The sequence below is a fragment of the Cupressus sempervirens genome, chromosome 10 (genome assembly GCF_028749045.1).
Source record: "Cupressus sempervirens isolate cs-2001-9-10 chromosome 10, ASM2874904v1, whole genome shotgun sequence".
Lineage (NCBI taxonomy): Eukaryota > Viridiplantae > Streptophyta > Pinopsida > Cupressales > Cupressaceae > Cupressus > Cupressus sempervirens.
The window spans coordinates 157,350,737-157,422,825 of NC_143127.1; positions in this window are offsets into that span (position 1 = coordinate 157,350,737).

Consider the following 72,089-nt stretch of genomic DNA (forward strand, 5'->3'; position numbering starts at 1 on the left):
ATTGAGAAAGGTCATCAATGAATGTGAGGACATATCGGGCCCTGCTGAAAGAAGGATATTGAAATGGACCAACCAAATCATTGTGAACTAACTCTAGTATTTGTGAAGCTCTCCATGCCTTACTTTTGTCAAACTTTTCCTTAGGATGCTTACCAAGAATGCAACCTTGGCAAACACCTCCTGAGAATTGAACCAAAGGCAACCCTGTGACCATGCTCTGTTGGTTGAGCTGATGCAAATAGCGAAAGTTAAGATGGCCAAACCACTAATGCCATAATTTACTCACATCATTAGAGTGAGTGAGCAAAATAGATGAAGGAGGATTAGGAACAAAGTGAGAAAATAGATAGAGTCGTGACTGATGATCTGCTCTCCCAATTGCAACTATAGAATCACTATGCAACTCACGTATCTCCATTGAATCAGGAGTGAACTCAACCCGCTTGCCTGAACCTGTGTGAGTGATCTAGTATATTGATAGGAGATTAGTTGATAATGAGGGTGCACGAAGAACATCATGGAATGTGCCATCCCCCACATCAATAGACCCTCTCCCACACACCTCAATAGGAGTGTCATCACCCATCAAAATAGAATGCATAGTACATGGCCCCAAGGATGCAAGTTCTTCCTTAGATGAAGCCATGTGGTGCAAAGCACCCGAATCAAGAACTCAAGTGGATGGTGAGGAAGCAATTGCAACAAGAGCCTTGCCCTTTCCTTTCCCCTGGTTGTTTTCTTTTGCCTTGTTAGACTCTTCATTAGAACTTTGTTTGATAGACTCAGGAAGACTAATATTATTCTTCTCAAGAATGTATGTCAAGTGATCAATTTGTTTCTTCAAACATTTATGTTCATCATGACCAGGTCTTTTACAATAGGCGCATTTAACCTTTTCTTTCTTAGGCTTATCGCCCTTAAAGGATGAGGTATCAATAGTTGCTTTTGAAGTAATTGGTATCTGATCCTTCTTTTCCTCACTATTATTTTGTTTCTCATCCTTACTATTGTTGTTACTACTTTGTCCTTTGTGTTCTTTTGTGCCTTGGTTGGTAGCGAAGGCACGTGACTTAGAGGACTTAAGAGTGCCCATCTGGATTAGCTTGTCCTATTATTGAGTGAGATTGACAACAAAATCATCTAGAGATGGCATAGTGAATTGAGTACCAAGTGCACCATTAGTAGCATAGAAGGTAGAGACAAACACAAAATATTCTGAACTTAACTTAGAGAGAATACTAAGAATCAGTTGTTCATCTTTCTTTTCAATTCCACATTGTTTTAGCTGCAGCCTTTGTGATTTCAATTTGGTGAAGAAATCTTGGGTTGTGTTGAAATTGCCTGGACTTAAACTAATTAATTCATTTTCCATCATATGACCCCTCATTGAATCTTGTGTGCCAAATAGTATTTCTAGCTTTGTCCATATTTCATTTGGTGTATCCAAAGACTCAATGTGAAATAGCAAGTAAGGAGAAACAGAAAAACACAATGTTCCATATGCCTTATCACATTTGTTAAACCACTTAGGCTTATCTTCATCTTTATCAGGTTTAGTTTCAAGTCCCATAGTTATCCTATTTAATCCAGCTTTCCTTAAGTGAATTGTCATGCGTGATTTCCACTTAAAGTAATTGTATGGAGTTAGGATGGGCATTTTTTTTTATTCATGATGAAGAAATGCAGAGAAGAAATGCTAAAAAGAAGAGAACCCAGCCACAAAAATGCCCCCCTGCCCCCCCCCCCCCCCCCTTTTTACTCAATCAAAGAACCCCCCCAAAAGAAATATGATTTGGCACTTTATTTTAGTGCGTTTACAACTACCACTAGAAAGAAATACTCAGTGGTCTTGATTTCAATGCATTACAAACCCTCATGAAGAGCATATGCTGAAAGTGAAACTTAGGCATAGTAATCAAGGAAACAAATAGCAACACTATGATCTATTCGAAAAATCATGCACTTTCAAAAAAAGAATCACCTCGATACGAGGTCATATGAGAAAGTTATGATTCTTCGAAGTTTCCAAAATGAGAAATGTGCACAGTTACAGCCTAGAATCTAAAATTTCTAAAAAATTTATGCATGAAAATCAAAAAACAACTCCACTAGTGGATAGAGCACAAAAAAATGGCCAAGGTCATAATAAGAATCGTCAAAATCGGAGTCCGTATGAGCAAGAACGAGACATTTGAAAACTGCGTTCAAATTTGCGACTGCCAACAGAGAGGGGTACGGCTGTAGCTTTTCGTGCTTGATCTTGTAAAATATATAGATTGCATGCAAAATCTAAAAGATAGCCAAATAGTTTTTTGGGGCTGCGAACAAAACCCAGAAAACATTTCTCTTGCTAATGTACAAAAGATGTAGCGGTAGTGTAAATCTGACGCCTTTAACAACAAAAAATGGCCCCAACAACCAAAAAATGACCCCAGCAACCAAAATATGTCATAAAAAGATTGAATCAGCTACCTAAGTGAATAAATGGCATGCTGGAACCTGCAATATTGATTGAAAACACCAAATATGCAAGTTGGTTGTTAGATTTGAGATTGAAACCAAAGTTTTGCAACTTGTATGATGATCTTTGATCTCGGTGAAATGAAAGCCAAATCTGACTTTCTCAAGCCTGTTGGATGCATTGGAACAACCAAAAATGCTGCAATCACTTAGAGATTAAAAATGTTTTTGTCAAACTTTTCTAATTCTCAAGATCATCCGAAGATGCAAGAGAAGAGCATACTGGGTTTTTCAAAAATTTACAATAAGATGTATTAGCCCCCCCTGAATCGCTCAAATAAAGAAACTAAAATCTACTCTTGCATGTAGAAAAGCTCTGATACCATGTTAGAATCTGAAAAGATTAATAACCCAGAAAACTAGTGCAAAGAATAAATATCTAAACTATGAATGCAAATGATACAAAATCAAAATAGCAACATAGAGTTAGTCTCCAAGAGAGAAATACAAATGCTAGAAGCAAAATAGCATTAAGAGGATGCAAAAACAAGAGATATTCAAATACAAGCTAGGTAGCATGCTTATATAGGCTAGGAAGAGGGAGGAGGTGGCAACACCAACCAATGAGGAGCAACCATCTATCGGACTAAAGATAGCAAAGTATCTTCCCAAGATAGCTAATGGATGCTCACATATAGGAAGATGACACCTCACAACCATTCACCTAATAAGACATGCTTCGTTACCCTAAGTGAGATTATTAAAAGTGTAGGAAAAACTTAGCAAAATAGGAAAAATAAAAAACTACACTAACAGAAGGTATGGGATATCACTGAATCTCAAAAAGTTTTCATTTGGGGTCATCGAAGGAAAGCTTCTTGGTCATATTATTTCTAAAGTAGGGACATCCATTGATCTTGAAAGGATAGAGGCCATTCTTAATCTATCACCTCCTCAAAGTCGTAAAGAGCTGAAATCTTTCTTTGGAAAAATCAATTTCGTACGTAAGTTCATTAGTGGATTTGTTGAGATAGTACATCCTCTTAATTACCTGCTCAAGAAAGGAGCAAAGACTGAATGGGTTCTTGAAATAAAGAAATCTTTTGAAGACATCAAAGTAGCAATCTCTATGGTTCTAGTTCTTGTAAGTCCAGATTATGAGTTACCATTCAAAATCTATTCATTTAATTTACAACATTCATGCACTGGGATTCTTACTCAAAAGAAAGACAAAGAGGATGAGAGACCTATCACATTCATGAGTTTCCCACTAAAGAATGCTGATTTGAATTATTCTAATCTTGACCAACAATCTTTCGCATTGATAAAAGCAATTAAGAAATTTCATAATTATATACTCAGGAGAAAGATATATGCAATTGTGCTTGATCTTGCAATTAAGACATTTTTGATGTAGAATGAACTAGGTGAGAGATGAGGAAAATGGATAGCTATATTGCAAGAGTTTGATTTGGAGATTCAACCAATGAAGTTGGTAAGAGGACAAGGATTAACAAAGATGATAGCTGATAATGAGATCGGTAATAATAACAAAATCAAATCTGATGACAAAATCAACACTGATAATCAACAAAAGATCATGGTGCTTCAAGTGGATATTGATCAAGGAATAATCAGTGATGTTTGGTATCAAGATATTGTTTACTATCATTTGAAAAATCAATACCCCAACTAGATGAATAGTTCCCAGCATGGAGGACTCAAGATGAAATGTGAATCCTATATGTTGCAAGATAGAAAACTTTACAAAAGGAACTATGAGGGAATTTATTTGAAATGCTTGGGACGTGAAAAAGTGAAAGAAGTGAAAGAAATGAAAGAAGTTTTGGAACAGTTTCATGATAGATATGGCATGGGACATAGATCAGCAGAAGCTAGTGCATATGATTTTGAGATCAGGTTATTTTTGGCCTACCATCTTTAAGGATACATTTGAACATGTATGTTCTTGTCACATTCGTCAAACAAGTTCCAATAGAGAGAGGCATCTAGCTATGCCACTACAACCAATGTTCAAGGTACACCCTTTTTCTAAGTGGGGGTTGGACTTTATTGGCCCAGTAAACCCACCATCTTCCATAGGACATAGGTTCATCCTCATAGCTACAGACTATTGCATGTGTTGGACATGAGCTAAAAAAATTTGAAATTGCACAACAAACAACAAAGGTAGTTACAAATTTCTTGGAAGAACACATTGTGACAAGGTTTGGTATGTCATTCTTCCTAGTACGTGATAATGTATCATCATTTGTGTCAATCTTCCTTACTCAATGGGCACTAGACAATTAGGTCATAATCAAGTTCTCTTCTAACTACTATCCCCAAGGGAATGGTGTGGTTGAGTTCACCAATAAGAACTTGATTACAGTGATAAAGAAGTTGCTACAGGAAAATCCAAAAGATTGGCATACTCAACTGAAGTATGCATTATGGATGAACAGAGTCAGGATAAAAAAATTCTTTGGGGACATCTCCCTATTTACTCGTCTACGGACAAGAACCAATGTTCCCACTTAATCTTAGGATTCCAATATCAAAATTTATGAAGGGGTATGCTGAGGACACGGATAGATTTTAGATCAGATTAATGAATCTCTTGGAATTGGATGAGAAAAGAACAACTTTGGAGCATATGGCGAAACATTAGGCCGTCATCAAATGGTGGTTTGATAAGAGGGCCACAATAAAATCTTTCAGAATATCTGACCTTGATCTCCTATGAGACAAGGCAAAAGAAAAGTCAAGTAGTCACACTAAGTTTCAATGATTGTGGATTGGCCCTTATCAAATTTCAAAAATTTTGGGAGAAAATACTTTTAGCTTGAGTTCCTTACAAGGGCAATTGGTCCCATTGCCTATCAATGGCCAGTTCCTGAAACATTACTTCGACACCTAAAAGTGGAAAATATTTCAAAAATAAAAAATAAATTTTTTGTTTAAAGTGTGTTTATTTTCTACAATTGTGTTAATTTTTTGCAAGTGTGTTTGCTTTTATTATGTGTTTAATTTCAATTGCTTGTTTTCTTTCAAACTTGTGTTAGTCTACGGGTTAAGTGCAATCAAGACTCTATCTTGACATATTTCATATATCACTCCTTATGGTTTTGACTTTTAGGAAGAGGTATTTCTTTGTCAAAGCATTCAAATGATTTTGTTTCTTGTACCAACTGAAGAACGAATGTTACTCATATTCATAAAGGACTTTCATCTTGAAATCAGAATTGCATATCAATAATTCTTGACACCTCTCAAATTTAAAAGATTGACTATGTTGGTGTTCTCAAATCAAAGTTAATGGCAACAAAGGATAGTCCAAAACTTGTCAGTTTAGACAAAAGGGCTTTTCAAATAATTGCTAAGGTCATTGTTTGACATGAGAGTTTCCAAAAGTTCTTAAAAGAGGAATGCAAAGGCTATGAAACTAAGGAAAAAATATGAGAAATGACACCAATACCTTAGCCACATAGTCTAAGCATGGTCAGGGAACAAAAAGAAAGCAGAAAAAGGAAAGGTGATGTTAAGAATGAAAGATTCCAAAATGTATGAGAAAGGTAATTTGATAATAAGGATATGCCCTCCAAAATGGCTATCTAGTATTTATACAAATCGCTTCATGGAAGAATCAAATGGAAACATGCGAGCTCCGTGAAGCAGGATCCAAAAGATTACTCAAGATCTTAAATACAAATATGATAACCTATCAGAAGCCCTCTAAATGGATTCTCTCATCTAATTAGACAGTGATTGATAGACATGATCTACGAGGATTCTCAATGAATGGACCGGTGGAGTGAAGGATTATTTCTAAGCTCCTATAGGCTCACAATAGATTGTGCCTTGGAATGTCAAAGGGAATGAATACATTGTGCACACATTGAGCTTGAAGATTCAAGATTCTAAAGTTTTGACTATCAAAGAAATTGAAAGCTATTTGAAGTGTTCAGGACTTAGTTGTTATTTGAAACATGTCAGAAGAATACTTGCTGGTAAAGAAATGCCTTTTTCATTTCTTCCCCTTTGTTGGGGCAATTTTTTGTGGTTTCACAACACATGCCCCATTTCTCCAAGAAATGGGGGACCCCCTAGTAGATTTGTGTCTCCCACACCCCTTGTATGGGCCTTGGGTCATTTTGGAGCTCTTCACGAGTCTGGGTCAAAGCCTCAGTCTCTAATTGGGTGAATTCAAGGTGTCAAAGCGAGAGAAAATTTCAAAATTCTAAGTGTTTGGTGCATGAATATGCACTAGCACACTTAGTGCACATGCATGCCTATCTAAGGTGCGCACGTGTGCTAAATGCACAAGTGCACACTCATCTCCCTTTGGAGATGCACACATGTGTATTTCTACATGTGCACACCTCCAGAGGATGTGCACCTTGGGCCTAAGTCTATATAAATATGGGACCCATCCTTTTCCCCTCACTTGTCTCTGTGTTCCCTAATCAACCTCACCTCTGCACCCCCAAGGCGTGCTCAGCCCTGCAAGACATTAAAAAAAAAAGTGTTAGACACCAAAGGACCTCCTCAAGGTGTGCATGTGCACACATTTGTTCATTCATGTAAACCTAAAAAAATAACCTAACACAACACTAAGTTAAGAAAAGGTGCACATGTACACACCTCTTCTTTTTTGTAAGGAAACTCAGGTGCGGAAACAACTTCCTACACTAATCTCTTAAGAGAAGTATGGTGCAAATCCTATTAAAATCTTTTACACTTATAGATTCAATATCATGTAAACAACAATATTTTAGCCAACCAAGCATAAAGAAAATAGATAAAGAAAGAAACACATAACACAAAGATTTACTGGTGGGGAAAAACCTTTCAGTAAAACAACCCCACCCCTCCAGAACTTGCACAATGTATTATCTTCAACACAAGGTTACAATACACTTGCAATGCAAGTTCAACAATGACAATAGAAGACTCCAGTAGCAACTCACAGTACCGACAATACACTTTCTCGCATCGCATCTCTTTGGAACCCTAAAAATACTTATAACATGTGCTTCAAATTTATCAATTTCCACATGTCTTCACCTGTCATTGAATCTTCTTGACATAGCTCTTATGTGTCATAGGAATCCGTCATAGCCGTTTTAGCCATGATCTCCTTATACACAATTCAAGATGCCAACACATCAACATTATTTGCAAGAAATACATTTTACAAAACAAATAATAAGAATAGGAATTATCCAAGGTTGAGAGACCTTATTCCTAACATTTTTGAAACTAAAAACTAAAGCAAAGAAAAACCTAAGGAAAGGTGTGCATATGCACACCTCCCCAAGGTGCACATATGCACACCTTTCCAAAGTAACTTAAACACATATGACTGTGCACATGTGCACCCCATCAAGGTGCACATGTGGGCACCTTTTTTTCACTTTAAACAAATGTAGAGACTAAGTTCCCCACTTCATGTGTGTAGGTGTACAATTGTGCCAAAATGGTCATAGAGGGACCATTTAATCACACCTAGCACACCCATCAAGGTAAGCTAGGTGCATTATTTTGCATATCAGGATCTATGAGGGTAGTTGTTTCTGACTATTTTGGGTCATTTTTGCTAGGTTTTTGATATATTAGGGTTCGTTTTGGGTTAGATTTTTAGATTTAAAAACTAATATCTTTCTTTTTTGTGCAAATAAAATGGTGTCTTCATCATCCTCACTTGTAGAAAAGATTGCTCCCAAACTCGTAGTGTTTAAATATCAAGGCACAATGAAGAAATCTTGCTTTCAAGATGGACACTCCAAAATTAGAGACATCGAGCTTGGACACATTGATTGGAATTCTTTTCTCACCATCTACAATAAGCCAAGAGAAAGATCTGCAATGGTGTCAACACTCATCTGATCAGGGTTAGTCAACGTAGCATCACATCCTACTTCTGTACAATCTTAAGAACTTATCATGGCTCTCACTAAAAACTATGTCACTGAAGAGAAGGTTGTCAAGAGTGTCATGGATGAGATAGTCCTGGACCTCCAACATCAAAACATTGAGAAAGTATTCTACTTTCCCAGAGTCAATCAGTATGTACACATATCTTATGAAGGAGCAGAAAGATGGTATCAGGAACATGAAAAGGAAGCCAAAGAGATAATCAATCATAATTTTTTTATTGATAGAACACTAATGGGCCACAAGGTCAGCAAAGTAGACATGACCCAGGGATACATGAAGGATGACATGGGATACACCATTGTGCTTTTGAGTACAGTCATGGGTCTACTAGTAGCTAGACATCTCAATATCTGGATGGTCCATTTAATAGAGACCACCTTAATGACCAAGATACCAATTGACTAGGCTACAATGTTGAGTGATAACCTAGATGACCAACTGTTAGCTATGAAGGTCATCCCCAAATTCTACATGACATCATATTTGGTGTATTTATTGGCAGCCAAAACAACTGACTACCCAGGACTTTACAAAAAAGGTAGCATGCAAGATGTTAATGCATAGCCCTATGTGGAATATCCTTAGTTGGTGAAGAATAAACTTTTATATTGGAGAAAAGATTATAGTATAGTGAATGACAACTTTATATTCATAATCATCTAATTTATAGAGGGTGATTATGCCAAATGGATGTCAGTAGAGGCAGCAGCCAAAATCATAGAGATTGATGCCTACTACAGCCAGTTCAAAATATTCACATACCTCAAGGTTGCAGGCACACAAGTGAACCCAAAGAAGCTCCCGAGATATCCATTGGATAGGCTAATTTTGTTGGAGATTTCTAGGGAACTCACATCTGCATATGATAGAGTGAGGAAACAGCACAAGAAGACATGGGTATGGAAAATCACCATAGGTGCTTCTGAGGTCAAGCAGAAGCAAGACATCATGATCTTTAATTCAGAATGGGATCATTATCCCTTAGAAGAGTACAACTCCCCTCACCCTTATTTTGACAACATAGGGATGGTCATGCTTCTAACAGGGATGCAGTTCGTACATAAAGATGGATTGGAGGATTATTAGATGAATGCAATAGATGAGTATGATATCTAGATAAGGGATTATTGTAGAATGACTCTATATCTCATAGAAAGGGCCTTGAAAATGCATATCCCACTCAAGGCTATTGAGAAAGACACTGAAGATGTCTTGGATCCATTGTACAATTGGGACAAAATCTACGACAAACCAATCATAAATGCAAAGATTGGTAGGGATGAGAATGTGAACATCAAAAACAAAGCTCGCCACATCATGAATTTAGATCCACTACTAGTTCTAAGTTCACCAACCAATCAATCTTCTCTCTCAATCAAAGGTAATCAACATCAAGCTTTTGGGTCGAAAGCTTCACTGCGATTTTGGAGAGGGAAAGTGTTACTTTGGGGTTGTAGTGCGCAATGAAGTTGAGGAACTTTATTAGCAGTATGAGTAGATTACTAGATTTGAGCAGGGCAAAGATCTATCTATTTATTACATCCATTGGAAAGATGAAATTCAAGAGATAGAAATGTTAATGTGGTTCCAAAGTGCATGAGACATTTAAAAAGTCTCTTGTTTCTTGCTCTCCCTGATATTTTTTTTGAGATACCAATCTGAATCTAAGCGAGCTTGTCTTCAAAATTTTGAATGCAGAAGCCAAAAAAAACATGCCAAATGGATTAGGAAATCTAGCTTCATTGAGGATGTTGCAATGCATGATTAGGAGCAATGAAACAAATTTCTCCATTCGTAGTTCTAACTTCAATAAATTCCTAGTCGTTGCGATATACAGGCTTAAAAGACCCAAGGATTACAATATAAATGTATAGTGGTTAGGTTTTGAAATGACAATTCCTAAGGATTTCTCCTCTACTCCAATGGTCACTTTGTCTAGCCTTTTTTGTTCCCCTTTTAGTATTTCAGTGGAAAATATGGATATTTTTATAACAATTTATGTTTTGCTTAGCAAGAGATGCATTTTAGTTTCCCATTCTCCATTCCCAGGTGAACCAAACGAGGCTAGAATTTTTATTTTCCATTCCCATTCCCATATTCTATTCTAATTTTGAATTATTATGCCTACAACCAAATGGCCCTTGATTCATCTTAGAAGTTGAAAACATGTCTAAAGGGAAAAAATGGTGGGTGAATGTCTCCTAAGCCTTTGGATCATTCCCTAGGCTATTACCAAGCCATAACCCAATGGGGTTTCTAGGATTCAAATAACCTGATTGGGTTATGAAAAGAAAAAAGTGCTTTCAAAACTCGATCAAGTTTGGAAGAATTAAAAGTGGGCTCTATTCCGAAGGACATAACTTTCACATGCATAGTTCAATGGACTCCATTCAAAATATGTTGGAATTCTATTGAAAAGATATAAAACATGATGTGGATAAAACAATCATAGTTCATCAAAAATTAATTTTCCATCCATTTAAATTAAGAATAGTCTAAAATAGGTCATCACTATTTCCCAAAAATGAAACCAATAGGTAAACATGAATGCTAACATATTTTGAATCCTTTATCTCTCTCTCTCTCTCCCCTTCCCTCCCTCCCTAATTTACTCATTAACTCATACTTGATGGATATAAGAAGAGAGATATAGGATAGGATGAGTGTAGGGGATAGGATGAAGAGAGAGAGGGGTGGGGTGTTTGATGGAGATATGAAGAGAGAGTGGATAGGATGGAGATTGAGCGAGAGTGTGAGTGTGTGTGTGTGTGTGTGTGTGTGTGTGTGTGTGTGTGTGTGTGTGTGTGTGTGTGTGTGTGTGTGTGTGTGTGTGTGTGTGTGTGTGTGTGTGTGTGCGTGCGCACGCGTGCGCACGAGAGAGAGAGAGAGAGAGAGAGAGAGAGAGAGAGAGGTGGTAGGGGTTAGTCAGAGAGGTTAAGGATTATGAGTTAGATTTAGAGACGTTAGGAGTTAGTGAGAGAATTAGAGAGATTAGGAGTTAGTGAGAGAGAGAGAGAGATTATGATTTGGTGAGTGAATGGATGTGTATGTGGGATAAAGAGAGAGAGAGAGAGAGAGAGAGAGAGAGAGAGAGAGAGAGAGAGAGAGAGAGAGAGAGAGAGAGAGAGAGAGAGAGAGAGAGAGAGAGAGAGAGAGAGAGAGAGAGCGGTGAGAGAAAGAGGGAAAATATGATAGCACTTTTATCTACCTATTCATTCCATGTCTAGGAGATAATGACTGCCTATTTTAGACTATGTATGATTCAAATGGATGGAAATAAAATCTTGATGTCCTAGGATTATTTCAGTTACATTATGTTATAGAACTTTTTAGTAGCTTTCCAACATATTTTTAACAAAGTGATTTAGAATCCAGATATGAAAGTTATGGCTTCCATAGTAGAGCCTATTTTTACAGATTAATCTTCTCCATAACCGAATCAATTTTTGAAGAAGTAAGATTATGATTAATCTTCTCCATAACCCAATTAGGTTTTGAAGACATTTTGGCCTTGAAAAATCTGATCAAGTTTCAAAACCCATTCAGGTTTTGTTTTTTATATATTTTGGTTAGGCTTGGTAACCAATTGTGGCTATTTTTTGAAATTTTAGATAACCTAATCAGGTTATTGACATTTTTGTGTCTTTTTTGGTGGTGTCCAATTTTTTGTACAACATCTTGGCGCACACACCCAGAGGTGGGGATCATCATTTGAGAGGCCAGGGGTACATTGTGACCCTAATGCAGTTAGGGCTCCTATTGGCAAGTTGTAAGTGGACAATTTTATTGTTACTTCTATAGTGAAGGGACCTGTAAAGACTGACACACTTTAGTCACTATTGGTGCTTTAGCTCAGAGCCTCATTCAGTGTGTCACTCCTCTACTTGTAGATAAGTCTTGTTAGTTTAAAGGATGTCATATGTGCACACCATGTGGAGCTCTGTGCACATCATGTGAAGCTCTTTGCACTTTTGGAACTTCTGGTAAAGACAAGGAGGATGATGAGATGATGAAAAATGACTTCCTCAATGCCACATTTGACTTTGATACACAGGTATAAATTTATAATTATATTAAACTAATTTGATCACATCTCATACGTACATGAATGACTAGTAACTTAGTATGTCTTGATGTTGTTCAAAATTTAGGGCCAAAGTGTTGCTAGCACTAAAATTGATTCCACAGCCCCATTTTATGCCACCTCAATGACTCTACATGTATATATTGATTTAATCATTTCAATTAATACATCTATTTATTATGTATTTATATGAATGGTTGACTCAAAACTTTATCATTGTGCATTAGTTCTCTGGTGGACCATCGACGTTCACATTAGACTCTGAGCATGGGCATGATACCACTTATGTAAAGGCATATTTCTTTCCATGCTAATTTAATTCAATTGATTGTGTTTATTTAATAAATGAATGAATAATTAACTAAGTTGGCATATTATCATCAATATGCAGAGTTAGAGTGGTCATGGTGATGTTGACTTGGAGTCACTTGGCTTTCAGATGACTTCATTTCCCCCACAAGTATATACATGTAGTAATTCATTATAATTGGTATGTCTATAGTACATTATTTTTCATGAGTGGTTGTCTAATAGTTTTTAATACATGTGCAATAGGTAAATGTTACAGCTTTGGCATTGACATTGCACAACGAAGGATGTGGTGCTACATTCAAAGAGGTGCCCAAATTTATTAATTAATGATGTTCTATAAAAATATATGTGTTCTTCATAACTACAAATAATTCTCATGTTGTATCATTTTCAGCTATTGACAACAGAAACTCCTTTGCATCTTTGTCAGTCTATTGATTGTGGAGTTGTTGCTATAGTGGCTAGTTTTGAGCCAATAATGAGGTATGAAAGAGTTTACATAATTTTATTTGTTATTTATAATAGTTAGTATTGAAATTTTAAATGACATTCATAAGTACATGTTAGTTATAATTTTGGAGTCGCCTTGTTTTGTTGTTGAAGACCCTCTCTTGCCTATGACTTTGTAATTTTACTCTAAGTCTGGATACCTTCAACACCTTTCAAGTTATTTGGTCCCCTCCTCTCATTTATTATTTGATTTATTTTAGAAGTCTCCCTTGTTTATGTCATGTCAGTTTGTGTCAAGTAATTGGTCATTGTTTCCTAAGTCAAAGAAATTTGATCTTTTAAACCATTGGGAACTAATTGAACCACTGTGTACCAAGTTCGAAGAGGTTCAAACAGGTTAAGTTAAAGTTAAGACATTTCATAAGATGTTTGGAGTTGGGTCCCATATCCAAATTATATCACTTATTTTTGTACCTGGGTATGTGCAGGATCATGGTCAACCAAATTATGGCCTTAAGTGGTAGTAAAAAATCAACAAATCAGTGTTATGTTAACTTGACATGTAATTTTTAAGTAGTTATGGAATTTATATCAAAAAGTTGTAAGAAAAGAATCTGTAGTAAATTGATTTTAGTTTCTAAAGTACTAGGCCTTATCTAAATAATAATAATTGATTGGTCAAAATTTTGGATTTTAATGCAATACTACAAAAATTTCAGGGCAAAATTTAAAACATAGGTGTATGTCTGACCACCTTAATCAAAATCAAATGATACTATTTTTTAATATAATTATAGATATAAAAAGTAGACTCATGCCTAGATGTGACACATATTTTTGGGTAGTTTTATTCTAAATAAATAATTAAATATGATTTTTCTACTATTAACTTTTTCAAAATAAAAAAAATCCCTTGTCTGACCACCTTAAGTAATTGAAAACTTTACAATATTTTATTTTATTTTTCTTATACTAGACAAAGTATAGAATGTGATGCAACTTTTGGATTTCAAAAATGTTATACTATTTGAAATTTATAGCTGTTTTTCAATCAGTATGTCAATCAATAATTTACAGACATCCCCATTAGAATTAAACTAATAAATACTTATCGAACTCATAATTTTACAGCAATTATATAGATGGAATCTTAAGAGTGTTCTCAAAAAACCCTTTTCATTTCATTGAGTTTGGATGAACAAAATATTGTCAGATGGCTAGTCAAAGTTTGTATATTAGGGAAACATGTCTCAAACACATTTTTTGAGTTGACCAAAGAGGTTTGGTAACTACCAAGCCTAATCGGGTACCCGAAATGTGGCCGCAAAACACAAAATTTTTAATTTGAGATAGTGGGAACCAATTGTACATTTTAAGCCAAAAGGCTTACAAACATATTTGAATATGTTTTTACATTTAAGATATAATGATATTTGAATATTATTATTTTTTACTTTATTATTATATATTATATAATAAATCTTATTGTTATAATATTATATATGATATTAAATATGATTAGATAGTATATTAGGATCATAGTACTATATATTATTATATAGTATTCTATATTATCTATAATATAATATATCTATATATTATTATTATATATAATATTAAATATATATTATTACATATACTACTATAATATATATTTTAACATAGTATTAGAAACTATTACATAGTGTTATATAGTTTATTAAATTACAATATGATTGATTTCCACATCTCCCTAGGAGTCCTAGGACCCCTAGGGACATATGTGATGAAATGGGTCGAAGGGGGTCGTAGGTTAGCCTATGACCCTATTTGATCCATATGATCAATTACAATATGTCCCTAGGGGTTCGAGGATCCCTAGGGACACATGTCATAATGAAATGAGTCAAAGGGGGTCATAGGTTAGCCTATGACTCCATTTGACCTGTATGATCAATTACCATATATCCTTAAGGGTCCTAGGACCCCTAGGGACACATATCATGATGAAATGGGTCGAAGATTACCTACAACCCCCTTTTACCCTTAAGATGGATTATGATATGTCTTTAGGAACACATGTCGAGATGAAATGGTTCAAAGGGGATCGTAGGTTAGCCTACAACCCCCTTCAACCCATATGATAGATTACCATATGCCTCTAGGGGTCCTAGGAACCTTAGGGACACATGTTGTGATGAAATGGGTTAAAGGGGGTCATAGGTTAGCCTCAAACCCCCTTCAACCCATATGATTGATTACCATATGTCCCTAGGGGTCCTAGGGCCCCTAGGGACACATGTTGTAATGAAATAGGTCAAAGGGGGTCGTAGGTTAGCCTACGACACCATTTGACCCTTAATATGGATTATGATATGTTCCTAGGGGTACTAGGATCCCTAAGGACACATGTCATGATGAAATAGGTCAAAAGGGTTGTAGGTTAGCCTATGATCCCCTTCGACCCTTAAGATGGATTACGATATGTCCCTAGGGGTCTTAGGATCCCTAAGGACACATGTCATGATGAAATGGATCGATGGGGTCATAGGTTAGCCTATGACCCCCTTTGACCCATATGTCCTTAGGGATCCACCCCCTTGGACCTATTTCACTGCAACATGTGTCTCTAAGGGTTCTAAGACCCCTAGGGACACATGTCACAATGAAATGGGTCGAAGGGGGTCGTAGGTTAGCCTATGACCCCATTCGACCCTCAAGATGGATTATGATATGTCCCTAGGGGTATACATATCACAATGAAATTGGTTGAAAGGGGTCACAGGTTAGCCTACGAACACATTCAACCCATATGATCAATTACCATATGTCCCTAGGGGCCCTACGACCCCTAGGGACACATGTCATGATGAAATGGGTTGAAGGGGGTCATAGGCTAACCTATGACCTCGTTCGACCCATATGATTGATTACCATATATCCCTAGGGGTCTTAGGACCCCTAGGGACACATGTCGTGATGAAATGGGTCAAAGAGGGTTGTAGGTTAGCTTACAATCCCCTTTAACCAATATGATCGATTACCACATGTCCTAAATGTCATAATGAAATGGGTTGAAGGAGATCATAGGTTAGCCTACAACCCCATTCGACCCATATGATTGATTGTGATATGTCCCTAGGGGTAGGGGTCCTAGGACCCCTAGGGACACATGTCATGATGAAATGGGTCAAAGTGGGTCATAGGTGACCCCATTTGACCCATATGATCAATTACCATATGTCCATAGGGGTCCTAAGACCCCTAGGGACACATGTCATGATGAAATGGGTCAAAGTGGGTTGTAGATTAGCCTACAACCCCCTTCGACCCTTAAGATAGATTACAATATGTCCCTAGGGGTCCTACAACCCTTAAGGATACATGTTACAATGAAATGGGTCGAAAGGGGTCATGGGTTAGCCTACGACCCCTTTGACCCATATGATCGATTACCAGATGTCCCTATGGGTCCTAGGATCCCTAGGGACACATGTCACAATGAAATGGGTTGAAGGGTGTAGGTTAGCCTACGACCCCATTCGACCCATATGATCGATTACAAAATAATATATAATAAATGTATATAATAATATATAATATATTATAACTATATTATATAATAAGTAAATTCTATATATTTATATAATTACTCTCAACTATATATATGATTATATAATAAATAATATATATGATTATAAATACTATATTATATAATAATAATAATACATTGCTATATAATATAATAATAATAAATTACTATATTATATAATAATAATATATAATTGTTTTCAAGTTAATAACATATATGACTAAAATACTATATATTATTGTCCCCACATGATTTCCCTCCAAATTTTGGGCATGAATTTCGAGTACCCAATATCATATAGGGTATCCGATATGGGATCAAATACCCAAATTTGTTTACTGGCAGAATTTTACCAAAATATTCTGTCATTGCAGACTTAACAATCATGATTTTTTTTTTGGCTTTTTCATGGGTTTGCAGAAAAAACTTTGTTTGGAGCCCATTGTTTGAAAATGTTACTACAAAATCTGATTAGGTGTTTGGTATTGTTGTATGAATGGGGAGTACTAGTTGTCGAAAGGCTAGACACAAAAGGAAGGTATCGAATGAAGACATTGCAACATATAGGGAAAGAGACAGGGTAAATCATCGAAGGAAGAGAAGGTATGTTAAATGTCAATCAAGTTGACGATGTATTGATCAAAGATGAAATCATACAGTCAGAAAATGAATATATTCAATTGGGGAATGAAAATGTATCGATTGATAATGACAATGCCGAGATTAAACATTTGGAGAATGAAAATTTACCAATTCATAATATGAATTCCATGATTAACCATGTCGAAAATGAAAATGCACAGAGTCGTTACATGTTTCCTAATTATAACCAAAATGGATAATTGAAATTGATGAAACGATTATTAGTAATTTGGAAGGAAAAAAATCACAAAGAACCATTCGATTATGGGCTTCAAGACTATATAAGATGTTTTTCAGAAATAAGACAGTGGTGAAGCAATGCCAACTTTTTATGCACTTATTAAAGATGCAAAAGATGAGACCTATGCTTTCCAAATTAAAGATTTGTGTCAGTAAGAAAATGGAAAGAAATGCTATTATTGTGAATAATATTTTCATTGCTCTCAATAGCATTGGGAAAAATAGCAGGGAGAAGGATAAGAGAGTCACTCAAAGGGTTAATATAACCTCTTTGGTAAGTCATCATTTGAGAAAGGGTTATTACTACTTTGAGAAGAGCACTTACTAGACAAGAAAGAACTAGTGGTCCTCTTCAAAATGATACATGGGATTTTGGTGGGAGACTTTCACATTTTGATAAGAAGTTAACCAATGATGTGAAGCACAAAATTACACAGTTTTGGCACTCTAGCTCAAGAGTCTCACCCAATGCTAAAGATGTGTTGAAGTTGAGAATTGACATTAGAGACTACACACCACATCCTAAACATTATTTGGAGGTAATTGAAACTATGTTGTTCAAATAATTTAGAGAGATTCATCCAATATTACATGTATCACAAAGGGCTTTTGAATCCTTGAAGCCATTTAATTATGTGCCACTTAAGATTTGAAATACATGTTGCAAATATCATGTGGAGTTTTCTATGCACAATGAAATATTACGCTCCATCCATTCTACTTTGCATAATAATGAAATGTTGGAGAATTGTGGTGCTAGTGGGCTTCCAAGATCATCAAGAGACTTGGTAGATCAATTTTCATGTCCTAGAGTTGATGGTTGTTTCTTTTATAGAAATGCTTGCTTAAATGAGAAGTGTTCATAATATGGTGGCTTATCCAAGTTTGACACATGTTTACATGAGGGGTGCGAACAAGATCTTGGGAGGATAATAGTAAAAAAAGGGTATATGAGATGGTGAAATACACATTCAAGAGTGGAGTTGAGGGCTCTAGATATGAATTGGTTGCAAAAGAAATTAGTGTGGCTAGTTTTATTTCAGATTTCAAGACAAATATTTTCTACAAGTATGCAATTGGTTGGATCAACAATTTAGAATGTGAAAGAAAACTTTTCCCATTGGCACTCTTATATCAATTATTGACTATGTAGAGATCTACACTTTGCAGCCTCAAAATGAGACATAATCTCAGTATTACAACTCCATTCATATTTTTATTTTTTTCCAAATAACATATAGACATGCCCCTAATAGTGTGGATAGTCAAAAGATTATTAGAGAGTACCATTTTTACATGAGTGTTGATAGATCTCACTCTCACGAGTTTGTGCAACATTGTTTTGAGAATTATTTTGATTTCTTACATAAGCATGACATTTCTATGGATATACATATCATTTGGTCAGATAATTGCATAAGTTAATTCAAGAATGCTCACATATTTTACTCACATATTTTATTAGTTGTGTAGGATGCATGTAGAGAGGGCGGTGCCTCATACTCGGAGTATTTTTGAGTCCAACCATGGGAAAGGGGAACATGATGGAGTAGAGGAATGTGTGAAGAGATCTCTAGTTAAGGAGCAATTGAAGATTTTAAGAGTAGAGCTTCTTGATTCTCATAGCATTGTTGATTGGTGCAGTTCAACATTATTGTAGGGGGACTCTTGATCTAGCATTACACAGGTTCTTTTGGTTGGTTGACGGAGGGTCCATATGAGATGGATTAGATTGTGCTACTATTAGATATTCATAAAAAATGCATTCATTCTGGAGCTCTAATTCTAGTAGATGGACCATTTGGACACAACAACTAGCTTGCTTTTGTCCTAGTTGTTTTCAGCGTGATTGGGATCACTCTGAGTTGAGTGAGTGGGTGGACACATGGGCTCCACAATATCTTACTCTATTTTCTATCATACCCTCTATCAAAAATGATGAGATGGAAATCTTAGTTGAGCATAACCATCTATTGGATCTTCTTCAACCAGGACATGTCTTTGCATTGGTTGCACCACAGGGAAATGATGAGAAATCATATTATTGGTTAGCACATTGTGTACTAAGTAATAAAAATCTTGCACAACTGATTATAGATGATTATGGATTCACATATCTTATTGGTTCAGTTGTTGTTGCTGGAACATGGCTCCGGAAATAGATGTTTAGAAGGAATGGAATTCCTGTATTCAAAGACTATTAGAAGTACAAAATAATTCTAATATATTCACATTTTATTATAGCAACAAATGTGAAGTTTTTAAACCATCAAGGATGACCAAAAGTAAAAGAACTTTTTACTATTACTAATTTTGATCATGAAGCCCTATTGGAGACCCTAAAGCAAAGAGAGGATCCTACAGGAACACTTGACTACACAGCGATTTCGCTCCATGCCAAAACTTGTAGTGTGCCTCATTTAATTGGTGTATCACTACGTTATTTTGAAACCACTAATCTTGATATCAAATCATCAGCTCTATTAGCTCTAGATGTGTGGGTGAACCCTAGAGACACCATTTTTCTAACTGCAAAGAGCCTACAACGTTCGTGACCACCTTGTACTAAAGAGTCTCTAAGATGCTCTAAGTGTGTTTGGAGATCGATCTTCTGAAGGTCATAACTTGGATCTCATGGGGGCTATTGGTGAAATTTAAAATGCTATAGGATAGTGATGTCAAGGTCTACAATAACCTATCTCATTTCAGAGAGATCGCATTCCATTTGGATTTGGCACAAAGATCTTGCTCGATGCAAAAACTTGCAGTGTGCCTCGATTGATTGGTGCATCACTACGTAAATTTGAAATTGTTGATCTTAGCATTGAATTGTCAATTCCATTAGCTTTTGATGGGCTATTGAACCCTAATGACACCCTTGTTCTAGCCGTAGAGAGCCTGCAACATTTGTGGCCACCCTATACCAAAGAGTCTCCAAGATGCTCTAAGTGCGTTTGGAGATCGATCATCTAAGGGTCATAACTCAGAGGTCATGGTGGCTATTAGTGAAATTTCAAATGCTGCAGGATGGTGATCTTGATTTCTATAATAACCCATCTCATTTTAGAGAGATCACATTATATTTGGATTTGGCACAGTGATCTCGCTCGATGCCAAACACTTACAGTGTGTCTCAATTCATTTGTCCATCACTACATAACTTTAAAACCATTGATCTTGGCATTGAATCATCAGTTTCACTAGCTCTGGATGGGTGGGTGAACCTTAGTGACACCCTTTTTTCGGTCATAGAGAGCTTGCAACATTTGCAGCCACCCTATACCAAAGAGTCTCTAAGATGCTTTAAGTGTGTTTGGAGATCAATCTTCCAAGGGTTGTAACTCAGAGCTTGTGGGGGCTATCAATGAAATTTAAAATGATAAAAGATAGTGACGTCAAGGTTTACAATAACCTATCTCATTTTGGAGAGATTGCATTTCGTTTGGATTTGGCACAATGATCTCGCTCGATGCCAAAACTTGCAGTGTGCCTCAATTCATTAGTGCATCACTACATAACTTTGAAACTGTTGATCTTGGCATCAAATTTTTAGTGTCATTATCTCTAGATGGGTGGGTGAACCCTCGTGACACCCTTGTTCCATCCATGGAGAGCCTACAATATTCGTGACCAACCCATACCAAAGAGTCTCTAAGATGCTCTAAGTGCATTTGGAGATCAATCTTCTGAGGGTTGTAACTCAGATCTCATGGGGATATTAGTGAAATATCAAATTCTATAGGATGGTGATGTCAATGTCGACAATAACCTATCTCATTTCAAAGAGATCACATTTTGTTTGGATTTGGCACAACGATCTCGCTTGATGTCAAAACTTGTAGTGTGCCTTAGTTCATCGGTGCATCACTGTGAAACTTTGAAATCACTTATCTTGGCACCAAATCATCAGCACCATTATCTCCAAATAGATGGGTAAACACTAGTGACACCCTTGTTCCATCCGTGAAGAGCCTGCAACGTTTATGGCCACCCCATACAGAAGATTCTCCATTATGCTTTAAGTGCGTTTGGAGATCAATCTTCTGAGGGTTGTAACTTGGAGCTCATGGGGGATATCATGAAATATCAAATGATATAGGATAGTGATCAATTTCTATAATAACCTATTTCATTTCAAAGAGATCAAATTTTGTTTGGATTTGGTACAATGATCTCGCTCGTTGCCAATACTTGCATTGTGCCTCAATTCATTGGTGCATCATTGTGTAACTTTTAAACCGCTAGTTGTGGCATCAAATCATCAGTGCCATTAGCTCTGGATGGCTAGGTAAACCCTAGTGGCACCTTTGTTCCATCCATAGAGAGCCTACAACGTTCATGACCACTACATACCGAAGAGTCTCCAAGATGTTATAAGTGCATTTGGATATTAGTGAAATGTTGAATGCTACATGATGGGGATGTTGAGGTCAAGAATAACCTATCTCATTTTTTAGAGATCATATTTTTTTTGGATTTGGCATAGTGATCTCGCTCGATGCCAAAACTTGTAGTGTGCCTTTGTTCATTGGTGCATCACTGCATAACTTTGAAACTGCTGACCTCGGTGTTGAATCATTATAGCCATTAGCTTTGGATGGCCAGGTGAACCTAGTGACACCTTTGTTCCATTTGTGGAGAGCCTGCACTGTTCGCAACCACCCTATACCGAAGAGTCTCCAAGATGCTCTAAATGCATTTAGAGATCGATCTTCTAAGGTTCATAACGTGAAGCTCGTGGGGGCTATCAGTAAAACATCAAATGTTGAAGGATAATTATGTTGAGGTCTAAAATAACCTATCTCATTTGAAGAGATAAAATTCCTTTTGGATTTGGCACAACAATCTCACTCGATGCCAAAGTTTGTAGTGTGCCTCAATTTATTGGTGCATCATTGTGTAACTTTGAAACCATTGGTTTTTGCATCAAATCATCAGCACCATTAGCTCTAGATGGTAAAGTGAACCCTAGTGACACCCTTGTTCCAGTTGTGGAGAGCCTAAAACATTCACGACCACCCCATACCAAAGAGCCTATAAGATGCTCTAAGTACGTTTGGAGATCGATCTTCCAAGGGTCGTAACTCAGAGCTCGTGTAAGTTATCGGTGAAATTTGGAATACTATAGGAAAGTTATGTTGAGTTCTAACCTAGTGACACTCTTATTTTGACCACATAGCCCCTATAACGTTTGCAAATAGTACATACGAAAACATCTTCTAAGACCAAAGATGGGCTCCTAAGACCAAATTGGCCATGGATTTGACTAATTGTAGACATCTTAAGGGATTGCAGAGATCATTTCAAATTAAACATATATGATATAATTTCAAATTAAATATTTCATCAAAACTTAATAATAAAGGTTGTTAAAATGTTCTTCACAAATTATTGCATTTAAATCAAATCTAAAAAAATGATCAAAATGAATGATATTCCATAAACATGAACAATACACATGATCCACGATAAATTTAATAATACTATAATAAATTAATATGTATATCCTTGTGCACATAAATGACAAAAATATATATCAAAATACATGTATCCATAGGCAAATTATGCATATATATATATATATATATATATATATATATATATATATATATATATATATATCAAAGTTCATGTATCCATAGATAAATTACACAAATATATATCAAAATACATAGATCCATTTACTAAATGTGGTTGATCATGCCATCGAAATGTGTATAATATCAATGTTTTTGTATGCAATGTGGAATATTCCATCTCAAAATGTCTCATGATGCATCCTATGAAAACCATACTATCCTATGCTACCGGTGGATCATCAAAATGCAACCTCTTTGTTGAACTAGGTGGATCGGATGCCTCCTACATAAACAAAAATGGAAAACCCAAAGTTAGACTACTAAATTTATATGATTATATGTATCTAATATTTAATTAATCAAATGCATAATGATCATTTTTTAATGACAATAAATACCTCTCTCGTTGACCTCCTATGACGGTCAGGAGTTCTCTCATATGTCCTTAGCAATGCTTGAACCTCATTCATTGTGGCCCATATATGTTCAAGTATGGCTATCATATGGATATACAACTTAAACTATTACATTATTATTCATAGCATACTAAATTTATAACATATAATCAAGAATTCAAACTAAAACTTACCTCTATCGACTCCTCGTCTAGATATAATGGCTACATGAGCAAAGATACAAAACTCTAATGTCCATCCTCTTGCACATTAGTTGTTTCCTATGAGATTAAAAAGCCTAGTTGTTAATATCATGGAAATTAGTTTTGAATTTTTTTATGAAAATAACAAATAAATGATACTTATACATATGATAGGGCTCTCGTTACAAATGGAAATGTTAGAGGGTCTGCGATGCCAAATCTGCCTGGACTCATCACCAATAGCCACACCTTATACAATAAAGAATGTAATTTAATTTCATTAGCGCAAAATTTTTACAGAAATACATCAATATTTAATCACTTTAAAATCGCCTAATTACCTTTCCCTTGTTAATGGGTTGTGCCTCACCCCCGCACTCTGCCCCCCATTGACAGGTGATACCTGCAAGAGAAAAGAAATATTAGAAACCATATATGTTCCAATATCAAATAGAAAAACAATGAGAACACAACATAATGTACCGTAGATGTCTCAAGGCTAAATGAAATAGTCGAGAGTGTGACATCATCAAACTATTTGAGCTCCTCCTCAGTCATCAACTAAACATGAATGAAGATTGCATACATGTATAAGTTAGTATGGGTTAAAATTATTCTATTATAAAGATTAACTTTAAATTACATATGTCATAACAAAATAATGTATACACATACCAACACAGCTGGATCTCATGGCTTTGCATGCCCCTCATCTCTCACGTCAAGGTGTGTAGTCTCTATAGGCGCATTTGTTCTATCATCCTCCTCAAATAGAAATTGATACTTAGAAAGATCACCTATGGGACCCAAACAAATATTCTTGCACATTATGCAAGTATGGGGCACGCAAACATGTGATAAGCTCGTCGATGATGAACTCATGCCAACATCATCAACACAAGGAGGCAACCCTGACCTAGCCTAGGATATCAATAGGCTACTCAATTTATAGATGGCTCTAATAGTTTGATAGCTAGCATCTGCAATGATATCAGGATGTTGCACTGGAGGAAGGGGGAGACATCAATAGGGGGGACAAAAGTGCCAACTTTTTTCCATTGGGAAAAGGGTCTATCTTGAGGAGCTCCTCCTCCTACACCTATGTTGGGCCTCATGCTCCAGTAGTTCACATTGAGGCCCAGCACAAATTTAGTATATAGTTTTCTAATGAAATAGAATAACACCTCTAAATAGTTGTGTGGAGGTTTGTCAAAAACCATCCACCAACAATCCCAAAAGTTCACATGCATAGCCTCATTTGTGCACCATTTAATTGATAATTTAGACTTTTTGTGGTCTACTTTTAACCGGTTTTTGGGTTTGCAAAAAGGTTAACTATATCATCTTTACTTATGTTTAGGGTTGTAACCTCATCATAGTCCAACCCATCATCAAACATGGCATACATTTGCTCACGCCAGTAAAGAGCAACATTTTGTTCATTGGTAAGTGTATGAATATTATCAACTATGGTGTTTAACGTGGATAATATGAGAGCCAATGTAGGTATAGTGTTGTATGTGGTTTGCAAACCCCTCAGTTTGGTAAGATTTTCTTGTATCAAATCTTCAATTCAAGGAGGGCTTTGAGGGGCTAGGGGATCTTTTGGTGGATGGTTTTGAGGGGTACTAGATTGTTTGGTGGAGGGTTTTGAGGAACATTATTTCATAAATCTATGTCATCAATATCATTTAGGTCAGCCATACCTATTAAATTGCAAAAGAAAAATTTTAAGTTTTTAATTAAAATAAAACAAATCAACAATTTCTATTAAAAGATCTAATTTTAAATATAATTCATTGAAAACCATCAATTTTGTCGCTTTTTAGTCGCTTTTGGGTATCCAATCTCATATCAGATACCCGCTGTGATATTGGGTACCTGATAATGGATTAGATACCTCATAAGGGTTGGTCTAACCTTTTTTATTTGGTATCAAAATGGCTGGAAAAAAGTTAGAGTGGATTTTGAAACACTTTCAAACATTTTAAAACTCCATTTTTTTACATCGCCACTTTTTGGCACACCATGATCTTGCACATACCCACCTCATGGAATCATCTTGTACTAAGCTCAAAGAAGTTCAAGAGGATCCATTGAGTTGTCAAGTACTACAACATGATTTTATGGCACAAGTGAAGAAGGAATAGATCAAATTATTTATGGTACAACATCATTGAAGATTGAGGTCTCGAAAAAAAATGCGTTAGATTGTTTTGTGTTAGAAAAGTATGCAGACAACTCTCTATTGTGGTTAGAAGGTTTCTACCCAAGGAAAAATAGAAGATGATTTTTCTTATTCACTTAGGTCGTCTTGCATGTATATCCATGGATGATATAGTAAGTGTAGGGCATGATCTGTGTAATTTCAAGCTCAAATATTATTATGAAAGAAAGGGATTTGATAATAAAGGGTTCTCAAGATGAGCCCTGGAGTTAGAATATTAGCTAGTATCAGTTCCCCATCTAAAGGATTTCTGGGAAGATTGTCCGAATGAAAATGAGCTCAATAAGAGAGATCATTCTAGGTTACGATTGTCCCAAGTTTCCACTATGCAGTTGAGAATGAACATAGAAGGAATAGAAGATGATGGTTCCAATGTCATTGAAATAGAGTACCAAAACCTAGAATAGGTATTGATTGTGATAGATTAGACTAGAGAAGAAAAAGAGGCACCCATAATTTTAGAAATGGTTGGTTTAGACATAATATCCATTTAAAACCCAATGCCACACTTTTCAAAAAAAAGTTGAGGAACTATAACACTAGAGTATCATAAGTCATACTCAAGGAGGTCGATAAGATGTTAAAAGAAAGGATTATATATCCTATCCATCACTCCTCATGGATAGAAAATATTTTATTGGTAAGGAAAAATAATGGAGAGATGAGGATTTGTGTCAGTTTTCTAAATTTGAATTAGGCTACTTTGAAAGTCAATTATGCCTTGCATGTGATGGAACATGTACTTCAGATAGTGGTTGGGTATGAGATGGTGTCTATGTTAGATGGATTCTCTGGGTACAATCAAATAAGTGTGATGGGGGAAGACCAACATAAAACTTCATTTATGGGGTACCTTTGCCTATAAAAAAAATGTTTTTTAGGTTACTCAATGTAGGAGCTACTTTTCAAAGGGCCATAAACTTATGTTTTAGAGACTTAACAAATAAAATTATTGTGGTTGATCTAGATGACCTAAAAATATTCTCCAAGAGAAGGAAACACCATCTATGGGACTTGAAGGTAGTACTACAAAGGTGTCGAGAATATGGCATATAATTGAAATTGAAGAAATCAATTTTTTTGTTGAAGAAGGAAGGCTCTTGGGCCACATTATCTCAAAGAAAGGAATCATGATAGATATAGATAGAGTGAAATCCATTCAACAAATCAACTTACCCTCTAATATAAGTGGAGTGAAATTTATTTTTGGTCAGATAAATTTCTTAATAACCTTCATTCTAGAGTTCTTGGAAATAATAAGGCATATCATAGACATGATAAGTGAGAAACAACCTTTTAAGTGGAATGAATAAGGGAAGAATCTTTTAATAATATTAAATCTTCTACATCTCAAGCTCTAACAATAATCAGTCTAGACTTTAGAAAAGATTTTATTATCAATTGTTATACCTTTGAACATGCTCTCTCTAGTATCTTGACTCAAAAGAATGAGAATGGAGAGGAAGCTCTAATTGCATTCATGAGTAATCCATTGAAGAAACATGAACTCAAATATTCACTTGTGGAAAAACAACATTTCATTTTAGTTAAGGCAGTAAAGCATTTTAGGTACTATATTTTCCACTCACATTCAATTGTATATGCACCTAAAAATACAATCAAGAGATTTGTAACGTATTAGGAAGTAGGGATGAACAAAAGAGAAATACATGTATCCAAGATCTAGGAGTATGATATGACAATGAAACCAACTAAGCTATTTTGGGGACATAGTCTATGTAAGTTAATAAAATAAAATAGTGGTTCATTGGGAGGAGATAGAGAGGAATTTCTTGTAGCCTTATTAGTAAGTTTGTTGAATTCTTGGCTCTCAAAAGTGGCTTATTATCATACCTATGGAGAGTGTAACAATCACCTAAGTTCATGAGAAAAATGTGATTTGAGGCTCAAAGTGTCTAAATATGTAATCTCACAAGGTGTCTTATATAAGAGGGTAATTGATGGAACCTTCTTGAGATGTGTGGATGAAAGTGAGAAGAAATTCTTTAAGATATTCCATGAAGATGTATGTGGAGGATACTTTTCATCAACAATCACAACTTTTACAATTCTTATGAATTACTTTTACTAGCATGACATGTTCAAGGATTCCTACTTTTAGATCAAAAAATGTAAGAAGTGTAAGCTCTTTTCTCAAAAACCACAACTTACAGCATTGCCCTCAAAACTAGTGGTAGCAGATGAAATCTTTAAGCAACGGGGTTTGCATTGCATAGGTCCATTGAACCCACACTCTAGTGCATGACACATGCATATTCTGATTGTGATAGACTATTTTACAAAATGGGCAAAGGTGATACCTACTAAGAGTGTTAATTCACAAGTGGTTTTCAATTTCCTAAAGGATAATATATAGGTTCATTTTGGGGTACCTCAAAAAATTATTGCAAACAATGCAACCTATTTTTTATCTAAAGAGTTAACCATGTTTTGCTATGAACAGTGCATTCTCTTGGCACATTCCTTAAATTATTTTATGTAGGGTAACAAACAGGCAAAATCAAGTGACAAGAACCTAGTCACAGTCATGAAAACATTGGGGGATGACAATGCTCAAAATTGGCACAATAAGTTGTGTGAAGCTCTATGGGCTAACAAAATAACTTTTAAGATGGTGATAGGAATGGATTTATTTGAACATGTGTATGGAGTCAATGAACAAGTATCTTTGCCTTTAGAATTATTTGTTGCTAAATTTTAATAGTTCATAGAGGATGTGTTCTTTCAAAATTATGTAGAGAAAAGGGTGATGTAACAAATAGGAGGAGAAGAGAGATAAATTGGTAGAACAAATCATAGAGCACCAAATGAAAGTCAAGTAGGTTTTTGACATGAAAGCAAGACCTATGAAATTTTTGGGAGGGGATGAAGTATTTTTTGGGATAATAGAAAGGAACTGAAATAATCTCATGGGATGTATGAATCTTTGTGGAAAGGACCCTTCAAGATTCAAGATGAAATTATATTGAATGGTTCCTTCTCAACATGTGGCATACCCTGATGGAACGATCTTATCATTCACTTATATTGTACAAGATCTTAAATTATATAAACTCTGATACCTTTCTTCTCTATGCATATTTGTTAGAATGATTTAGAATAACTAAGAGGGTGGGGGGGTGTAAATCAAGGTTTCTCAGGTCTAAATGTACCCATTCAACTTTTAGTCACTTCAAATACTTCAGATATAATCATTAATTTGCTTTGATTCTATAGCAGATAATCAACAACATAACACTTGCAGTCCATTATCCTAGTAGTAAAAAACTTTTGAGAATGTAAAACATCTTCAAATAACATCCACAAAAGTATGACACTAGGATTTAACGTGGAAACCCAATTTGGTAAAAACCACCAATAACATGCTACCAATTTTCACTCTTTTGAAGTGAGCTTTGTGAGGAGCCAACCTTGTTAAAGGTTACAAAACACATTGTTAAATGCAACCTTATTAAAGGATTTAATCACCCTATTAGGAGTAGCCTTATTAGAGGGCTTTAGAACATTACATTAGAATGTCACCTTGATTAAAGGATTTACAAATTATTGTTAGGTCAACCTTAATTAAAGAATTTCAAAACTAATACAATGGTTAGAAAGTAATTAGCAGGTTGATCTGATAAATACAAATCACTTTGCAAATACATATCACAATGTAGCTCATATGTTGATCCACTGAATGACCTCCATTATCAGCTATGTCTCTTATTTCCTTGGCAATCCTTCAAGCGATCACACTTCACTTCTTCATGATTCTTCTCATCCTCATGCTTAAGTTTGTCAGTCAATAACATCAACAATCACCTACTTGCCTAATCTTGGTAAGTTACCCTTATGCCTCCTTAAATAGGTAGTTATGATATTTTGTCACTTAAACATCACTGTTGATCTTAGGGTTTGGTCAAATTCATCGAATCCTTCCATCTTTTCATTTCCTCCTTTCTCCTCTAGAAACTTCTCAAAACTTCTTTTTGAATCCATGCCTAGAAATACACAAACATAGTTTGTTATGTATTAAATGCTCTAGGTCATCCATCCTTATCTTCAACATATTTTACATACTCCAAGAATTCAATTGTATCGGCTGGAAATCAAGATTTCCTCACAAACTATCAAATGTTGTGACTTGGCCAACACTGTCTTCTGATACTCGATCATTATTGAATTACTCAATCAATATTTTCTATTCTTTTTCACATACTTTTAGATACTCAATTGATACTGATACTCGTTTGACACTGTATTCTTCTCAATTTATACTGACGTTCAGTCAGCACTAGCATCACTCAACATATACTTCTAGTTCCGTAGCTTTTTCTCTTTTCTTAGTCAAGCCTATGCATTTGGTTTTTCTTTGATCATTCCTTCTAGGTTTCAATGAAAATATCTTCTCCACTTAGGTTATGATTAAACAATCACATTATCTTGTTAAGGTCTAACTAATTAAGTGCCCATTGTAGTTTTTCATAACTCAACCTTTCCTCCAGGTCCTTTTGTTATCTCTTCTTCTCAAATCCTCTTCATCAAATACTTCTTTGAATTCTTCTATATATTCTTTTATACTATCATTATTGTTATCATTCCTTCTCGCATTCCTATTCATATTCCTTCTAAAGTTTGGATTCCTTGTGTTGTTCCTCATATCCATTCTACAAAATCTTACTATATGACCAAAGTTGTTATATAAATGGCATACTAGTGCATTGTTTCCAAATCTAGGTCCAAGCTAGTTAATTGGTGCTCTGTAATTTCTTGCAATATGTCTAAAGTTGTTGCACTTGTAACATACAATTTTGTTCCTCGCTCTATCGTTTCCTTCTTCAGATCTTCTTTCTATAGGGTTAGTACCTTAAAACATTCTACTATTGTTATTACTGTTATCAAATTTAGGTTTCTTATAATTAACTGCTTTATGACCATAATCATGACAACTATAACAATAAAAATTAGTGATTGGTTTAAATAACTTACTTGTGTAGTCCCTTTTCATACGACCAACTTCATTACATGCATAACATCTACCTTTGAATTCATATCTCACTTCTTTAGGTGATTCAACTTGCTCATGTTTCTTAGGTTCATCAACTTGTTTAGGTTGCTTGACTTGCCCAACCTTCTTACATACATTATCGAAATGATTTGAATCAATTTTATTTAGATCTTCTTTATCATGCATAGGGCAATGAATTTCAGGATTAAATTTTTTTCTAGCTTCAGATTTCTTAGCTAACTTTTCTCCAATGAAATATCCAAGACTGATGACGGGCCACACCACCCGTACCAACTCACAACCAAAAATGCAACAAGATGGAGATAGAGAGATGACAAAAAAAATGCTTCATAAAGCATCCATTAATACTTGAAATCCACTAGAAGAGATTACATTTGAAGAGCTTACAATTCAAGAACTTCTATTTCTCGAACTTCCATTAGAAGAGCTTCCATTTCTCGAACTTCCTTTAGAAGAGCTCCCATTCCTTGAACTTGATTACAAATGATAATAGGCCTTTCTTAAATAGGCACTTCTAACCCAAGACATTACAAACACAACCAATGTGGGATAAAAGGTAAATACAACTACCTTTAAATAAATATTAAATTCCCACCCAAATACAACTAAGCACCCAACAAATATTAAATACATGATTTAAGGATCTTTCCACAAACTTCTAAATTGCCACCTATACACCTTGATTAATGGAATGACAACTATTTTTATTATTTTTCTTTTTACGCCACCTATGCGCCTCGAAAATAGAAATCTCCTTTTCCTTTCTTTTCTCCTTTTTATTTTTTTATTATTTCTCCTCTAATTTTCGTCACTTTCTCTCTCCTCCACAAATTTTTTTTTTTTTTCCTCTCTTTTTTTTTTTTTTTTTTTCTAATAATTTAATTTTCCCATGTAAGATGCTCCTGCATCAGACTCCCTTGGTAGATAGAAAAGTGTGTCCCACACTTTAACGCCAAAAGAAAGATATAGAACCATCTTCATCTTCACCACAAGCTTCCACCTCAATAGGGACAAGAAAACCAACATGCAAATCTTCCACATTATGCATCAAAGACCAATCTTATCATAGGAAGGTCTCTAAAAGGACATTTTTTCATCAATCTTCTCACTACAAAAATATAATCTCTCAAGTTGTTTCTTAGACTAGGCTAACTCTCCTTTCACAATGATATTGTACTTCTCAAGTATGTTACTTTGGTAAGGTTAGATCTCAGATCTACATTATCAAACTTCAAATCTAATTCAATTTTACCATCATCATTCTTCAAGCTTAACATTAGATCTGTAATATTAAGTTCATGTTTCAGGATCTCATTTTCTTTGTTCAGTTTGGAAACTTCATCACTATCCTTGATTTGATATTTTGGCTCTTTCTTGGATTTGAGATTATCTATCTTGTCTTTCAGCTTTCCAATTTAGTCTTTAGCATCTTCATATCTTTCTTTGAAAGCATTTATTTCTTCAGTAAGAATATCAATCTACTCAAGAGCTTTTTCTATGTTCTTTTGTAACTATTCCATATCCATAGGGATCTTACTCAAACTATTAAGCATCTTCTAAGCAACTACTCTTTGATACCAATTGCTAGAAATAGGAAATATTGAAGGGGGCAGGGGGGGGTGGGTGGGGGGAGGGGGTGAATTAGTATTTTACAAACTTTAGCCAAAAACTGGATATTATTTACAATCTTATAACTTGCATATGAAAGAAAACTAACTATGTTGAATAGTAAACACAATCATGCAATAGAGAAACTCATAACACCATGTTTTGTTAAATAGGGAAACCCTGGCAAGGGGAAAACCCTGGTGGGGATGGTACCCACAAAATGATCCACTAATCAAAAGTATATTGTGAAAGGCATTGACTCGATTAAGACTCTATTACATTTGTATAGTGTCTTGGTCCTTGTTAGAGGGCTAGGCCTTCTTAGAAGCCTCAACCTTGTTAGTAGTTGTTATATACAAATAGAAAATGTATGCAAGATGATCCCACTTCCCAAACATGCAATATCCAATATAGTTCCTTCAATACAAAGAGATAGATACAAAAACCTCTTTACGGTTGTTGATATCTTGTATATTTGATATTGTCTTTGTTGTTCATCACAAAATTTGCATTCCTTTGATCATACATCAGAATTCACATCACATAGCATTACATCAATATCAAATAGTATTCCTCAATCACTTACTTAACTTTGCATTCACAATCTTTCCTTTATACCTTGCTAATTACAAATTATTAGCCCAATCGACCTTCATACAATTATCAAAATATAAAATTAACTTTCGCTAAGTTAGGGTTAACATCTAGGATGTCATCCCTAATTAGTTAAGTAATTATTTTATAAAAATAATAATTCCTTAACCCAAAATACTCATTTCTTTATCATGTTTTGTTCTGCATGTATATCGTTGTAATTAGTAATCTATCCATAACTTTATCTGTATTGACCTACACACTTGCCTAAATCATCATCATAGTGTCAGGTATCCATACCTAACTTTGCACATGTCCATGATATGCATGTGAAGCTTTCCAATTAAAATTCTATCTATTCTACTAGAAAATTGTATGATACTTAGACAATTTTCTAAGTATAACTACCATAACTAAATCTCCATGATGTGCCCACTTCATCTGACTGATATGTTGCCATAAATGACAACATCAAATAGTCTAACCTATCCAAATTTTCAACATGCTCTACAATTTATAATTTACCTAAGCCTCCCTTGGTTAGTGAGGGACAATCCCAGTGTGAAAACATCCTTCCATGTCATAGGCCTTCCAATTTCAAAGGGTCCATGCTCAAAGAAATCTTGGACCTTCATTCCCTATCCCTTGGTGGTGGCTTCTATGATATTTCATGGAGTTTATTCTTCTAAGGCCAGATGCCATTTCCATGAATTGCTCCAAAAGTCTAGTTTTGCACCATCACCAAGTTGCCAAGCTACATGATCTATGACCAAACTTCTACACTTGATCAAAAAATTCCATAAAGTAGGTCCTTTGGGTGGATTGTCTATAGCTAGGATCCTATCACTGTCTTGGCTATCTAGATATTTTTCTCTTAACACTTTAACCCACCTCTTCTTTGGGTTTGAATACAGTTTGCAAATGAGTTTTTCCCCCAAAGTCATATCAAGGATTTTCCAATCCCTCTGTCCAACCCCTCCACCACCTTTGGGTTAGAAAATATTATCCCACACCATGAGTGGAAATTTTTCTTGTTCATGTCCTCCATTCCACAAAAAAATTATCATCTGTTGTTGGACAGTTTCACAAGATTTATTACGAATTCTGAAGCAAGACATGGAGAAAATGGGCATAACAAAGATAACTAATTTTAACATTAACAACCTTCCGACAAAGGTCAACCATCTTCTCTTCCATCCAACCATATTTGAGCAGCACCCATCAATAAGATCATTCCACTATTATTCTTTTTCCATATCTTTGAAAAGTGGAGAGCCAATAAATTTTCCTGTTAACTTCCTGATATGAACACCGAACAGATTTGCAATTGCTTGTTGAGTTGCTCTTTCAGTGTTGAAAAAGAACTCCTCTGATTTTTCGTAATTGGCACTTTGACCTGAGGAAATATTGTAGGAATTTAGGATTTATCTCATGGTACATGCCTCCACCATGGATGTTAATCTAAAGAAGCAAATATCATCCACAAACTGAGAATCAATAGTTTCCTCTAATCCATTTACTATTTGAATTCCTTTCCAAAGCCCACTTTCACATTTCCTTTGAATTGTTCTCCCTAAAACTTTAGCTAGATGGATGAAGAGAAAAGGTGATATAGGATCTCCTTGTATTAGTCCCCAAGATGTGGCAAAGAAACCTTATAGGCTACCATTAACATGGATGGATGCATAGTAATCACTGATCATGCCTCCAATCCACTTAACCCATCCTTCACAAAATCCAAACTTCCTCAAAAAATTCTCCAGGAAATCCCTGTCCACATTATCATAAGCCTTCCTAATGTCAATTTTTAGCATCATATATCTTCTTTTATGAGTACAATTTGAATGTATAACTTCATGAGCAACGATTATTCCATCAACAATATTATGATTAAGAGTAAACCCACTATGTTATGGCAAAATGAGTTTGTGAGATTTTGTATAGTGTTTTGTAGAGCAAGATATGTCTGAAGTCTTAAAAGATGATGAATTTTTCTTTTTTCAAATTAGAGCCACCATTGTGTTATTAAAGTCCTTCAAAATAAAGCCATACTTATGTTGTAGTGCCTCTCATATTTGCAATCTATACCTTGTTATATTTTGATCTGAGAGATACTTGTACTCATGTTGTTTTTACATTTGAGATGACCTAAGGGTCAAATGTTATACTTTGATTTCTAGTATCACAGATGTTAGATTACTATGTTGTTCATTTGATCATATTTGCATGATGATGCCATTTGAGATGACAATATGTTTTGTGATGATATATGGTTATCTGGTATTTGGACATATCTTTGATTATGTTGTTTGTTGGATTTAATGTTATGGTTAGTTACTTCATTCTCAATTTGTTATGCATTATGTGAATGTGAGTGATGTAAATGGATTATTTTAGTATAATTGAATAAATGGTTAAATTAGGTTATTTAATGCATTTATTGCTATGTTGTTATATGCAATTGCACTTGATCGTGTGTTTTAGTGTACATGATTTCTATCCTTGGCAGTGGCACATGGAGTTAGTGATTCAGCTATTCATATTTTACCAATGTCATCCCTATATGGTCGACGTATCTTATTTAATTATTTAAATTAAACCTTTCGATGATTTAATAATTTGGACTCATTTGCATTATGTGATTAGACTTGTGAGTGTGTTTGTACATTTAGAGGTTTGCATTTTTGCAAAAGTTGTTAAGGAATTCTATGATTTTAGTTTAAGGGTTTTCAGGATTTACTTTAATTGATTTTAATTTTTCGTAGCTTTGCCATAGATGAATTCCAATTACTTGGAATAGCCTATTTTTGTTTGGGTTGATTCGAAGTTTAACTAGTTTTCCTAGTTATTTACCCTAATCGATTATTCACTCAAAAAGTGAATAAGTATCCAAAGAGGAAATTAATTCTCACTTTTCACTTTTGGAAATTAGAAATTTGAGCCTAGAGGATTATATTTCTATTTTTTGTGAGAGCTATGGGCATGGGATCTTTGTGAGATCAGTCTTGTTGGATCCATCTTAGGGAGACCTTGGCTTGCCGTGACTTTTAGCAACTTCCACATGATATTTATTTTATTTGGTTGATTCTCATTTTAGCCCTTTTGGTTGTTAGATAGGGCTCTCCTATTTTTATGTTTCATCTTTTATTTTTGGTAGTTGTATTTAGGAGGCTGAGAACTAGTGTTCCCCTCCATTTTAGATTGTTAATTCTGCCCGGTAGGTCAGGTATGAACGTTTTCCTATTTTTTGAGATGAGGGTTTGGGGTTTCACATTGTTATGCTGGCCCTTTTTGCATACGGTGTCCAAACCTAAATTTTATTGAATTTTTGAGGATTTTGTGCCCTAAGACCAAATGGGTTTTGATTTCAAAATTTTTACCTCAATTTGCATGCTTCCTAGTTTTCTCGATTTTTCTTGGCATGATGTTGGTCATGGACTTGGATTATTTGTAGGATGTCAGTCAGGCCATTGTTGCACTTTTTATGTTGTTTTGGGATGTGTGCCTCATCCATACTCCTGAACTTGTATTCATTTGAGTGTGATTTTTCTTGTGTTTTCATCCAACCCTTGTGTTATGATCTTCGTGATGGTGGTGTGCCACGCACAAGAACATGAATGCATGCATTTTTTGGGTGACTTGCAAGGCCCGAACTCTTGGTGTATTTTATTGGAGTTATGTTCATTGGGTTAGGTTGGGTTGGGTTGGGTTGGGAATATGCATGCCTATGGGAACTCATCATGTGATGAGCATGGGTATGTAGGGTAGGCAATGGAGGGGCTTCTCTCATAACTTCAATGACTATTTCCCAGTTTGGTGTGAAGAAGTTTCTAAGTAAGTGATAACTAAAGAATTAAATAGGGTAATAAAATTAAGATAATAAAATGTGATATCTTACAGTTTGATTCAGAGGACACTCAACAATGGCATTCAAGGGAGTACCTTGAGAGTGTTTCCACATTAAATTTAGCTTGGGAGTCCCAAGCATATTACTCTCCACTATAGCCCCTACATAGTGACCCATAGAGTGTCTGACCAGGACTTGATCCACTTGCATTATCTCATGATTCTGGTTACAATCCTCTTTACTGTCTGGCATGAGTGTTAGTCATGGACATTTTCTTTATGTGTGTTTGTGGTTGGATCATTATCTCCATCAGTGCAGCGGGAGTGGACCTATGGGTTTCATGTGGTTGGGAGGCGTAGCTACCTATACCACTATTGGGGATCGGTGTACAAAGACGGTCTATTTTTCTAGTTGTGACCAATGCTTGATGTTTTACTTGGTATATTTTGGATTCTGGAGTATTCTTCCTTGTGATTTATGCTTTCATTGGAATACTTGGATATCATGTTTAGATGTTGTTAGTTTACTTGATGCATTCCTTCATTATGATGTTTAGCATATGATCAGATGATGTGATTTATTTAAGTGGAGTATCTATTGTTTTAATGGTTTATCATGTTAGATTTCCTTGTTCTTATAATGTTATTACATTTTAGTAGTGACACCCTCATAAGATAGCTCTGACTATCTAGTTGGTAGTTTGGGATGTTACACGTGAGGGATGGCTAGGACCTTCGAGGTCTCATGATGCTATTATAGTTGGGAGGAACCACGCAAGAGTTTAGTTATTTTTGTACATTGCAATGTTGCTTTTTGTACGTTTTCTTTTTACTACTATGTTTTAGATGGTTAATTTCTTGTTCCATCTTGTTTCTCTTGTGCTTGAGTGTCCAAGCCTTGATTTTTAGATCCGGTACTCCTGGGTGTGGAGGAATTGTTTTTCCTACCTTTTTGTCTTCCATTTTCCCCTGTTGTTGTACTACTTCCTCGCGGTAGAGGTGTTCTTTCTCGCACAAGAATGTGTTCTCTTGCACCAGAAGGCATTCTCTTGTGTGAAGTATAGAGGAGGCTCACGTGAGATTGTACTCTCTCCTGCGTGAGACTTTTTACTTCCTCACATAGTTGTGTGCATTTCCTCACACGAACCTCAGCAGGGGAGTGGAGGAAATTACTAGCTGTCCCAAGGCATTTCCTCGTGTGAGAATGTAGTTCCTTACATGGCATAGTGCACTTTTTCACACAAAGGGGTACTTCCTCGCGCAAGACTATGGTTCTCTTTCCTTGTGCAGAAAACAGGGGGCATCTATGCTATTTTTCATGGAACACTTTTTGGTGTTTCAAGTACCCTTTTGGATTGCTTGTATTTCTAGGCTGCAACAGATCAGAGATCTTTTGTTCTGTTGTCATCTTGGGTTCTTGTCTTTCAGTTTGAGCATGTTAGTTTAATAGAGGCACTTGGAGATTTGTTGGATGTTAGGATTATACATTAGGTCTTCCATTGCGATCTTAGTGATCCTTGTATGTTGATTGTCATGAGCATCCATAATTTTTTTTTAAAACAATATCTTGGCTTTTATTGATCCTTGTTCCAAGGATCTCTGAGCAGGGCATTACATACGTGACTCCTCAACAAGAAACAACAACTCAATGTTTAGCATGTCCTAGGACTTCTGATAAAAGAATGCATGTAATCCCTGAATAAAAAAAAACTTGCCTTAGCTCCTCCATAGATATTGGTTTCATTAACATATTTTTGTCATCCCTTGAAACCAACTCTGATATAACCTATAGAATTTCCTCTTGCTCTTGACTTCTATTCTCTTCTTTTGAGCTCCATAGGTTTGAGAAAAAAATACGGCCTCACTATTGATTGAGGCGGGGTCTTCAATTAGTAAGCCATTTGTAGCTATGATAGAATTAATTATGTTTATGTATCTTAGTGGCTTTACTGAGCAGTGAAAGTATTTTGTATTCCTGTCAACTTCTTTTAACTAGGTTTCCCTAGAATTTTTCTTCCAATAGACTTCTTCTTGCTGGAGGATTTCTTCATAACACTTCAATAGATTTTTTTTGTAATGTATCCCTTTGGCCATTACTTTTCAATTTAAGGCTTCCATATTACTTTTAATTTCCTATTTTTCTTTGAAGATGTCCCTAAACTATTCTCTATTCCAAACTTTAAGGAGTTGTTTTATGTATTTAATTTTTCAAAAAAGTTAAAGGCCTTGTTGCCTTTCGTTAAAGGGGTAGACTCCCTCCACTCTGTTACCATCTACATGAATCCCTTTGCTCTAAACCACATTTGTTCAAATTTAGATAGACACCTTGCTGGGACCCCATCCTTGTGCACTAACAATGATATTCAGAAATGATCTGAGCCTAAGATGCCTAGGGTTTTACATTCAAAAATTAGTGGTAAAGTATTCCAGTTTCCTGTTAGAAAAAATCCATACAATTTTTTTGTGATATTTGAAAGTCGTCTTCTTCTATCCATCCATGTGATAGAACTAACCTTTGACTTGACTTCCCACAAACCATTAGTTAATTTTTTTTTATTAAAATCCTTTTGCACTTGACTAACATGAGACCATTCCCCTCTCTTTTCATATGGTGAGAGGGTCGCATTGAAATCTTCGTCTATCACCACATGCCCTGAATTATTATTGTTGATGAAGGCATCAATTTCTCCCTAGACATGTTGTTTTTCTGTCATTTGGACAAGCCCATAGAAATTAATCGACAAACTTGAAAAATTAATTAAAAGAGCATTAAATACCATCACTTTCCAAAACCTCGATTTCATCATTGGATCATATTTTATGGTCTGGGGATTCTATATAATCTCTAGCCCACCTAATGCACCAACCACATTATAGAAGTAGCCCATTCAATGTTGATGTCCAAAAAAAAAATTTATTGCATCATTCTCAAAAAGTTTAGTTTCTTGAAAATAAATCACATCTGCTTTAGCTTGATCCAAGCATCATTTGACCAGACATTGTTTTCTAGGGGCATTGCATCCCCTGACATTCCATGTTAGGAACTTCATTGCACCTTGAGAGAGACAGTCTCCCTCCCTGATCTTTGCTTGGTCTAGCTTAACTTGGTCTAACCTTTAGAATTTATAGCATCTTCTAGTAGTTGAACCATGTTTGTCCTTCCCCTCTTCTGATTGCCAATGTTTTCTTTTGTGGAATTAGTCCTAATTTTCTTGATGATTCACTTTCCCTCAATGTCAATTTCTTCTGACATCCCTAAAGGATATTCTTCAAAGCCACTTTCATCCTCCAAAAAATTCACCTCTTCTGACAATGCCATATTTTCCTAAATATTTGCAAGGGGTAGGGCCTCTCAAAATGGGGAATGGATTTTTGATCCACTTTCCTCAAGAGAAATGATTGCTAAATCTCCAGTTTTCCTCCCAATGATCATTGGATCCAATTTAAACTGGGGAGTCTCCTGAATCAAAGGTTCCATAATGTGATCCTTATCACTAAATAAAGGATTGACAATAGGAGCTACAGGGCTTTCCTGTCTTGAGCCTTTATTGGTGGTTGCATTACCTTGATTATCATCCCCTATTAGTGCTTCCTCACCCTGGCTAGTGGTTCCTAGATTGCCTTGTTCATCCATATTCAACAGTCTTGCCTCCATCACATTCTCTTCTTTCCCTTTATTTTGGTTTATACAGTCTTGTTTTGAATGATCCCATTCCTTGCAAGCTCCACATTTTTCCAACCTCTCCTTGACTTTAATTTCCTATCTCCATATCCCCTTAAGAGATCTAATCTCTATTACCTTTGGTAAAAGTGATTGCACTCTCCATAGTATGCATAGTCGTGCGCATATACTAAAATCTTCTTTAGTGTCTGCTTCATCTGACTTAATGTATTTTCCAATTTTGTTTCCTATGCTTTCAAAGATTTACTCTAACTAATATTCATGAGGTAAATTATATAGGTGAATCCAGACCAAAATATCTTCCATAGCTTCCTCCTTAGGGATGAAATTTGGGATCCACTCCTTGAGATAAAAAAAAAAATTGTCCATTAGGTAGGGTCCCCCTAGCAATATTTGTTCTTTTTCCATGGTCATGCTTATCGTGATGATATAGAAATTGTTAGGTAGGGTTTTAATTGATACATTTTCCTCCCATTCTATATCAACCCAATTCCTGAACTTATGAAATGCGAGCCAATCTCCACCCCATTTCTAGATAAATTCCCTATCTTTCATCCTTTGTATAATGGATCTCCAATGCTTTGAATCAATATTGAGATCTACGACCTTTTCTTCAAGAATTTTTTGAGTGTTCAAGCTTTGAGGTTTCAATGCATCTCGTTTCTTTTTCCAAGCTCTTTTCACTTTTACTTTGGATCCCTTCCCTAAGGTGTTGATAATATGTTTGTGTCCCCATTTGTTTTGTTCTAGGCTTCTTTGCTCAAAGGATTGGCATCCACTTGTGTATTGCCAATTCCAAGCCCTTCTAGGATTTGACCTCTCCCTCTGAATGTTCTTTCTATGCCTATAAACTATATCTGATCTGCCCTTATTAAAAAAATTCTCCCTCCAACCTTTGTTCATCTGATAACCTTATTGTTTTTTATTAGAGACAAACTCATTATATCACCCAAAATCCCTTCTTCTATAATGTCCCCTTTTAGGACATCTTCAGATTTGACATTTTATTTATATCAATTTGATAATATTTCTTATGTTATCCTCTTCAACATGTGATATCCCATATATATATATATATATATATATATATATATATATATATATATATATATATATATATCAGTATTTCATAGAGATGTGTCTTTTCATCAATATTAATTTAATAAAGTAGTCATATTATGTATTATTTAATTATATATGATTATATATTATATATTAATAATATATTTATATTAATTATATATGATTACATTATAATAGTATATGATTATATATATTACATATGAATCATTTTAATTAAATATTATTTTAATATATAACAAAGATATAATATAATATGCTATTGTCATACAGATATATATTAATTATCTATGACATATAAATATCCAATTAAATATATTATAATATTCATATGTGTGTGTGTGTGTGTGTGTGTAATTAATATATATAACAATTGATATTTGTATCTTAGTATAATTATAATATTTCATATAAAATATTGATTATTGATATTATATTCTTTATGCATAATACTTATTAGTAGTTAATTTATACGTTGAGTTGGGGATATCACAGTCCTCCCCTCTCAAATTTGGTTGTCCTCAAGCAAAATCATTCATACACAAACTACTTCATAGATACAAAACATATTTGCATACAAAGTCCTAAAAAGATTTATCAAATATACATCTTTAATGAATGAAAGCATGAAGTAAACACAATGCAAATAGATGAAGACACGAAGCAAACATGATGCAGACAGATGAAGGCACGAAGCAAACACAATGCAAACACACAACACACACGTTATGCATTTCTTTAATTGTGAACCTGCAACCAAAAAATCATTACTACACATAAATTAATCTCCTAACAAGGTGTTTATAGTCTCAATTTTAGTGTCTTGTCCATCAAAGGTATAGTCTATTTATTAACTCATCATTTTTTGAATATGGGAGGAGAAACTATAATAAGGTGCCTTGTTACCCAATCATGGGCCTCACCATTCTCCCTTATTATTGTTATCTCTCTCTGATCATCATTCCCAAGATGGTGCCTTTGTATGATGTACCTTGGGGTATTCACTCCACCGTAGGCCTTACCTAGTACCCGTAGGCTTTATCTAGTACCTCGAGTGGTGTCACCCAGCCCATTCCACCACAGGCCTTATCTCATCATTGGAGAATTGTGATCTTAACGTGATTCTATCAACTATTTTTCAATAAGAAGTCTTTTAAAGTATAATCTTTGAAATATCATAGACTTAATTTTATCATTCAATTGTAGGAGGAGAAACCATAATGGGGTGCCTTGTTACCCAAATTAGTGGGCCTCACCATTCTCCGTCATTATTGTTACCTCTATCCAATCATCATTCCCAAGACGGTGCCCTTGTATGATGTACCCTGAGATATTTGCTCCACTGTAGGCCTTACCCGGTACCCATAGGTTTTATCCAGTACCCCGAGTGGTGTCACCCAACCCATTCCACCATAGGCCTTATCTCATCTTGGAAGATGATGATACATAGTGTTCTCACTTATTAAAATTTTGCTAATACTAACTCAATAATACATATGTAATCTTCATGCTTGGAACTACTCCTAATTGCTCTCAATTTTCAATATTAATAATATCAAAAATGTTAAATATCACATTCTTATAATGTCACAAATATATTCAAAATAAATATGAAATAGTTTGTATCTATATTCAAATCAATAATAAAATATCATTTACAATTCTATGTTAGAATCTTTACATAGCAATATCTTATAATCTTTATAATAACGTCTTCTATAAATATAAATTTATCAATAATGTGAAAGGAAAAGTTTGCTTTCTTATTTAATAAAACATATTACTTTTTTAAAAAATCACATACCTCACATAATGGACTCCCTGTGATTTGGGATTTAAGGTTGCTTCACATTGGGCCTTCATTAAATATGTTAGTTCCTCATGAGCTATAATTACGCTTTATTCAAATGGAATGTCTTTTGCTTTTGACTTGCTATTTAATTCCTCCATTTACACATGACTTTGGTCCACGTGGAGTTTTAGGTCTCTCGAAAGCAGGGGTGGGAACCCTATATGTTGTTGTAGAAGACAACCCACTGGACCCAATATTACTGCCCAAACCAGTTAAAACATTGTCTATGTCTCCCGTTGAAGATTATTTCCCTTGCGGGCATAGGCAGCAGAATGGAATTTCTCCGTCTTCACTACTTTCTAGACTATTGAAGTAGTATCATTCCGACTAACGTGGGGTTTAACCAATGAAGAAGAACTTGTTACATTATCGGTCTAATGCCATGATCAAGACCTTCCAGCAAGAACTGAACTGGCCACCACTTTGGTTTTGGTAGGTTGGCTAGAAATAGAAAGCTTTCTTTGAGGCAAAATGGGTAATGATATAGTGCTTTGAGAGAATTTCTTTCCCAGCTGTGAGCTTTGAAACTGGTATACCCTTGATGACTAATGAGATAAATTTGATCTTAATATCATATTTGTCAACACGTGATCCACAGTCCCAGTTCCATGTGATTCCATCTCGTCAGTGTGAGCTTGCAAAACAAAAAATGTCAAAAGAGGTTCTTCTAGTCTTACATTATCATTTAATGGTGGATTTTCTCTCTGAACCTGGTAGTAGGATATTCAATCCGCAGAATCTAGCTCTTTCTCTATCTTCTTTGTGCTGCCTTTGCTATAGTCAGACTCATTCGAACATCTTTGCACAATTCGTACATAGCATTCTAGAGCATTGACAAAAGACGATGGATCATTTCTCACCAAACATAACTCCATATCATCCAAACTTGCCAGCCCAAGCATCAAATGCATTGTACGATAGAGACCGAAGCCCATGCCGGTGCCACTATTACTACTTTGAAGTTTGAACTCAACAGCTTTTCAAATTTATTGCCTACAGCTCGAAACACTATTAATCGACCAGTCATTGGCAAAAGCTGGTTATAATACACAACTCGCTTTCTATCACATTTTGGAATGAGAATATATATACAGAGCGCGTACTGAAAACAAACTGCAATCTAGCTGTGCTCGTTCCTCCACCACAAGAGTTCGCCTACCTATATCAGTGGCCCCTTCATGAACTCAAAAAGTTTGCCTGTCAAATCAAATCATTGAAGCCCAGTTCAATAATTTCCTGGCTTTTCTCCAAGGCACTCAGATCAAGTGATTGGCACGATGAGTGAGAAAAAGGAAGGAGTCGTCCTTGATGAGCGAAAGAGAAGAGAGGCGAGAACATTTTTTCACAACTTTCTACAGGTTGGCAAGAAAGATGCTCTAATATCACTTGTAATGTCCCCTTTTAGGACATCTTTAGATTTGATATTTTATTTATATCAATTTGATAATATTTCTCATGTTATCCTCTTCAACATGCGATATCCCATATATATATCAGTATTTCATAGAGATGTGTCTTCTCATCAATATTAATTTAATAAAGTAGTCATATTATGTATTATTTAATTATATATGATTATTTAATATATATTAATAACATATTAATATTAATTATATATGATTACATTATAATAGTATATGATTATATATATTACATATGAATCATTTTAATTAAATATTATTTTAATACATAACAAAGATATAATACAATATGCTATTGTCATATAGATATATATTAATTATCTATGACATATAAATATCCAATTAAATATATAATAATATTCATATGTGTGTGTGTGTGTATAATTAATATATATAACAATTGATAATTGTATCTTAGTATAATTATAATATTTCATATAAATTATGGATTATTGATATTAAATTCTTTATGTATAATACTTATTAGTAGTTAATTTATACGCTGAATTGGGGCTATCACATCTTCCCCGTAGCCTCGCTCTAGGATTGACCTACCAATTCTGTCCCTATGCAATTGCCTTCTTGCTTTACTCCTGCATCCTCTCTTACACGCTCTACTCTTGTGCACTTGCTCACGCCATTATTTTTTAGATCTATTTTTTCTAATTTTGGATTTGATACATTTTGAGTTTTTTAGGTATACATTTTTTGACATCAACTGAATATAGGTTTATTATTAGAAAAAAAAACCTCTATATTGGGCACTCATGGAAAAATAGAAAATGACAATAAAAATTCTATAAAATAACCAATATCTCCATATTTTAGTCTTCTTTCTATGAGAAAAATAAAATTTGATATTAAACAAATACAAAATAAGTTACAAAAACAACATATGTCAAAATTAGAGTTAGGTCAACTTTAAATGTCAATAAAATATGAAGTACTAAGGATAAAGATATCAAATCACCTCCATGATCTCGGTATGGATGTTAAAAAACTAAATTTGAAAGAATCCCTTTGATATCTATTGTCGAAAAAAAGATATGCATGTAAAAAAATAGTGTCGCTCTTTAAAAATAAGGCTTTTGACAACATACCAATTTTCATGGCAAAAAAATAATGGACACAGCTATCCTCCAGATAAATCGTCTCACCATACAAGAAAAGTATATAAAAATGCATGATACATACATCCTTTTTTAATGGCATGGTCATCTCATGGAAGTCCATCCCATGGACCCATCTACGGTCCTTCTATGTCCTTCCCTAGGCGTCCTGTGGTTATGTCTAATGAATGTTTCATTGAACTGACAATTGATTTGTGTGTTTTTAGTAATGATGCAGTCATACATATGCCAAATAATGGAGTTATGGTGCAATTGTCATCGTGGACTATTTTCATATGAATTCGTACTAAAAAAGCAACCTTGTTCGATGTGGTTTCATGGGCCTATTAATGTTGCATCAAGTTAGATAATTGCTTACGTACCTCTAACTAGCCATTATTGTTACTTCACCATAGAGTTAAACATTTGAAATGATTTAACTATAGTTAATCAACAAAACATTTAGATGTTTATCCAATCTCTTTCATACATTCTCATCGTAAGACAAAATTGATAAAATATTTTTTCTTCATTCAACGTATCCTTTCTTTTGCACGATTGCCACATGTTACATTTTAATGTTCCTTCGACGTAGAGATAGAATTACTATTTTTCTTTACACTTTACTAACCACAACGAAGTAGCGATGACAACACCATTAATCATTTTTGCAACATCACTGCCTCAAGAACTGACTGCATCCTAGCACTTGCGAAGGCACGAAACCACTCATCGCAACATCTCTATTTGCATAATTTACTATCACTTTCACCTACAAAGTAGCAAAACCTTTTAGACTAACCTTTTCGCAACTTCTATGTGGTTAAGGACTTAACATCTTCATCTTTTGTGATGTTGCGATGACTCAAACCCTGAAATTTTTGCCTCTTCCCAACCTTGACCATGTGAAGTTGTGATTATAAGCTTTTGCCACTTTTCTACCTTCACCTTAAGTTAAACTTAATCTCTTGCAAAGTTGCAATGGCTTAAACTTTGTTCAATGTTTCATATATTGCTATAGTTATAACAATTAGGCTTCATGAGTCAAGATACACTATAGCAATCACAATATGGTCAAAAGAGATTTTGGGTACTATATCGCTATAGAATATAGCAAACTCTTCTATCACTATATGGAAAAAGCCTAATCTTGACATAGAGATGAGCGATGAGGAAAGTATATCGCTATGATATATAGTGATCCCTTTTGTCGCTATGAGAAGAAATTACAAAAATAAAATAGCAATGAGCGATAAAGGAGGCTTATCACTATAACATATAGTGATCATTGGCAAACGAAAAATAGATATAATCATTACAGTGATGAGCAATAGAGATGTTGTATTGCTATAAGTCATGGCAATGAGTTTTTTCGGTGATCAAAAAGGAGATATCGAAAATGCATAATAGTTTCATCCATATTTTCTTTAGGTAATCTGATACATTTATATGATATGTGTTGAATATTTTTGGGCAGCTTCAATTTTATTGAAAATGCATTATAGTTTCATCCATAAATAAATATTATTATCAAGTAGTTAGGTTAGGGTTAGTATCTTGATGAGTATTTTTGGTCATTATGAGTATTATCAAAACCACATTATAGTTTCATCCATACTTTGATATTGTTAACGAGTCATAATATCAAAAATGCATCACAATTTCATCCATATTTTCATTATTTAATCTGATACATTTATACGATATGTGTTGAATGTTTTCAAACGGCTTCAGTTTTATCAAAAATGCACTACAGTTTCATCCATAATTGGATATTGTTATCGAGCAATTACATTAGGGTTAGTATCTTGATTGTTTTTGGTCTTTATGAGTATTATCAAAATCGCATTACAGTTTCATCCATATTTTGATATTGTTAATAAGTCATAATATCAAAAACACATAATAGTTTCATCCATATTTTCATTATGTAATTTGATACATTTATACGCATAACAGTTTCATCCAAACCTTGCCTTGACTTCTCTGTATATTTCTTCGATGCCCCACCTCACTCAAACCATCGAATAAGCATTAAAATCCATCATTCGACATTTCATTTAACTTTTAATGAGATTTATTTATATTTCTACTTTGCAATGGTTTATCATTCTTATTTGTACTTCTAGTTGCAACCATGTAAAATGGGTTATCTTCAATGTTTTGCGGCTTTGTTACCCTTTGTTCTAACTGCTATGCCAACCTTGCAATGTCATGATTCATACCTATCACCACTTTGCAACTTTATCATGCTGACCCATGAGACTACAATCTCTTCATTCAAACTTTAATTGCTTCATCGCAATTGTTTGTTTCTACACTTTACTAACCGCAGTGAAGTAGCGATGACAAAACCATTAACCATTTTTGCAACATCACTACCTCAAGAACTAGCCATATCCTAGCACTTGTAAAGGCATGAAACCGCTCATTGCAACATCATTGTCGACATTCTTTACTATCACTTTCACCTGCGAAGTAGCAAAATCTTTTAAACTGACCTTTTCGCAACTTCTCTGTGGTTAAGGACTTAACATTTTAACTCATAGCTTAACCATGTAAAGTTGCAATTATAAGCTTTCACCACTTCACTACCTTGATCTTAAGTCAAACTTAATCTTTTGAGAAGCTACGATGGCTTTAAATTCGTTCAATGTTTTATATACCACTATAGTTAGAAAGATTAGGCTTCATGAGTCGACATACACTATAGTGATTGTAGTATGGTCAAAAGAGATTTTTGGTACTATATCGCTATAGAATATAGCAAACTCTTCTATCACTATATGGAGAAGCCCTAATCTTGACATAGCAATGAGTGATGAGGAAAGTATATTGCTATGACATATAGCAATCCCTTTTATCGCTATGCAAAGAAACTGCAAAAACAATATAGCGGTAAGTGATAAAGGAGGCTTATCACTATAACATATAGCGATCATCGAAGAAATGTTGTTTCTTAGTTCGATGTTTCATAAACCGCTATAGTTACAATGATTAGGCTTCATGAGTTGGCATACACTATAGTGATCACAGTATAGTCAAAAGAGATTTTGGGTACTATATCGCTATAGCATATAGTGAACTCTTCTATCACTATATGGAGAAGGCCTAATCTTGACATAGCAATGAGTGATGAGGAAAGTATATCACTATGACATATAGCAATCCCTTTTATCTCTATGCAAAGAAACTGCAAAAGCAATATAATGATGAGTGATAAAGGAGGCTTACCGCTATAACCTATAGAAATCATCAAAGAAATGTGGTTTCTTCGTTCGATGTTTCATATATCGCTATAGTTACAACGATTAGATTTCATGAGTCATCATACACTATAGCGATCGCAATATGGTCAAAAGAGATTTTGGGTACTATATCGCTATAGAATATAGTGACCTCTTCTATTGGTATAGAATATGGCGTAATCTTGACATAGTGATGAGCGATGAGGAAAGCATATTAGTATGACATATAGCGATCCCTTTTGTCGCTATGCAAAGAAATTGCAAAAATAATATAGTGATGAGCGATAAAGGAGGCTTATCACTATAACATATAGCAATCATCAACAAATGGAAAACATATATAATCATTACAACAATGAGCAATAGAGATGTTATATCGCTATAAGTCATGGCAATGAGTGTTTTTGGTGATCGAAAAAGAGGAGATATTGAAAACGCATAACAATTTCATCTATATTTTCATTATGTAATTTGATACATTTATACGATATGTGTTGAATATTTTCGGGTAGCTTCAGTTTTATCAAAAGCACATTACAGTTTCATCCATAATTGGATATTATTATCAGGCAATTAGGTTAGGGTTATTATTGTTATCGTACAAATTTTACAGACTTTTCGACATGTTTTTCTCTATTCGATCTTTGTCCTTGCATTTTGAATGAAATTTTTTCTAAAAATATTTATAAATTGAAATGTTTCTCTTGATCTTGGATTCAAGTTAGTTTTTAGATCAGATTTTATTACACCAAGATTTGATTGATGATCAATCAATATGAATTTCTTGCACAAATATAATAATTAATTAGTTATTCTTAAAAATAAAATGATTGTAACACTCATTTTGTATCAAGATTAGTCTAGTCAAAGCTATTCATATAAACGATACAAAATATTTAATTAATACAAGCTATTGGGTACAAAATGTTGGTAATGAATGATATCAATAATTATCATTGATAGTTTATGGTCATTTTTCATAAATATATATTTCTATTTTTATTTAGTAATTTAAATTTAGAAAGACTAAAAATATTTCTAAAACATGTAAAAAATGCTTTTATTAATGTCTAATTTTTAAAAAAAACCTATTTATGGGTCAATAATAATTCTTTAATATAAATATTAAGATATAAATTTTTTTAAATATATAAAAATACTAAAATATTATACACATAAGATTATGGGAATCAGAATAATGGTAAATTCATAGAAATTAAAAAACTTTGAATTAGAGAAATCAACTAAGGGCATATGCACCAAGTTGTGGTGCCAAAAAGGTGACAAGGGAATTTTTTTTTCCTATTTTAAAAAGCGCGTACGCGCTATAGCGCGCACACACTTTTAAAAAAATAAAAAGTATATATGATGGGCTGCAAACCCGCAGCCCATCATTTTCATCAGCATTTTCTTCTACTCCTACAGCGAGCAGCGCGTACGCGAGTTGAAGACTCAACATTTGCACCACCATTAGCCAAAATGCCTCCTCGTCGACGAAATCTAAGACCACAAGCGCACCCACGACGACGCCGTAAGTGATATAAACCTAACTTTGCATTGTTTGATATATTTTTCATATTGTTTTGTAAGTTTTTTATATTCTTTTGTAGAGTTTTTACAAATTTCATTTAGATTTTTTTATTTATTTGAATTTCAATTGATTTTTTATCAGGAAATGTTCATAATCAACTAGAAAATCCACAAGAACATCAAAACCCTCAAGAACCCCAAAACCAAAACCCTCCTCAAGAAGAATAACAAATTCCACAATCCGAACCAATTGCAAGACCTCCACCAGGCACACAAGAAAATATAAGAAATGAAATAGAAAGAGGCAAAACTCAATTAGAAGGAATCATTGCTCGGTTGAAAGAATCCAAACAAACCAATCCAATGAGGGCTCAATTGGCATCATCCCTTGAATCCATTAACACTCAGATAGCCTCAGTTAGTGGTCAATTAGATATTTGGCGGGCTAAGAGGGATGAACAAAAAAGATTTTATGCAAATAAATTGTCATATGAAGATGTTAGAAAAAAGGAAATACCAAAAGGTAGTATATGTGCATTATTTAGAAAACTCGGTGAGCAAAATACTGTTAGAGAGGGTACTAAACGATTCCCCATCCATTGGTGCATACATGATGCTATTAGAAATAATTTTTGGGATAGATGGTGGATGGTTTTTGATGCCCCTCCTTGCAACAATCACGAGGTCCCCATGTTTTTTTTGAAGAAATTATATTGTGAGTTTGTCCTTGGGGAGATCCCCAATTATTTTGATATGTTAGACTCCCAGGGTAGAGTTGGGGGGTCATCATTTGAGAGGCCCGGAGCACGTCATGACCCTAATGTAGTTAGGGCACCCGTGGTCCATCCACAGCGTGAGCATGTGATTATTCCTTCAGTTATGAAGGAACATGTAGAGGCCAACACTCTAGGGACCATTAATGCTTTGACGCAGACCCTCATCCATTCCACGAGCCCATTAGTTGAGGGGGAGCCTTCTATACGTTGTGGTCACATGTGCACTTCATGCGGATCCCTATGCACATTTGGCACTCATGTCGGAGATGGTGCAGATGATGGGCTTGTCACCGATCAGTTCCTGAATGAGATATTTGGCATTGACACATAGGTAAATTACTAATTTGATCACATTTCATACGTATAGTGAATGATTAATTAATTAGGATTTATTGACATTGTTCAAAATTTAGGGTCAAAGTGTTCCTGGGCCTAGCAACGATCCTCTAGGCCCATTTTTTGTCCCTTCGACGAGTCCTGAGGTATGTATCGATTTAATCATTTTAATTAATACATATATTTATTACATAATCATATTAAGGATTGACCAAAAAAAATATGCATGTGCATCAGTTCTCCACAGGACCCTCAACCTTTACCACAGACGCAGAGCAGAGACATCATACGATCTTCACACAGGTACAGTTGTTTCATGTTAATTTAATTCATTTGATTATATTTATTCCATGTCTCATGTTAGATATAACGTGTATTGTATGACATGTAGCTCATGATGTCGGACACACCTCCTCATCTGTGATAGTTTGTTGATAGTGGAGTGGCCGCAGCTGTTGCTAGCTCACAGCCACTGACGGAGGTATGAAAGAATTTTCTTCGTTTTAGTTGTTGTTTATAATATTTAATCTCAAAATTTCTAATGTTATTTATAAGTGATTATATTTATTGAATTTTTGTAGGGTCTTGTCATGCCTGATCGTCCACGAGCATTTGAGGTGGACTTACAGAGTGACTATTTGTTGGCGGTAAGAAAATAATTGATTTTGTGAGTACATATATTTGATTTCAACGTATAATAAATATTGATTCATGTCTACTTTCTTTGTATCAATTGGACCTAGAGAAGAGCCTCAACAAGAGGTCAAGTGAGCGTGTCAGGAGGGCCCTGTCATCTCCACTGTCTCCCTCCACACGACGACAGAGGACGTCGAGAGACTTGTTTCCTTCCCCTCGTGGGAAGGAAAAGATGTAGTTGAGATATTTGATACATATATAAATAGAGACTTGTTTCCTTCCCCATGCATATATATAGGCATCTGAGAGACATATTCGATACACATTTGATGTACATATGACATTCTATATTTGATGTATGACATTATTGGTTAATATACGATATGTTTGTTCATATACGACATTATTGGTTATCATAATATATTATGTGTTTATTAATGTATATGACATTATTGGTTATCATTTTATATTATATGTTTGTTCATGTATGAGGTTAAATTAGATATGTTTGTGTATGACATTAAATTAGATATGTGCATGTATGAAATTAAATTCAATTGCTAGAGAGTTGCCATTATGTCTACCAACTAGTAGATGTCCTTTTTTGCTTTATTAGTATTTCTCAAAAACTGCAAAGAAGCTGTTTCTAGTGAATAGTTGTAAACAATTGTGATCATCGACTTCATGTACTCATGGCTTTGGCTGCGAACACTTGTAACTTTGGCTATAAGCATCCATGGCTTTGGCTATGTGCACTAGTGGCTTTGGCTATGAGCATTTATGGCTTTGGTTGTAGGCACAATATAGCCTTGGTTGTAGGTTGTCTTTCTTGCTGCATGTCGAAGTTACCTTCAAGAATATCATTAGTCTAAGATCATTACAATTAAAATACTATGACATAATACCTTGGAAATAATAGTCTTTAACCCATTACTTTATTTGTTAAAACATCATGTAGTATCTACTGTAGTCCTTCTACTCAAATATGTTTTCAAAAATACTTAGCATGGCAAAGAAATGTCTATGGAAAGCTTATCAAATAGGATATTGAAGAACTAAATGTGGATAGTCATTAGTACCCATCAATAAGAACATGGACATCTTTCTCAAGCAAGCCATATGACATTAGCAAGTAATTTATAAATTTCCTTTGCAAATAACTAGAAGATGCTATGAATCTTAATACAGAGTTAATCACGAACTCATTATTCCATCCAAGAAGCATATATCACCCTAAGCCAATTAACCGATAGGATAAAAATTAATTCAATTTCAACAAAATTTTGAGTATAACAAGCATCTTAGGGATTCTTACAAGAATTAACACGATGTTCACAAGAGCATTACAAGTTCTTGTAATGCTATTTCACATATTGTAATCATATTCAATTTTGAATGGTCATTTGTGTTACAAGCATAAATTTTCTTTAAGGTCTTTTAATTCTAGACATGAATTTTATTATGAAGCTTTTTTATGACAACCCACTCAATGCATATATTGTTTTTCCACATTATGCTAATTTGACTTTCATTGGTTGATTTGGGTCTAGACATGACGTTATTCAAGACCTTTTTTATATATTATTTTTTTGTAGTGAGGTTCTGGCCTGAATGAATGTATTAATCATCGAAGTTGTGAACCTTGGTCGAGATCCTTACAAATATATTTTCAAATTGGACCTCAAATAGTTTTCTCAGTCACCCCCTGTACATAGATACTGAAATTGTAGTTAATTACAAAATTAATACTGAATTAACACAAGTTTAATTGAGAAGTATTATGTACCTCAATAGGCTAGATTATTATTGACCGGGAAGCTTTATCTTAGAGCAGTTAGTTTCCTAAATCTTTAGCGCAATGACAGTCTTATGGAATGTGGAATTAGGTCGGCTAGCTAAGGAACGTTCTTTAAAAGGTAGAGGAAACTCAAGACTCACATGTTTCCAATCAATATAAATGTTTAAATCGCTTCTCTAATTTTTTCTATTTATGATCTTCTTAAAAATTAACTTTCTAAATGCATTGATGGGGAAATAAAGATCTTCTAGGAACTAAAGGCTAATCATGTTTAATACTTACAATTCTCTGTTTTTATCTAATAATTTAAAAAAGATTGTACAAGTGTTTTCAAAGAGCAACACTTGTCACTAACATCATAAGAAGGAATATCCAAGGAGTCTTATCACTGATCCCCCACCACCAAATTCAAGAGAAAACAAAATTCCACTACTAAAGAGATAGTAACAATGATCATCCCTAGTCTCTCCCTTATCACAAAATGATTACCATCAAAATTTGCATTTCCAATTGCGTCATGTGCGTTGAAGCGATAGTAACATTTTCACTCTCTTACCTAATGTCTCCCATTTCTGAAACTCCTGGGGAAGGGCAAGGCCATCTTCTCAGTACTTCAAAATACAACGAGTTCCATTTTTTCACATATTGATAATCGTTGACTTAAAGTATAGTCGAAGTATTGACAGCCCATAGATATGCCCCGTCAAAGATCGTAGCCCTATGGCATTTAGTGACCCTTAGGGACATTCTAGTTCAGCGTGCCTAAGAACATTCAAGCACTGAAGGGGATAGGAAGAGGTTGGGGATAGGATTTACCTGGCCACCCGGAGCTAATGGAGCAAACAGTTTGATCCCACGACGAAAGATGAGAGAGATTTGGTAGTTGGCAACTTTGTACTGGCCAACACTACAAGTTTCAACATCACCCGAGATGGCATTGTAGAATGAAAATAGAATGTGATCTCCAAAAAGAGAGAGAGAGGTTATTTTAGGTCTCTGCAACACAGTCCTGTAGGAATTGGAATCTCATCCATATCTCGCACGAGCTCCGAGATATGCCCCGTCAAAGATCGTAGCCCTGTGGCATTTAGTGACCCTTAGGGACATTCTGGTTCGGTGTGCCTGAGAACGTTCGAGCACTGAAGGGGACAAGACAAGGTTGGGGATAGGGTTTACCCGGCCACTCGGAGCTAATGGAGCAGACAGTTTGATCCCACAATGAAAGATGAGAGAGATTTAGTAGTTGGCAACTTTGTACTGGCCAACACTACAAGTTTCAGCATCACCCAAGATGGTGTTGTAAAATGAAAATGGAATGTGATCTCTAAAAAGAGAGAGAGGTTATTGTAGGTCTCTGCAACACGGTCCTATAGGAACTAGAATTTCATCCATACCTCACACGAGCTTCGAGATATGCCCCATCAAAGATCGCAGCCCTATGCCATTTAGTGACCCTTAGGGACATTCTGGTTCAGTGTGCCTGAGAACGTTCGAGCACTGAAGGGGATAGGAAGAGGTTGGGGGTAGGGTTTACCCGGCCACCCGGAGCTAATGGAGCAGACAGTTTGATCCCACGATGAAAGATGAGAGAGATTTGGCAGTTGGCAACTTTGTACTAGCCAACACTACAAGTTTCAGCATCACTCGAGATGGCATTGTAGAATGAAAACGGAATGTGATCTCCAAAAAGTGAGAGAGGTTATTGTAGGTCTCTGCAACACAGTCTTGTAAGAATTGGAATCTCATCCATATCTCGCACAAGCTCCGAGATATGCCCTGTCAAAGATCGCAGCCCTGTGGCATTTAGTGACCCTTAGGGACATTCTGGTTCGGCGTGCCTGAGAACGTTCGAGCACTAAAGGGGACAAGACAAGGTTGGGGATAGGGTTTACCCAGCCACCCGAAGCTAATGGAGTAGACGGTTTGATCCCACGACGAAAGATGAGAGAGATTTGGCAGTTGGCAACTTTGTACTGGCCAACACTACAAGTTTCAGCATCACCCGAGATGGTGTTGTAAAATGAAAATAGAATGTGATCTCCAAAAAGTGAGAGAGGTTATTGTAGATCTCTACAACACGGTCTTGTAGGAACTATAATTGCATCCATACCTCACACGAGCTTCGAGATATACCCCATCAAAGATCGCAGCCCTATGGCATTTAGTGACCCTTAGGGACATTCTTGTTCAGTGTGCCTGAGAACGTTCGAGCACTGAAGGGGACAGGAAGAGGTTGGGGATAGGGTTTACCCGGCCACTTGGAGCTAATAGAGCAGACAGTTTGATCCCACGACGAAAGATGAGAGAGATTTGGCAGTTGGCAACTTTGTACTAGCCAACACTACAAGTTTCAGCATCACCCAAGATGGCGTTGTAAAATGAAAACAGAATGTGATCTCCAAAAAGTGAGAGAGGTTATTGTAGGTCTCCACAACACAATCCTGTAGGAACTAGAATCGCATCCATACCTCACACGAGCTTTGAGATATGCCTCGTCAAAGATCGCAGCCCTATGGCATTTAGTGACCCTTGGGGACATTCTGGATTGGCGTGCCTGAGAATGTTCAAGCACTGAAGGGGATAGGATGAGGTTGGGGATAGGGTTTACCTGGCCACCCGGAGCTAACGGAGTAGACAGTTCGATCCCACGACGAAAGGTGAGAGAGATTTGGTAGTTGGCAACTTTGTACTGGCCCACATTGCAAGTTTTAGCATCACCCGAGATGGCATTGTAAAACAAAAATGGAGTGTGATCTCCAAAAAGTGAGAGAGGTTATTGTAGGTCTCCACAACACGGTCTTGTAGGAACTAGAATTGCATCCATACCTCGCACGAGCTCCGAGATATGCCCCGTCAAAGATCGCAGCCCTATGGCATTTAGTGACCCTTGGGGACATTCTGGATTGGCGTGCCTGAGAACGTTTGAGCGTTGAAGGGGATAGGATGAGGTTGGGGATAGGGTTTACCCAACCACGCGGAGCTAACGAAGTAGACAGTTCGATCCCACGAGGAAAGGTGAGAGAGATTTGGCAGTTGGCGACTTTGTACTAGCCGACATTGCAAGTTTCAGCATCACCCGAGATGGCGTCGTAAAATGAAAACGGAGTGTGATCTCCAAAAAGTGAGAGAGGTTATTGTAGGTCTCCAAAAGAGTGTTTAAAAATGAAAAAATAGCGGGGGGTCCTTTGTATGGTTTGGGAGTTTGACCATTAAAACTAGAAATTGTCCTAGTAGTAAGTGCTGGTAACAGTTTTGAAATTTGATTGTTGAGTGTTGAGAAACCTCAAGTTTGGGATTTTTCTTGTTGGTTTGAGTCTATAATAACCATTTCCATCTGAAAAGTTGAGTGTTGAAACCATTTAAGAAGTATTTGCATAGTTTTCCCTAAAATTTGAGTGCATAAAAAGGGGTATGTGATTGCTCCCAAGGTGGATTTAGTGTTTTCTCCAAACAAGAGTTGCATTTTATGTTTGAAGTCATCTAATATAACCAAATTGAAGGTGTTTGAACCAATTTGGGGTTCTAGAGACGTTGCAAAGTAAGAGTTCTAGAAAGCCCTAGGGTAAAGGGGCTAGAAAGGAGGGTTTTGTAAAAACCATTGTAAAGTTGATCATGAGACCAAAAAAATAGAAGAATCCTTGCATTTGAGTCATGTCTTAAGACTTTTTTGGGTCATGGGAGTTCCAAAAGTCAAGGGATTGTGATTTGCTTTGTAAATGGCCTCAAACTAGGCCTAGTTGGCAGACTGAAATAGCCAGTTTTGAGTGATATTTTACAAAACAAGTGTAGTTGGTTTTGGAGTATATTTTAGAGTGAGGAAAAGGGTATTTTAATCACCCAATAGTTTAGGAAGTTCTGTGGAAAATTTTGGAGAAAACAACAAATTAGTGACTGGCAAGGGCTAGTTGGAACAAGCCTAGAAGAGGCAAAATTGAGAAAGTGTAAGAGATGAGTTGCTGAGAGTGTGCAAGGAGTTGGAACATGTTAGATGAGATGTTTTGATATGATCCAAGGTGTTGAGGCCATGATATGATGCCAAGGACGAGTTTTGGTACTTGCATAGGGTGTTCCAACCAAGCTACAAATGCATAGGATAGGACCTTGTAAGGTACTTGCAAATTATCGTTCTAATGCCGACAAAATACAACTCCCACCAAACTTGGAAATTTACCTTATCTTTAATGTCAAGGACTAAGTTCAATATAAAGGGCCTACATTCATAGAAGGACAAACAAAATCAAAGGTTGAAGAAGTCACTATCCCATTATAATCTCAGCCAAAAGCTGAAAAGGTTATGGATTCAAGAATCAAGAAGAAGACTTGTTATGGCACCTATATGGAGAATCTTATCAAATGGAAGGATCAACCAGAATCTGAAGTAACATGGATAGATGAGAGTGATTTTGGAAAGAAAGGTATTCCTACGAAATTCCTTCAGATTTATCCACCATGAGTTCTTTGTCACATAGTCAATTGGTGTGCATAGATCCTAGGGAAGGGGATAGTTGGGAGATATCCTCTTGGGAATAGGGTCAAGAAGAAACCCTATAGGATCAGAAGAAGTCATTGGTTAGTTTGGGCATAGTGGCCTAAACTAGCAGGGTGGGTCTCCTTACATTACTGTTGGTTAGAGAATTCCAATTTTTATTTGTTCAAGGCTAAGAGACATATAAAAAACTACATTTTCAATTATGATCTCAAGGCCTGCATGGTAGTCCAAGTACATGGATGGATGATGAAATAATTATTCTTGAATTGGCTAGACCACTTTGTAAGAACAATTCCATGTGGGGTGTTTCTCTCAAAAAGGTGTCTTCTAGTATTTAATGATCATGGAATCCATATGACATGGAAAATAATTGATAAAGCAAAGAATTTGGGCATAGATTGTGTGTCACTTGTAGCGTATACCATCTATAGGTGTCAATCATTGGATGTTAGTTTTTTCTCACCATTAAAATCTTACTTAAAACATATTTGGAATGTGTGGTTGGCTAGGAACCCTCAAATCAATATTGGTCGTGAGGAGTTAGGAATGTTATCCAGCAAAGCCTCCAATTTGGCACTTACACCCGATAATATAATGAGTGGTTTCCATAGGATAGGGATATGGTCTTTGAATAGGGAGGTTTTAGTGAATGATATAGGCCCAAGAAAGTGCTTCATTGTTGATGAGGATGGAAAATAGGGATCTAAACCACAACCCACAAGTAGTGGATCAGAAGAAACAACTACTGTAGATGATGCAAATATTGATGAGTTGTAAAGAGAGGGGGAGGAAATCACTATTGAATCCTTCCTAAAAATCAATGGCTTATTAGATGAACCAATTAACACTTTGTTGAGGAGTTATGAACAAAATATGAAGGGACTAGGTACAATTGCACCTAAAAATACCCAACTAGAAAACCTGAACCAACCAGTGGACTATTATAGGAGATAAAACATTGAGCATACAACAAACATTGATATTAGATTAAGCTTGCTAATGCAAGATTCACAACCAGATTGGTTGTAGGAGGTTGTCACAAACCTTGGGTAACCAAATACTTGTGGGGATGAAAATGTTTCCCTTTTAATTCCATCCCCACCACATGTTGACCCCAAGGACGTCATTTAATGCTTTGCAAATGGTGGCAACCATGATGAAATAAATAGTTAACAATTTTTTGATACCCAGGCCCAAAATGACTATGATGGAGATGTTGATTTTATACGTTACATGCCACTAAACAGAAAACAACATAGTGGTTTACCCAGTAGATTCCTATAGCTACCAAAGAAAAGGATACAAAATTCTAAGGAACAAGAGAGACTAAGAAGTTATTTGAGGCTAATGCACTTTACATGAAGGAGAAGATCAGGGATAGGAAAGATGGGAGAGAGGAAAAGATTGCAAGAAATGAGATCTTAGATGTTATAGAGAGGGGAAAATGAGTTGCGGAGAAGGTTGCACTAAAGGAATAGAAGAGGAAAGAAAGAGAGGATAATCTAAATGTTTGAAAGAGATATAGACCAAATATTGGAGGTGCACCTTCAACAACTATAGAAATTATATTTACAACACTAGTGGAAGGAGATGTAATTGCACTAGCCCTAGAATCAATTAGTATGCCCAACATACCTCTTCTCCCATAGCATAAATCACATTCTGATATGTTCAATGCTTTAATCCATAGATTAGGAAATATTCTTACTTAATAAGTGTAAACCCAAGCATTGTCACCATAGTTGGCAACAAATGGTGAGAGTCCCAATCAACTAGTGAAAAAAATGACTAAGTTGATGGAGCTGAATCCTACATTACACACATCTCCTAGTAGTGGACAGGAGGATGTTGGGATTGGGAGCATAGCACCTATTCCCTTTCCCATTTTTATGGACAATTGATGGGAACTCAAGTAGATGGGAGAAATCCAATTTTTTTGAAGCGATAAAGTTTTGTGATGTATTTAGAATATCTAAGATAGACTTATTTTTTATGTGAACTAAACCATTCTTACATTACTATTTAAATGTATTTGTATTGTTATAATAGTTTGATTGTTGGTCATGGTGTAAAATATGTAAAGTTTAGAAATATAAATAGTTCATCATAGAGATATTATATAATTAATTTATTTTAAATAATAGAAATAATCATAACAAATAGATAGAAATAAAAAATAATAACTTTATACAAAAAGTTTTAATTTATTTTAAATAATTAAATAATAGAAACATCATAGAATTAATAATTCAGTATAATCATAACAAATAGACACTAAACAATCCCAAATTCAAACATACGAAGGTCCAACTAGAATAATGACTTTAAATAACCAAATACCAAAGCCAAACAAAGGAAATGGGACTTTTACCTTAAATGAATAAATTACATGAAGAAGGGTGGCTGGCTATTTGGAAATCTACTTATTTTTCTTCTCTCCCTCCTGTCATCCAAGAGAACATGCAATGAAAGAAAAATATCGTCACAATAAGAAAATATGAAAAATATTGTTCTAGCTTTAAAAAAATTGGAGACATCAAAACATAAAATCTAGATTCTAAACAAATCAAAACATAAAATCTATGATTTAAACTAAATCTCATCACTTACACATCATAACAATACGGTCCACCTTAGTCATGTGGACAGTCTTGGGGAAGAGGTTGCAACAATGTATTTGGATCTAGTTGATCACTCTTTCTCTCTCTCCCTCTCTCTGTATTCAATCTAATGAGCCAACTGGATTTGCTCGACATTTTAATGTCTCAAGTATTGCCTCGTGGTCTGACTCGCGAACTCTCCAAAGATTCTTATTATGTGGTTTTCCACCATATTTTATCAAGTGGACATTTGATGCGACAAAAAGATTTGAATAATGAAGAATCTTCCTCTCTGTTTTCCAATCCTCGAATAACCACAAGTTAGGGTTCTTCATAGAATATCGTCTAAGCCATGTGCCGGTTACAACCACTGCACCGACATGGTACTCTAAACCTTCACCATCTATAACCGAATGATCCAATTTTTGTTTGGCTTGAACACAATGACACAAATAATAATCTGTCCCTTCTTCATTTTCTTCAGGTGCAATAACAGCAAAAACATGGCCTGCAGTGACAAATGTACAAAATGCGGTCATTAATTCAGAAATACTTGCGTAAAAGTTATAAAGTTACATATTGAAATTACAAAGATATATAAATATATATATTACCAGGTTGCACTAGATTAGACCAGCGGTCAAAGTCAATAGATGATTCCATCTGTACCATTTTCAGTGCTTGTGGGGGACGATAGGTGTCAATTGGGTCCAAAACCCGTATATCCCATTTGTCCACCCATTCAGTCGACTCACAGTCATCCCAATTTTCCTCTGCACATGATGGACAATAGCATGCCATTTTTCATGTGTGGATACTCCATGAACCTGCATCAGAGCTTCTAAAAGAGTGCAACTCACTGGATCCTGTTAGTGTGCAACAATCCTGATATGGTGCAATGTTAGTATTATCTATCAACCAAAAAAATCTACGAACCGTAGACTCACCTTCCTTACCTAGACCCATTGTAGTGTTACACCATTGGACGATGGATTTTGCATCTGTCAATATTGCTCCATCTTTGTACTTTAGTTCTTCACGAGCTAAGGCTCTTTTGATGCATGCACCTACACCATCGTGCTCTCCCTTTCCATGACCAGCCTCTGTGAAATTCCACATGTATTGAATTCTACACAACTTGTGCATCCTGCTCAACCAATAGAACATCCGTGCATTCTTGAATTGAGATGCACAATTGTCTGACCAAATAATGTGTTGATGATATGTGATGCCCCTATTAGCCAAATCTCCATAAAATAGTTGAAAACAACCATGTACGAACTTCGTAGAATATGATCGATCATCGCTGATGTAAAAATGGTACTCCCTCAAAATCTTCCTGTCATCCTCTGTACTTGTAGGTGAATGCATGAATGTTATGTGAACAAATATGGAAACCTATTGAGAAGTATAATACTTTGCTTGCACCTCATTTTGTGGTTGTAGTGTGTAGTTCTCTGCCAAATCTACAACCAAAACAATGGTATCCAGTGGAAACGTATCCTTGCACAACTTGAATTGCAAATCCAGCCATTGAGCTCTATGGGTATGCCTTGCATACTCGTAAATAATGTTTTCACAAAAAATCTTCATGAACTCATACACTGGAATCTTTTCAATGACTAAATCACATCTTTTACCATGTTTTCCATCTTTTAGAGCATATGTCACTGTCTTAAATTTTCCATAATCTACTATTTCATTTCCAATTGCATGTGTACTATCCATATGTTGACAAGTTGATAAAAGTTGCAAAGAATCACAAAATAAGCACGTACCATCCAAGCATGATGTCTTGTAAAATTGTTGGTCATCCCTTATTTCACATAAAATGTTGGATATGAATTCCCTTGAAGATCTTGGCGGCTCATTTATGTCACAATCCTGCAAAACAAACTGAGAATGCAAAATTACGCATATATGCCTAAAAACATCAAAATGGTTAGAAAATTCAATATGTATCCTACAACAACAAGTTGTGCGTGTGTGATTTATCTTCACATAAAAAGGTTTACTGATCTCAAAAAATCTTTGACTTATTCGAATTTGAGGATACATACCAATAAATTTTGCAAAAAATTGTGTCTGAGTTGTGTCCAAAAAATGTTTCGCATGTGGATCGCGATTTTGGCTACCAATCCTCCTTCTTACAACATCTCTTTGATTAGGGGAAACACGTGTGTTATTTTTCCAAAAATCTTCAATCAATGATTTCAAGGCTTCACTAATTTCTTTATCCTTTCGCAGTAGTCTACCGCTAAATGTCCATAACTCATTTTTTGTTGGATCTTCCAATCTCTCACGCCTTAGCATGGCTCTCCTTAGAGTACCTCTACCAATTTTTAATGTTTTGCTTGTCTTTCTCATGAGTCGAGCTTTCTTCATTTGGCTACTTACTATTTTTGATGTAAGTACTCGTCTTGCGATATTACTATCTTTGGTGCATGATTTAGAACCCACTTTTTCATAAGCATTCATTAGATTCTTTACAATGTTTTTTCATTTGAACCATCCATCATTCTTAGGCCAAGAATCTTCATGATAGGCCTAAATTTTAAATTCCTCATCATTTCAACAAATAATTGGCATTGACCTGTAATATTTAATTCATCAAAAAATAATCTCCACATACGATTAACTTTTCTTTGACAAGTACGCTTGCTAATCTTGTCAGGCATTGATTTCAAAATGTTACTATCAATATCAATCAAATATTTTGGTCTTCTTAAACGAATTCTAGAAGGTGTTATAATCTCTTCAATTCTCTCAACATTTTGAACATCAACATAAGGTTGAGTGTATTGTGTACCTTGAACCAAAGATGATGTGCCTTGGCAATAAGATGCAAAAGATGGAATATCACCTACTTGATGTGTTGATGTTGTGCCTTCAACATGACATGATGGAGTGTGTATATCGTCGGATCTACAAATCGGTGTCTCTTCAACATGAGAGGACGATATGACTTCAACATTGGAAGATGGTGTAGTGGACGATATGACTCCAACATTAGAAGATGGTGTAGCTTCACAATTCAATTGTCTTCTTGAGTGTAACAGTCTCATTCGTTCTCTTTGTCTTTCCAATTCTTCCTCTTTGTTTCTTGGTACCGGTGGTTCTTGATCCTCTTCAAAAGTCAATTCTTCATTATTGCTTTGCAATTTTCTTTGCTCACGTAGTAATTTCATTTTATCTCTTTTAATTGCCAAATCTCTCTCCCTATCTTCATTTGTTTGATTTTTTGGTTTCTTCCTTGGCATGATGATGATTTCTACATGTCAAATTATTCAAACATTTGAATTACTTAAAATGTGTAAATTACAAATTATTCAAATACATATAAAAATTATAATTATTTGAATGAATACACAATATATATATAAAACGACTTGCCAAATTTCTAACCATTTTGAAATAATATTTCATTGAAACATACAAATTTCAATGAATTCACTATATATTAAACAACATGTCAAATTATAATCAAATTTGTATCTATATATCAACAAACAATATTTAAAATAGATTGCACTAAACTTTTCTATACAAGGAATATTAAAAAAGTCTTCAAATCGTATATCCAATGATTGAATTTGGTGTTTGCTAGCTTCCAAAAGTGTTTGCCACCTTGAAATAGTGTTTGTTAGCTTGAAATAGTGTTTGCCACCTTGAAAGAGTGTTTGCTATGTTGAAACCCACGATTTCTGTCAGGATAACAGAGTGCAAAACAAAACAAAAGCAGAGAATGAATAAAACAGGCCCCAAAGTTGCTTTTTGACCATTTTTAGGTGATTTCACATAGTGCGTACGCGCTATAGCGCGTACGCACTATATGAGAACACATCACTCTCCACCCTCCCTACTCTCTCTCTCTCCCTACTCTCTCTCTCTTCCTACTCTCTCTCCCCTCTCCCATCCCCTACACTCTCTCTCTCTCCCCTCTCCCATCCTTTACTCTCTCTCGCTCTCCCTCTCCCATCACCTACTCTCTCTATCTCTCTCACCCTCTCTCCTCTCCCATCCCCTACTCTTTATATCTCTCACACACACTCCCATCCTCCCTCTCCCACTTCTTACTCTCTCTCTGCCACCTCCTACTCTCTCACACACTCTCTCCCATCCCCTACTCTCTCTTACACACACTCCCATCCACCCCTCTCTCCCATCCGCTACTCTCTCTCTCTCTCTCTCTCTCTCTCTCTCGCGCTCTCTCTTGGGTTACTCTCTCTCTCCCCTCTCCCATCCCCTAAACTCTCTCTTTTGCAGATACACACTCCCATCCCCCTCTCTCTCTCCCCTCTCCCATCCCTTACTCTCTAGATCGCTCACACACACTCCCATCCCTCTCTCTCCTCCTCTCCCACTCCCTCTCCCACCACCTACTATCTATCTCTCTCTCAAGTTCTCTCTCTCCCTCTCTACTCTCTCTCTCTCTCCCATCCCCTACTCTTACTCTCTCTCTCTCTCCAATCCCCAACTCTCTCTCACACTCTCTCCCATCCCCTACTCTCTCTGACACTCTCTCTCATCCTTTCACTCTGTCTCTCTCATCTTGTACTCTCTCTCTCTCTGCCACCTCCTACTCTCTCTCACACTCTTTCCCATCCTTTCACTCTGTCTCTCCCATCTCGTACTCTCTCTTTGCCACCCCCTACTCTCTCTCACACTCTCACACTCTCTCCTATCCCCTACTCTCTCTCTTTCACAGACACACACACACACACTCACACTCTCATCCCCCCTCTCCCTTCTCTCCCATCCCCTACTCTCTAGATTTGTCACACGCACTCCCATCCCTCTCTCCTCCTCTCCCACTCCCTCTCCCAGGTCACCTACTATTTCTCTCTCTCAAGTTCTCTCTCTCCCTCTCTACTCTCTCTCTCCCATCCCCTACTCTTACTCTCTCTCTCCCATTCCCAACTCTCTCTCACACTCTCTCCCATCCCCTATTCTCTCTCACACTCTCTCCCATCCTTTCACTCTGTCTCTCCCATCCCGTACTCTCTCTCTCTCTGTCGCCCCCTACTCTCTCTCTCTCACTCTCTCCCATCCTTTCACTCTATCTCTCCCATCCTTTCACTCTGTCTCTCCCATCCCGTACTCTCTCTCTGCCACCCCCTACTCTCTCTCACACTCTCACACTCTCTCCCATCCCCTACTCTCTTTCTTTCATAGACACACACACTCTTATCCCCCCACTCTCTTCTCTCCCATCCCCTACTCTCTACATCTGTCACGCATACTCCCATCCCCCCTATCTCTCTCCCTCTCCCTCTCCTACCGCCTACTAGATCTCTCTCTCTCTCAAGTTCTCTCTCTCCCTCTCTACTCTCTCTCTCTCCCATCCCATCCCTTACTCACTCTCTCTCTCTCCCATCCCCTACTCTCTCTCACACTCCCATCCCCTAATCTCACTCTCTCTCTCCCATCCCCTACTCTGTCTCTCTTACACACATTCCCATTCCCCCTCTCTCTCTCTCCCTCTCCCACTCCCTCTCCCACTGCCTACTTTCTCTCCCCCATCCCCTACTCTCTCTCTCCCCTTTCCCATCCCCTACTCTCTCTCTTTCATAGACACACACTCCCATCCCCCCCTCTCTCTCTCCTCTCCCATCCCCTACTCTCTAGATTTGTCACACACACTCCCATCCCCCCTCTCTCTCCCTCTCCCACTCCCTCTTGCACCACGTACTATCTCTCTCTCTCTCTCAAGTACTCTCTTTCCCTCTTTACTTTCTCTCTCCCATCCCCTACTCTCACTCTCTCTCTTCCATCCCCTACTCTCTCTCACACTCTCTCCCGTCCCCTACTCTCTCTCTCTCTCTCTCTCTCTCTCTCTCTCTCACCCCCATCCTGTACAAGCTCTCTCTACCACCCCCTACTCTCTCTCAAACTCTCACACTCTCTCCCATCCCCTACTCTATCTCTCTTATACACATTCCCATTCCCCCTCTCTCTCTCTCTCTCACACACTCCCTCTCCCATTGCCTACTCGCTCCCATCCCCAACTCTATCTCTCTTACACACTTCCATTCCCCCTCTCTCTCTCCCTCCCACTCCCTCTCCCATCGCCTACTATCTCTCTCTCTCTCTCTCCCTCTCTCTCCCATCCCCTACTCTCACTCTCTCTCTTTGCTACCCCTAATCTCTCTCACACTCTCACACTCTCTCCCATCCCCTACTTTCTCTCTTACACACACTTCCATCCCCCCTCTCTCTCCCTCTCCCACTCCCTCTGCCATTGCCTAATCTCTTTCTCTTCCATCCACCCTCTCTCTCCCTCTCCCACTCCCTCTATCATTGCCTACTCTCTTTCTATCCCATCCCCTACTCTCTCTATCTCTCTCTCCCCTCTCTCATTCCCTACTCTCTCTCTTTCACACACACCCATCCCCCCTCTCTCCTCTCCCATCCTCTACTTTTTCTCTCACTCACTCTCCCTCTCCCACTGCCTACTCTCACTCTCTCTCTCTCTCTCCCTCTCTACTCTCTCTCTGCTACCCCCTACCCTCTCTCACATTTTCACATAGTCTCTCTCTTTCTCTCTTAAACACATTTCCATCCCCCTCTCTCTCTCCCTCTCCCACTCCCTCTCCCATCGCCTACTCTCTCTTCCATCCCCTACTCTCTCTCAAGCTACTCTATCTTCCCCCTCTCCCATTCCCTACTCTCTCTCTTTCACACACATGCACTCCCATCCTCCTCTCTCTCGCTCTTCCTCTCCCACTCCATCTCCCACCACCTACTCTCTCTCTCCCCCATCCCCTACTCTCAATCTCTCTCTCCCAACTTGTACTCTCTCTCACACTTCCTCTCTCTCCCATCCCCTACTTTCAATCTCTCTCCCCCATCCCGTACTCTCTCTTTGCCACCTCTACTCTCTCTCTCACACTTCCTCTCTCTTGCATCTTGTACTCTCTTTGCCACCCCTACTCTCTCACATTTCCTCTATCTCCCATCCTATACTCTCTCTGCCACCCCTACTCTTTCTCACTTCCTCTCTCCCCTCTCTCATCCCCTACTTTCTCTCTATCTCTCTCACACACACAAATAGCCATTCCCTCGCCCCACCCCCCCTAGCTCTCTCTTGGTTTTGGTTTGCAATTTAGGTCTCAATAGTGCGTGCGCACTACCTCGAATTCACTAGCGTTTTAATAGCGCGTGCGCGCTATAGGGTGCACGCGCTATTCAAAGCTTTGCATTAAAACCAAGCCTAAGGCTTGGTTTTGCCTTGGAGATCCAACCCAAAGGTTTGGAGTTTATAAACAGGTCTAAGACGTGTTTTCCAGCAAACATACAAAAAATGATCAATTTTTCTTGTGTGCTCCCCTTCAAGATTCCTCGTGGTTGGGTATCGATAAGATCAGGTTACATAACATTATAGGTCTCTGTGTTAGCTATCTAACCATATAATTTATTTTTAATTTGAACTATTTTAAGTCTTTCATCTATAATTTCTTTTGAATGTATGTTCATTTTTTGTCAGAAACCACCATGTACTAATTGGGCTGTAGATTTTAGCTCATTCATCGAATTTTGTAACAACTTAGTTTTTTAGAAACTAGACTCCATTCCACACACTTTGAAAAAAAGAAGTTTTGATTTTAGATTAGTTTTCAATCATTTCTAGGGGGAGCACACAGATCTTTCACATTTTTGGGATGGGTCTAATTTAAAAATTCATTAAAAAAAAAATACACATTATAAAATTACCCGAAAAATCTGGGATAAACTACATAGTGTTAGGTAACTTTTGACTGGAGCGATTAAAGAATTTCAAAAAAAAAAGTTAAAATTTTAGGGGGGCCACACTTTGTACTATGTTATGTTTTTTTGGAATAAACAGTACCCCTTTCTGTGGCCCCCTTTTTTGAGGACCTAAAACTAAACCATTTTGAAAAAAAATTAGTAGTTTAGAAACTAGATTCAAAGGACTACGACTTTTGTTTTTGTCTTATCTTAAAATTTTGAGCGTAACTATCTTCAAATTCTTGTTGAAGTCTAGAATTTGCTGATTTCAGGAAAAAGGTGTCCACTTATACCCCCCTTTTGGCACCACAACTTCGTGCACTTACCCCTAAGCAATATGATTGTGTTTTAGATTATCAACAGGATTGGCAAGCAATAGAAACATACTGGAGAAGAACAAGGCATGAACTATGAGAAGGGCTTTAATTGTTGTCAAGTCTTATTTTACAGTTACATTAGCAATATGATTGTGTTTTAGATTCTCAATAGGATTGGCAAGCGATAGAAACATACTGGAGAAGAACAAGGCATGAACTATGAGAAGGGCTTTAATTGTTGTCAAGTCTTATTTTACAGTTACATTAGCTACATAGTAAGAAAAGCATTGAAATTAGATTAAATTAGTTGCAAGCTTGTACAATACTAAATGAGAGTTTACAAAAGCCAAAGCTATAGGTTTCTTATGCATGCCCTTCAACAATGACAAGTGGCCAAAGGACTCTAGAGTAAGTTCTTGATGTGCATTTTGATATAGTATTTTAAATTTTTTTTCTTTTTTAATAAATTATTGTTATAATGAATTGTTTCTATTTTGATACTGTTGATGTTTTAAAACTACAGGTTGCAAAAACCCAATACTAGGATGCAAAAGATCAATAAATACCTAAGGACTAGCTAGTTCCTATACTCAACACTATTTATACTAGATCTGGACCAACTTCAACAAAGCACACATGGGATTTCTACTCTTTAGGCTCTACAGGGCCAAGGCGGATGTACCTAGGGATTGAGATGATTTATTCTTTAATTTTCTTCTTTAATACTCATTCACCAATACTTTTCTTCTCAGATATATCCATTATAGCAAAAAATGGTCAACAATCTTCTTGAAATTGTAATTAACTCCTTGGTTACAGTAGCTAGCTATAATTCAATGGAAAGTTATTACAACTAAGTAAATGACTAGCAATATAACTCTTTGATGCATAAATTAAACAATTGATTTTGATTTATATTTGCATTGTGTAACCAAATGACTGCATCAATTTGCATCACAATGTATGATCAGCGCCTTATCTATTTCTATATAGAGTCACACCAGCAAATAATTGACCTATTTAATTTACTTGCAATTAAATTCATTAGTTGTTAACCATAAACTCCATTCTTATGATATCCCTCTCATATGCCTAGAAACCTTATCAATTCATGGAAGCATTTACTTAATTCTTTGAATTAAAAGCAATAATGAACCAATATACAACCTATTCCAGCTACATTGGACTGAAAGAACTTTGCTCATTCAATCCCAAAATAACAAGCACATGAAAATGGAGACAGAACTCAGAGACACAGATATTCAAAACTTCTAGCTTGTATTCATATTCCTTGAAAATGATACATCACTAATATAAGACTTAGATTATAACTCAAAATATGACCAAATCTGTCATTCACTATTCATCGTGTATTTAGTTGCAAATTTGAAACAATAAACAATTGACACAAAAATTGGACCGACTGTAAATAGCATAAACACTAAAAATTCTACAAGACTTGGAACCTCACTCCACATCTTGGAAATCCTTTTATTGACAAGGATTGCAACATGTTTCAGATGGGAGGACACATCAAAAAACTGATTTTAAAGGAAATACAAAGATATTTTTACACTGTTACTTTACAAAACATTCTTTTTATCCAGACAAAATTTGGGGAAGCAATTATAAAACTGGTAGGTGGCACTTTCTCTAGGTATCTTTAGCAGGAGTCCATTTTGCACTTTAATAACCTATCATTTTCCTTGCCTTTTCTTTACTTTGTCTCTTCTTCCTTTAACTGTGACTTTAACTGCTCAATCATTGTCCCCTGATGGTAAAGCCTTTATCCCTATTATAACTTCCCAGATGGCTACAGTAGTGTCAACATCTGGCCAAGTGGCATCTCTGATCCCATTTAGTTCCTCAAGGCATTTGTTCCACTTAGCATCTATTATAGCTTTAACCTTTGCAGTTATCTTTCCCATCTCTGACTCTAATTTATCTAATATATCAATTAAATCATACACTACTACAATGTTAGCTTCACCATTGTAGTAGGTCATAAATCTAGAGTGATTTAGAATGTCATCAAAAGATGATGACCATTCTAGCCATTCCTTGACTCCTCCATCATTATCTAAAATGTTGGGTACAAAACTTGGTGTTCCTGTCGCAATTGTTTTCATTTTATTTTGAATTAATTGCAACTTGCCCACAAAGAAACCATTTAACTCTTTTACCTTGTGAATCAACTTTCTTATAGAAATAATTTGCCCTTTTGTTAAGTCCTTCTTCTTGATAAGCATGGGCACAAGGCTCTCAAAGAATTGGGTGTAGGGG